The sequence below is a fragment of the Microcaecilia unicolor genome, chromosome 2, assembly GCF_901765095.1.
Source record: "Microcaecilia unicolor chromosome 2, aMicUni1.1, whole genome shotgun sequence".
Classification (NCBI taxonomy): Eukaryota; Metazoa; Chordata; class Amphibia; order Gymnophiona; family Siphonopidae; genus Microcaecilia; species Microcaecilia unicolor.
In genome coordinates this window covers 505,610,916-505,683,004 of record NC_044032.1, presented here as the reverse complement: position 1 = coordinate 505,683,004, position 72,089 = coordinate 505,610,916, and the positions used below count along the sequence as shown (strand labels likewise).

Genomic DNA, 72,089 nt, shown 5'->3' with positions numbered 1-72,089 from the left:
ACAGATCTACAAGAACGAATGGATAGCACAAACAAACTCCAAATACTGCCTCCTAAATTGGGACAACAGATGCAGGAGCATACTAGACAAAATTGCACCCCATTATCATTTTTATTGCCCTTCTCTGTACCTTTTCTAATTCTACTATATCTTTTTTGAGATGTGGTGACAGGAATTGCGTAGAGTTCAAGGTGCGGTTACAACATGGAGTGATACAAAGGCATTATAACATTCTCATTTTTCTTTTCCATCCCTTTCCTAATAATTCATAATATTCTATTTGCTTTCTTAACCGCTGCCGCACACCGAGCAGAGGGTTTCAACATATCAACAAGACCTAACTCCTTTAATTGGGTAGTGATTCCTAATGTAGACACTTGCAGCACATAGCTATAGTTTGGATTCCTCTTTCCCACGTCCATCAATTTGCACTTGCTCACATTAAATGTTATCAGCCGTTTGAATGCAAAGGCTCCCAGTCTCATAAGATCCACTTGCAATTTTTCACATTCCTCTTGCGATTTAAAATATATGAATAACAGTGTGTTATCAGGAAGGCTTACTGGGCAAAATGGCGTCGAGTGGTCACGTGTTTCTGAGCTCCTGACCCTCCATGATTTTGCCTGCCGTTTATGAGCCTTTCCCCGTGTTATACATGAGGAAAAGAAAAGGGAAAACCAGGGGTCAGCCCTCCTCCAACCCTGGAGAAAACCTTACCCTGTGACAGACAACTCTGGAGAGGTTCGGCCTTCAAACGTCAGAAATGCCGGCACCCGCTTAAGTTGGATCCGCGATGCTGTCGGCGGATCACAGCATAGAGGGAGCCTCATTAAGCCCTTCCTCTAACGCAGCTCCCCCACGACCCAGAAGCATTTTGGTGTCGGCTGAGGAACAGCGTTGTGAGACACCCGGTGAGGAGCTGATCTTCCAAGCTGCTGGAGGACCCGCCGCTACCTCGACCCCAGAAGTTTTAACAACTAGAGATATGCAGGCAAGCCTTCTTTCTCTTTTGATCTGGGAGCTGCCTCCATTGGTGTTGGGGGAAATAGAAAACAAGCTGTGGTGACTATGGAAGCCCTGTGGGATGCTATACAGGGATTGAACTCTTCCCTTCTCCAGGTAACTATCTCCTTTAGGGGAGAAGTTTCTGACTTAAAACAATCATATCAAATTTTGTCTGGGAAAATAAATCTACAAGAGGGAAAAACTGAATACTAGAAGGAGAACTTAAAAAAACTGCAGAGCTTTGCAACATCAGTCATTAATGAGAGAGATATTCTATCTAGGAAGCTACAATATTTAGATAATCACGGGAGGAGGAATAACCTGAGATTTTAAAACTTTCCTAAATCACCATTAATTCATGCTATAGAAATGCTGAAAAGATACGTTGGAGAAATATTGGGAATTCCGGCTGAGGGTTTTCCACCAATAGTCAGAGCCCAATACATAAGTGGAATCAGAACTCCAACCGTGAATCCTCAACCTCTGTTAAATCTGACCAAATTCTTGGAGAGCGCTCTGGAAGTAGTTACTAAACGAACAACTCTTCTAGTAACTTTTGCATTAGTACCAGACAGAAATAACATATTTCACACATATGGATGCATTGTTATTTGGGGCCAAGGTTGGCTTTTTCTTAATTTAGCTAAAGACATGCAAAAGAGAAGGCGAGAATTCTTGGGTTTAAAACCAAGAATACTAGCTTTAGGTGGAACATTTGTACTAAAATTTGCCAGCCAAATCAAACTTGATGATGCCTGAAAAAAGGGGTGAAGGCACAAAAAACAAGGGCGTACCCGACTGGAGTCAGGGCCTAAAACCAGCCCTTAACGAAAATAAAGGAAACATAAACTCAGGCAAAAATCTCTAAGAAGGATAAATTAGGCCTTACCTGCTAATTTGCTTTCCTTTACTCCCTCCGGACCGGCCCAGAATGTGACTGATGGGTTGTGCACGCCTTCCAGCAGGCGGAGACTGAGAAAAAAGTGTGACTCCAGAGAGCCAATAAGAGCCCTTGCCAGACAGGGAATGATCCAGTAATAAGAGTACCAAAGCAGAAGAAAGAAAAACCTAAAATCTGTGCATCCAAAAACCTGAGCAGCCGCCGGCACCTTGCCAACCAAGGGTGAGTGCCTGAAACAAACAGCCAAAGTTTGGACAGTATTGTTTCTACAACTTTATGTGCCTTCTTATTTAGCATTCATTTATTCATATTAGAGAGCTACAACTAGCAACACAGCTCCAAACAACGAACCCTTGAACAAAACAAATCCGATATCTGAAGGGAGGGATCTGGGCCGGTCCGGAGGGAGTAAAGGAAAGCAAATTAGCAGGTAAGGCCTAATTTATCCTTCCTTAGCCTCCCTCCGGACCGGCCCAGAATGTGACTGATGGGAAGTAACAAAGCAGTACAATTATGGGAGGGACCCCATCAGCCCCGACAACACACGCTCTCCAAAAGCCACCCGTCGACGACTGAGAACGTCCAAACGGTAGTGCTTAGAAAAGGAATGCAAGGACGACCAGGTCGCCGCTCTACAAATGTCCTCCGGAGGCACCAGACAACGCTCCGCCCACGAAGCTGCCTGACCTCTCGTCGAATGAGCCTTGACATGCTCTGGAACGGATTTCCCAGAAAGCAGATAGGCTGAAGCAATCATTTCCTTGAGCCAGCGAGAAATAGTAGGCTTAGATGCCATCAGCCCCTTACGCGCACCTCCAATCAGAAGAAACAAACGATCCGATCTGCAAAATTCCTCTGTAGACTTAATATAGTGCTTCAAGACTCGCTTGACATCCAAACACTTCAATCTCCGCTGTTCCTCTGCACCGGAGAAGGAACCCAAGACAGGCAAGACAACCGGCTGATAAACATGAAACCGAGATACCACCTTGGGAAGAAAAGATGGAACCGGTCTCAAAACTACGCGATCGGGGCAGAACGCCAAAAACGGAGACCTACACGACAATGCCTGCAGCTCAGAAACTCGCCTAGCTGAAGCAACGGCCACCAAAAACACGGTCTTCAGAGTCAAATCTTTTAAGGTACAGGACGCCAAAGGCTCAAAAGGGGGCTTGGTAAGAACCGAAAGCACCACATTCAGATCCCACGGAGGAAACGAACACCGAGCGGGAGGATGAAGAAGATTAACTCCCTTGAGAAAACGCACGACATCCGGATGACTGGCCGACTTTCCTTTGATACGACCGCGAAAACACGTCAAAGTCGCAATCTGCACCTTAAGAGAAGACAAGGCCAACCCCTTGTCAAATCCTTGCTGCAAAAAATCCAACATCTGCGGCACCGAAGCCCGAAAAGGCGACAGACTATGTTCCGTACACCAGCTCTCAAAAATCCTCCAAGTACGCACATAACTCAGAGAAGTGGAACGCCGCCGAGACCGCAGCATTGTAGCAATGACCGGAGCAGAGAGACCTCTTTTAGTCAACCTAGCCCTCTTAAGAGCCATGCCGTAAGACAGAATCGACCCGGATCCGGATGAACGACCGGACCCTGCAACAAGAGATCTTGCGTGACTGGAAGCTTGACGGGAAGATCGACCAGAAGACGTTGAAGGTCGGCATACCACGGCCTGCGGGGCCAATCCGGCGCCACCAGAATTAGGCGACCCTTGTGACTCTCTACCTTCTGAAGCAGACGCCCAATCAAAGGCCAAGGCGGAAACGCATACATCAGGCCGTCCGGCCAGGCTTGAAGAAGAGCGTCCACTGCAAGCGCTTTGGGATCTCTGAGACGACTGTAGAACAGCGGCAACTTTGCATTGGTCGCGGACGCCAACAGATCCATTTTGGGGACTCCCCAGCAATCTACCAACAGCCGAAATGCCACGTCGCTGAGCGCCCACTCTCCGGGATCGAGCAAGTGACGACTGTGAAAGTCCGCCTGAACGTTTAGCACCCCTGCTACATGAGCCGCGGAGAGAGCCACCAGATTGACCTCTGCCCAATGAAAGAGCAGTGACGCCTCCCGCTCCAACAGGAGACTCCGCGTCCCCCCTTGGCGATTGATGTATGACACCGCTGTGGCATTGTCCGACATGACTGTCACTGCCCGTCCAGTGAGTAGTGGAAGAAAATTCCGAAGCGCCAGACGGATAGCCCGGGTCTCCAACAAGTTGATCGAACACGAACTCCGGAAGGGACCAAAGACCTTAAGCCACTTGTCCCTGCCAATGAGCCCCCCAGCCGTGAAGGCTGGCATCTGTCGTTACCACTACCCAGTCGGGCTGATCCAGAAGCATGCCTTTGGACAAGTTGGCCTCCCAAAGCCACCAACGTAAATTGGCTCTCACCAACGACAGTGGCAACCTGTGAAGAAACAACCCGGTCTGGGATGACCACCTGGACAGGAGAGACCTCTGCAGAGGCCTCATATGTGAGCCCCGGCCCAGGGCACCGTCTCTATCGTCACCGCCATCAGACCCAGCACCTAAAGGTAATCCCTTGCCACCGGGCTGGACCTCTGCAAGAAAAGCCAAATCTGAGACTGCAATTTCAGTACGCGGGCCGGCGGAAGAAACACACGGCCCCGCTGCGTATTGAAGAGGACTCCCAGATACTCTAAGGACTGAGAAGGCTGAAGACGACTCTTTTGCATTTTGACTACCCAACCTAGATGCTGCAACAATTCGACTACCCGAGCCGTCACCTGAACGCTCTCTTGGGCCGATTTTGCCCGAATCAACCAGTCGTCTAAATAAGGATGGACCAAGATACCTTCTGCTCTGAGAGCTGCCGCCACAACAACCATGACCTTGGTAAACGTGTGGGGAGCGGTTGCTACCCCGAAGGGAAGAGCCCGAAATTGAAAATGATGCCCCAGAATAGCAAACCTTAGGAACCGCTGATGAGCCGGGCGAATGGGAATATGAAAATAGGCTTCTGTAAGATCTAGGGAAGTCAGAAACTCCCCGGCCCGCACCGCAACAACGACGGACCGAAGAGTCTCCATCCGAAACGAGGGCACTCTGAGAGCTAGATTGACCGCCTTGAGATCTAAAATCGGACGAAAGGAGTCGTCCTTTTTGGGCACCAGAAAATAAATGGAATACCGGCCCTGGCCCCTCTCCGCCTCCGGCACCACAGAAATCGCTCGAAGGTCCAGCAGCCTGCGGAGTAAGCCGGACCGCGGCACCTTGACGCGAGACCGACAAGGGGATTGCAGGAAAGCATCTGACAAGGGACGAGCAAACTCTAATGCATACCCATCGTGAATAACCTCTAAGACCCACTGGTCCGAAGTAATTTGGGCCCACCTCTCTTGAAATTGCACTAACCGAGCGCCGATCTGAAGGAGAGGCTGGGCCCGCACACCTTCATTACTGAGGCTTGGAGGCGGAGGAGAAAGAACCCCCGGCCTCTCAACGACCTCCCCGAAAGGACTGAGTTCTTTGGAAGAATCTAGACCGAGGAGCTTGAAAACTTCTGACAGAACGAAAACGACGAAAATCACGACCTCTGCTATGACCTGAGAACTGCCCGCGCCCCGAACCTCTGAGGTGATCCTCCGGCAACCGCGGAACTTTAACTTCTCCTAGACTACTTACCAATTTATCCAACTCCGGACTAAACAAAAAGGAACCCTTAAAGGGAAACTTACTAAGTTTAGACTTTGAGGCCGCATCCGCTGACCAACCACATAGCCACAGAACACGGCGAGCAGCCACCGAGAAAGCTATAGACTTTGAAGAGGCCCTCAGCAAATCGTAGCATCCGCCAAAAAAGCTGAAGCCATCTCCAGCTTAGCCACGTCATGATCAATAGCAGCAAGATCATCTGAAGAACGGTCTAAAATCCTCTCGAACCACAGAAAACTCGCCCTTGCGACCAGAGAACCACAAATAGCGGCCTGCACCGCCAGATCTGAAACATCAAAAGCATTCTTCAGGAGGGTCTCAATCCGGCGCTCTTGAGGGTCCCGCAGAGCTGTGCCACCATCTACCGGCACCGTGTTCCGCTTAGTCACCGCGGAGACAACCGCGTCCACTACAGGGGGGAACTCAAAAGCTCTTTATCGGAATCCAGAACCGGGTAAAGCCTGCTCATGGCCCTTGCAAGTCGAAAACCAGAGTCCGGACGCTCCCACTGAGCCTGGACAATATCCCTAATGTCTTGATGCATGGGAAACTATCTACCAGACCTGCGGACTCCTTTGATCAACAAGTTCACCTTCCTAGGCTCCGCCACCGCACTATCATCATCCTCAAAACGGAGAGTAGAAGAAACCTGGGAAATAAGTTCCTGAAGGTCATCCCTATGAAAGATTCTAACCACCGAGGGATCCTCCCCCACAGGAAGGGATTCCTCTGCATCACCTGTATTAGAAAACTCCTCAGACCAATCCTCTTCAGGTAACCAATAATCCTCTGCCAGGGCAGGGAACTCCTGCTCAGGCTCAAAGAAATCATCCTGCTCTGCCTGCCCAGAAGGCTTGAAGCGTTTTACAGGTACAGAAGGAGCCTCCACAGAACTCCTTACTGGAGGTGCAGCAGGAGCAGACTGCTGCAGTAAAAAAGCCTGATACATCTGAACTACAAAGGCAGGAGGGAAACCAGCTGTCCCGAGACAGGACTGTAGCTGGAACAGCTGGCAGCGAGACCAGGGGATCCCGAGACAGATCAGAGCGGGCTACATCCAAAATGGCGGACGTTCCTGCTAAAACCAGCAATGAGGGAGCGGGGGACGCAACTGCCTTACCGCTACTCGAATTGGAACCCCCTGACGGCGGAACTACTGGCGCCGACGAAACAGACGGTCCTGCACCCTGATCCTGCAAAATGTCCACCGCAGTACAAAATTTACAGACACCACTGGATGCGAGGCCCCGGTGCTGACAAACTGAACACCGCCGCAACTTTTCAGACATCGCGAACAGCTGATCAGGTAAATAAAACTCTGGCGCGAAAACGAAAGTAAAACTGCTAACTTCGCTAAAACAAACACCGGAGCTGCTCTGCTTGCTTAAGCTCAAGTAGAAAAAACAGCAGGCTGTCAGAAATCACAGGATCAAAGCCTGGGTTGCTGAAGCTCCGTTTTATATTGCTCTTTTACAAGCGGCTGCCTCTCCCTGCCTCAACAGTTCTTAACATTAAGAGCTGGAGGGAATACACTTCAGTCAGACTGCTCCTGACAACAGTCTGCTATATAACAGCAGCAGAAATAGGCACCAACTGCTGATTCTTCAGGGAGGATTAGGGGGGAGGGACTCGGATACTCGAGTGTGGCACTCCCGGGGTAAACAGAGGCCCCCACGGACCTCAGCCCCTAACAAACAGGTTTTTTTTCTTAATTAAAATGCACAGTAATAATCTGAACCTTTCAGCAGAAATCAGAAAATACTAAGACTCACTAAGAACAAACAGACCAGAAAAAAGGAATGAGACGGAAGGACTCACCACCTTCCACCTGCTGGAGACTGAGATTACTGGATCTTTCCCTGTCTGGCAAGGGCTCTTTCTGGCTCTCTGGAGTTACACTTTTTTCTCAGTCACCACCTGCTGGAAGGCGTGCACAACCCATCAGTCACATTCTGGGCCGGTCCGGAGGGAGGCTAAGGAAATAAAGGGTTTTTTTTTTTTTTTTTTGGACAAAGAAACAAACTTCAAAAATAAAAGAAAAGGCACTCAAAAAGCTCTAAGACCGGATATGTGAAGAGAGCCTGAAAAAGACGCAGCTGCTCTTCACGTGGCAGGCAGGAAGGCACTTGCGCATGGCAGTGGAGTGCGGCTCGCGCTTCACAAAGCTCTGATTCTTTCACTTTGGTATAACAAATTGCATGTCAGAAAAAAGAGCATCCCATGCTCCTCTAATGTCCATGGCTACAGCATTTTAAGTTGCTGCTCCCTTCATCCAAGAACCTACTCCATATCTCCTCTCCAACTGGAAAGACATCCTCCAATCTCTCAGCCCCAACCTCCTTCTGACAAATAAGACCCTTCCCAGTTATAAACATAAAAGGGTGTATATGCACAGGTTAAGAAAAAGGATGAGATAACAAGAGGAAAACAGAGAAGAAAAATTAAAAGAGACTACTGAATTGTTAAACAAAAAGGGCAGAGGGGTAGGCACAAACATCAGGAGGCATGCTATTTTATTATTTAATTTATTGCATTTGTAGCCCACATTTTCCCACCTTTTTGCAGGCTCAATGTGGCTTACAATACATCATGAGTTGTGGAAATCTCTGTCTGAAAAAATACATTTAGTATAGCAAAAGGATCTAAGGGTAAGGTGATAATAATATATAATTTTTTCTTCAAGTGAAACAACTTTTAATGAACCTGTTTAGTGTTCACAGAAGCACAATTTAGACGATATAAATTTGGTAGTTTAAATTTTAGAGCACAGGTTTATAAATTTATTGTGCTTTGTAGCATCCCTATGATTTGAGGATTTGAAAGTCTTTTTGGGTTGTCAAATATACATCAAGAATATATAATATTCTTTTCCACAGAACAACATGCCTGGGTCTAACATTATATATGGGATGTTTATATCAAAGTTACTATTTCCTACTTACCATTTTAAAATTGCAAATACCTGGACAGGAACATAGCCACTTGGCTACAAGGCTAGGTGAAAAACCTAGTTTAATCTAAACAAAAAACAAATGCCCCTTCAACAAATGAAGAAAAAACTTCTTGTTATCAAGCTAGTAGTTAAGGCAAAATCAAGATGCATTAAATGCAAGAAAAAAAGAAAGTTTATGCTCCTAGAAATTTGAAACTACCTTGACCAGATTAAGCTCTGAAGAGAAAGGTTCAATCCTTACTCCTCTGTAAAGGATCATATATCCTTTACAGAGGTATAAGGTTTGAACCAAAATGAAAGAGGGATCACCCCTCATTTAGTAAAACTACACTAAACAAATACCTTCTGTAGCTTTCGACTTTCTTCATTTTTTTTTGTCTGTATTTGTTTTTTTTTCTTTTTTCATTTTACTTCTGTTTTCATACTTAAGCATTTATCTGATCAAGCTCTACACTGCCTACCCCTGAAGATCAATATCAAATTGGGAGAGTTTGGCATCAGCTTTGTAGCATTTATGAAGGCACAGATTTCAGTGGCGTGACTCATGGTAAAATTATGTATCATACCTGATAATTTTCTTTCCATTAATCATAGCTGATCAATCCATAGACTGGTGGGTTGTGTCCATCTACCAGCAGGTGGAGATAGAGAGCAAACTTTTGCCTCCCTATATGTGGTCATGTGCTGCCGGAAACTCCTCAGTATGTCGATATCAAAGCTCCATCCGCAGGACTCAGCACTTAGAGAATTACACCCACGAAGGGACACTCTGCCCAGCTCACCACCGCCGAAACAGGGGAGGGGAATTAACCCAGCTCATCCCCACACAAGTGGGGGAGGGGAATCCGTCCAGCTCATCCCCGCGGAGCGGGGGAGGGACACCACACCCGCCGATGCAGGGGGATCTGGCTTATCCTGCAACCGCAACCGCGGGAGGAGCTGACTGACCCTAACACCGCCGAAGCGGGAGGGGTACAAAGTTGCCCTACAGCCGCACGAAGCGGGAGGGAGTGCCGGCAGAATTTAAATCTCAATCCAGCCCCGTAAAACGGAGGGGAGAGGAATGCAGCAGCTCACTGTAACACAAACTCGTCTCAACTCTTGAAGAATCCAAGTGAAAAAAACTTGAACACGAAGTCTTTCTGAAGTAACTGAAGACTAAACTTGAACCTGAAATGCAACCAGAAAAAAACAGTACAGATATCTGGGAGGGGCTATGGATTGATCAGCTATGATTAATGGAAAGAAAATTATCAGGTATGATACATAATTTTACCTTCCATATCATCAAGCTGATCAATCCATAGACTGGTGGGATGTACCGAAGCAGTACTCACCCAGGGCGGGACATTGAAATCCCTGACCTCAACACTGAAGCTCCAAACCGGGCCTCCGCCCGTGCAGCCACAGTCAAGCGGTAATGCTTGGAGAATGTATGAGCCGAAGCCCAAGTTGCCGCCTTGCATATCTCTTCCAAGGAGACGGACCCGGCCTCTGCCATCGAGGCCGCCTGAGCTCTAGTGGAGTGAGCCTTCAGCTGGATAGGCGGCACCTTCCCCGCGGCCACATAAGCTGCTGCAATGGCTTCCTTGACCCATCTTGCCACTGTAGGCTTAGCAGCCTGCAGACCCTTACGAGGACCTGCAAACAGGACAAACAGATGATCCGATTTCCGGAACTCATTGGTCACTTCCAAGTATCTGATGATGACTCGTCTCACATCCAGATATTTAAGAGCAGAGTACTCCTCTGGGTAGTCCTCCCTACGAAAGGAAGGGAGACAGAGCTGCTGATTCACATGGAAGCGAGAAACAATCTTGGGCAGGAAGGAAGGCACTGTGCGAATAGTCACTCCTGCCTCAGTGAACTGCAGAAAGGGCTCTCGACATGAGAGCGCCTGGAGCTCGGAAACTCTTCTGGCTGAAGAGATAGCCACCAAAAAGACTGCTTTCAACGTCAGGTCTTTCAGAGATGCCCTCGACAAGGGTTCAAAAGGCGGCTTCTGCAATGCTCTTAGCACCAGGTTGAGATTCCACGCAGGCACCACTGAGTGCAGAGGAGGGCGCAGGTGATTAACTCCCTTGAAAAAGCGCACCACATCTGGCTGCGAAGCCAGGGAAGCACCCTTCAGGCGGCCCCTGAAGCAAGCCAGAGCCGCTACCTGGACTTTAAGGGAACTGAGCGACAGGCCTTTCTCCAGACCTTCTTGCAGGAACGCCAACACTGAAGAAATTGGAGCAGTGAAGGGAGAAAGTGAGCCTGCTTCACACCACGCTGCAAATATACGCCAAACCCTGGCGTAAGCAGTAGAAGTAGAGCGCTTCCTCGCTCTCAGCATAGTGGCGATGACCTTGTCTGAGAAGCCCTTCTTTCTCAGACGCTGCCGCTCAATAGCCAGGCCGTAAGACCAAAGGGGGAGGGATCCTCCATCACCACGGGACCCTGATGTAACAGGCCCTGCTCCACTGGCAGCCGCAGAGGATCGTCGACTGAGAGCCTGATCAAGTCCGCATACCGGGGACGTCTGGGCCAATCCGGACCCACCAGGATTACCCTGCCGGGATGCTTTGCCACCCGGTCTAGCACCCTGCCCAACATGGGCCAGGGCGGGAACACATAGAGAAGTTCTTGAGTCGGCCACTGTTGGAGAAGAGCATCTACTCCCAGGGATCGAGGGTCCCGTCCTCTGCTGAAAAAGCGCGGCACTTGGCAATTGGCCGATGACGCCATCAGATCTAGGCTCGGCTGGCCCCAGCGCTTCGTGATGTCCAAGAACACCTGAGCAGATAGCTGCCACTCTCCGGGCTCCAAGGTATGGCGACTGAGAAAGTCCGCCTTGACATTCATGACTCCGGCAATGTGGGCCGCTGACAGCTGCTCCAGGTTCGCTTCTGCCCACTGGCATAGATTCATAGCCTCCTTGGCTAGAGGGGCGCTCTTGGTACCTCCCTGGCGGTTGACATAGGCCACAGCCGTGGCATTGTCCGACAGGACCCGTACCGGCTTCAACACCAGTACCGGGATGAACTCCAAAAGCGCCAACCGAATGGCTCTGAGTTCCAGGAGGTTGATAGACCACTTTGCCTCTGCAGGAGACCAGAGCCCCTGCGCTGTCCTTCCCAAGCACTGGGCTCCCCAGCCCGACAAAGAGGCGTCCGTCGTGACGACAATCCACTCCGGGGTCACCAGAGGCATTCCCGCAGACAACTTGTCTGTCTGCATCCACCAGCTCAGCGCCTTGCGCACTGCTGGGTCCAAGGGAAGGCGCACAGCATAATCCTCCGACATCGGAGTCCAGCGCTGCAGCAGAGATTGTTGTAGTGGTCTCATATGAGCCCTGGCCCAGGGCACTACTTCCATCGTGGCCGTCATAGAGCCCAACAGCTGCACATAGTCCCAAGCCCGAAGAGGAGAGGCTACTAGGAACTGGTCCACCTGAGCCTGAAGCTTGACAATCCGATTGTCTGGCAGGAACACTCTGCCCACTTGGGTGTCGAATCGAACTCCCAGATACTCCAGGGACTGAGTCGGGCGCAGCTGGCTTTTCTCCCAGTTGATGATCCATCTCAGGGAGCTCAAAAGAGCAACTACCCGGTCCACAGCTTTGCCGCACTCTGCATAAGAGGGGGCTCGGATCAACCAGTCGTCCAGATAAGGATGGACTTGTACTCCTTCCTTTCGCAGGAAGGCCGCGATGACCACCATTACTTTGGAAAAGGTCCGCGGAGCAGTAGCCAACCCGAACGGGAGGGCTCTGAACTGGAAGTGTCGGCCCAGGACTGCAAAACGCAGAAAGCGTTGATTAGGAGGCCAGTTGGGAATATGCAAGTACGCTTCCTTGATGTCCAAGGATGCCAGGTACTCCCCTGCCTTCACTGCCGCTATAACAGAGCGGAGAGTCTCCATGCGAAAGTGCCGCACTTTCAAGGCCCGATTGACTCCTTTGAGGTCGAGGATAGGCCGGACAGAACCTCCATTCTTTGGTACCACAAAGTAAATGGAGTAACGCCCCTTGCCAAGCTGACTTTCTGGCACCGGAACGACCGCACCCAGGCGGATCAGATTGTCCAAAGTCTGCTGCACTGCCACAGCTTTGACCGGAGACTTGCAGGGAGACAGTACAAACCCGTCTCTTAAGGGTCGGCAGAACTCTAGCTTGTAGCCGTCTCTGATGACTTCCAGCACCCAAGCGTCTGAAGTTATTGTGGTCCACTCGCCCAGAAACGAGGACAGCCGTCCTCCAATCTGCACTGGGGCGTGGACCAAGGCCCCGTCATTGGGCACGAGACCCTGGGGGAGGACCGGAGGGAGCACCTCCGGGACGGCGGTCTCTGCGAAAGGAATGCTGCTTGGGGGAGAAATTCCTCTTAAAGGAAGAGGGGGCAGAGGAACCCGACCTGCCCGGGCGGTACCGACGGGCTTCCTGAAACCGTCCTCTGGAGGTACCGGGACGAGTACTAGCCCGAGCCCTGACCTCTGGTAACTTCTTGCCCTTAGACGTGCCGAGATCGGTCACAATTTTGTCCAGCTCGACCCCAAAGAGCAGCTTGCCTTTAAAAGGCAATCTAGCCAGGCGGGATTTAGAGGCGTGGTCAGCAGACCAATGTTTCAGCCAAAGCCACCGCCGCGCAGAGATTGTCTGAGCCATGCCTTTAGCTGAGGCCCTCAAGACATCATACAGCAAGTCTGCCAAATAGGCTAAGCCCGATTCCAGGGCCGGCCAATCAGCCCTCAAGGAATGATCCGAGGGGGAAGCCCGCTGCACCATAGTCAGGCACGCCCTGGCCACATAGGAGCCGCAAACTGAGGCCTGCAAACTTAAAGCAGCCGCCTCAAAGGACGACCTTAAGGCCGCCTCCAATCTTCTGTCTTGGGCGTCCTTTAGGGCTATGCCACCTTCCACCGGCAACGCCGTTTTCTTAGTCACCGCAGTGATTAAAGAATCCACGGTAGGCCACAGATAGGCCTCACGTTCACTTTCAGTCAAAGGATAGAGGCGGGACATAGCCCTAGCCACTTTAAGGCTCGCTTCAGGGACATCCCATTGAGCCGAAATTAAGGTGTGCATGGCATCATGCACGTGGAAGGTTCTAGGCGGGCGCTTCGTCTCCAGCATAATGGCAGAGCCAACAGGGGCTGAGGGAGAGACGTCCTCCGGAGAGGAAATCTTCAAAGTGTCCATGGCCTGTAGCAACAGGTTGGGCAAATCCTCTGAGCTAAAAAGCCGCGCTGCAGAGGGGTCATCCGCTCCATCCGAGCGGGGATCCGTCTCCTCCAAGGAATCCGCAAAGGACCGTTGGGAGAACTCAGATACGCTGCCCTCATCTACATCGGAGGAGACAAAGTCCTCCAAGGCCTGGGAATCAACCCGAGGGCGTTTACCTCTGGGAACCTCAACCTCTTTACCAGACGAGGGAGCAGGGGCAGCGTTTTGCATAAGGCCTGATGCAGCAGCAAAACAAACTCGGGGGAGAAACCCCCCAGACTGTGCACTTCCGCAGCCTGGGCTACAGCCCTAGACGCACCCTCAACCGGCGCTCGCAAGAGCGGGGGAGAGACATGCTGCGCATCCAAAATGGCGTCCGGCGCGACACTCCGCGAAGGAGCCACGCGGGAAGAACGGCGCTTAACTTTAGCCGCTTTTGTGCCGTCGCCCAAATTAAGGGCGTTCATGGCATTAATGTCTCCAACCTCAAGGGCGGCCCAAGAAGAAGCCGTCCGAGCCGCGTGGCCGGCCAAGATGGCGGAGGCGAGGAGCGGGGGATGGGCGTTTATGGCGGGAAAAACCGCCACGCCGGAGGAAGGACCGGGACATTCATCGGTCACGAAACTGTCACCCAACAAGGGCGAATCAGGCTTTAAGACCCCCGCATCCCCTCTAGAAGCGCTCAAGCGATCCGGGGAGCGACTCTTTGCGCCCTCGCCCTCCGACGCCATATGCCACGAGGAGAATAATCGGGGAACCCCCTGCCCGCTATAAAAAGGTAAAAATTACCTGCTTGCCGCTCCGAGCTGTAACGACCTGGTGTCCCAGTGAGTAGCTGCAATAAACGTTTAAATAAACGTCGAAATAAACGCCTTTAAGGACGTTCAAAATTTTTTTTTTTTTTTTTTTTAACGGAGCCAGCGGGAGGGGGGAGAAAAGGAGGGACCTGGCACCACCAGGTTTGCACTTGCTCAAAAGAGCCCTCAACCCCAGGCACTCAACAAAACCTAAGAATTAGGCTTGGAGGCCTAGCCAGAGCTGCTGCTGTGTGTGACCACCACCTGCTGAGATAAAGAACATACTGAGGAGTTTCCGGCAGCACATGACCACATATAGGGAGGCAAAAGTTTGCTCTCTATCTCCACCTGCTGGTAGATGGACACAACCCACCAGTCTATGGATTGATCAGCTTGATGATATGGAAGTGGCAGTTCCCAAATCCCCAAGCAGTTATATGAAATTCACTGAGTCAGGTTTTTGGAGATTACATCGATGAAAACCCAGTGCTGCCTGAAACAAAATTTCTAAGTTTATTTAGTTATATTTGATGAGCTGCTTGTTTTTGCACTGCGTATGTTAGTATGCACAATTGCTGAGCACAGTTTAAACACAGTAGATTAAACTTGGCATCTAGCCCATGATAGCAGCTTAAAATTAGGCTGCACTAATGACTTGATCTGAAATTATGAAGAGTTCATCCCTATACTTTAAAATATCCTTAAAAATTTCACTGCTAAGCTCTGCATTTTTTTAACAGTCACTGGTGGAATCTGTTTTCAAAACGTAGGCCACAGATGGATGAAAACAGCTAAGAATGGCAAAACCTTATACCAGATGGTGATAATGGAAAAACCCTAAGATACCACCTAAAAGATTTATCACTTATTTTGAAGAGATTCCATTTATTTTCCAAAAAAATGTTCAAATGAGGGCATAGGGGGAGGGGAAAAGGTCAAATTTAGCTCTTGCCTTTTCAGTATAATCTGAATTTTGCTAAGAGTTCCAAATTTATTTACAAATATGAAAGCAAACAAAAAGAAAATCTTCACAAACTTCCAGAGGTCCTGCACAATGAACCATGCATCTCTATAGAGCCTTGCTCTATAGTGTTCACTTTTTACTAAACAGGTATGAAGTTTTCCTTCTGTGCCAAAAAAAATAAAAATAAAAAAGGCATACTTCTAAATTACAGAGTGGTTAGGGTGGTGGACTTTGGTCCTGGGGAACTGAGTTTGATTCCCGGCACAGGCAGTTCCTTGTGACTCTGGGCAAGTCACTTAACCCTCCATTGCCCGCCGCATTGAGCCTGCCATGAGTGGGAAAGCGCGGGGTACAAATGTAACAAAAATAAAATAAAAAAAAATTTCTCAAAACTCACCCAAATAAAAATACTTAAAATTATAATCTGAAAAATCAGGCAGTAACAGAATATACAAGTTATGTGAGTGGACTTCTGTAAAGCACAGCTACCACACGTTAATACTCAAATGTTTGACACCTCCATGCACAGCTTCCACAACTCTATTAGGGATTCTTTTCTTGCTCTATTTGAGGTACTTTAATTACCAGTATATGCTGATGATTCAAACATATAGACAGTAGAACAAAGTTAGACTATAAACTTTCAAACATCAGAAAATATCAATAGCTCAATTATTCAAATTGCCATGAAATAAGGTATCCAAAAACCCCTGCAAAACTTTAGCATAAAATACAAAATTAAAATGAATACCATTTCTTCCTGATATTTAAAGCAAATTTGGATAACAATGTTTGTAACAGTCAAAATTCTTTCTGAATTTCCAAGGTGCAGTTTCAATTATGCATCCAAATTCCAATTTATGTTAAATATGGATAAGAATGTCTTACCTTATTTATTTATTTATTACATTTGTACCCCGCGCTTTCCCACTCATAGCAGGTTCAATGCGGCTTACATATTATATACAGGTACTCTAAATGTTGTTTTGACTTGACTTTGTCTTCCCACAACTCCTCATAATGTAACCCATAATTGTACTGTAACACATTGTATTTCCATCATTCACAATGTATTGTAAGCCACACTGAGCCCGCAAATAGGTGGGAAAATGTGGGATACAAATGCAATAAAATAAATAAATAAATAAATAAAATATACAGGTACTTATTTGTACCTGGGACAATGGAGGGTTAAGTGACTTGCCCAGAGTCACAAGGAGCTGCCTGTGCCTGCAGTGGGAATCGAACCCAGTTCCCCAGGACCAAAGTCCACCACTCTAACCACTAGGCCACTCCTCCACTCCTTCCCACAATATATCCAAAATGACAACGTAAGGCCTAATATTCAAAGACATTTAGTCAGCCGCTGGCTGATTAAATTTGGAGATAGCTGCCAATATTCAGCAGCGCTTAACCACTAAGTGCCACTGAATATGACAGCATCAAACTCGAAGCCGGCTATATTGGGAGCATTCCTGGGGCAGAGTCAGCACTTGGCAGCTTAAGTGCTGATATTCAGCCTTTAAGTGGCCAGGTTTACCACATAAATGAAACCACATAAAAGTCTGGTAACCCATGACCGCTTCAGTGATGAATATCGACTTAAGTGACTATGTTTTAACCGGATTTTTAAAACATGGATATTCAAAGCCAGAGCCTACACAGGTCCCGGCTTTGAATATCCAGGAATAACGCCATCGGTGGTGAGTAAAAATGCTCACTGCTGACGGCTGTATATTGACCCTGTAGTTTTTAATAGTAGTCATGATATTTTAACTTCTAATTTAATGCTTTACCCATCTACTAAATGAAAATTCTGTTAATCTTGATCATGATCATTAGTACACTGTATCTTTTTGCTGACTTATGGATATGTAATACAGCCTTTTTTGTACTTTAAAATACCTCCCTCAGCCCAAGTTCAGGAACTGTTTTGTATATATTGGGAAAGTATAGCACAAACTATAAATCTCTCATTTATTATAGAACTGAAAGGCAAACAAACATAACTAAAAACCAGTCAACTCAGTTATGAATCTCAGATGGGAAGAGATTATCCCAGTCTCTTGTTGATTCTATTAAATGGCGTTGTCCATGACTTATCCATTCTTCCTGGTTCTCATAATGTCTTCCACAAAACCAACATTTAAAAACATTTAGCAAAGAATCATCTGTTATACCACTTGTTTCCCGGCAGTAACTTTTATGAACTTTTTTTAGTTTCATTTTCAGTTCTTTTGCTGGAGTCTTAACCTCCCAACTCTGATACATAAGTCTTTTTTGATACTGTTTTATTCCCAAGCAATAAATTGTTCGTTCAGATAAAATTACTTTAAGCACATTTGCTTTGTACTTGCTTATGGTCTTCATCACATTCACTACTTCAAGAGAATCAACATCAGGATGGTTTAACACAACAACAGGCTGATTACGACGAGGGCATTTTATCAACTGACTTGCTGAAACTGGCATTAGCCTCAAACGTCTGGCTCTTGTTAATGCTTCCTTCTCATTACAAACATCACCCTTATCAAGCTGAAGTTTCACTTTCTTTTTCTGAAAATGATCTTCAGAACGTATTTGTTTTATTTTATTCTGTGGTGATGCTGGCCTTTTAAGCTCCACCTTCTGTTTATTTAGGTTATCACATTTCCCATCTAATTTTGTGGTGCATTTTTTGAGAGACAATTTAAGATCAAGCTCTTGTCCCAGCTTATGGCTGAATGACCTCCTAGGATTTCTAAATTTATACAATTCATTCTTCATAGACAAAGATAAGTCAACTAGTTTTTCTGATATAGTAAATGGAACAGGTCTTGGAAGAAGTGTTTCACTACAATTTACAGAATGAACTGATATGCTAGTAGATCTATCCATTTCACCTGAATTATTGCTATTGGAGTTCACCACTCTCAGTACAGTTCCTTTAGGAATAAATACTGGATTACCGATATTGACATTTTTAGCTAATCCCCGTTTTGATTTTACTCCATGAACTTGTGGTGGTGCTTGGCTAAAATGTAACTGTTCTTTTCTAGATGGCTCATTTGGCCTACCCAAGTCCTGATGAAACATATTTTGGTCAGTCTCATTAACCAACATAGTATATTTCATGACAGAATTTGGTTCATTTTCCAAATGCAACTGATCTTTTTCAGTACTTTGCAGACTTGCTGTTATTGGCAACTGGACATTAGCCATTTCATTCTCTTTTGGTAATAAACGTGGTTCATATTCCAAATGCAACTGATCTTTTTCAGTACTTTGCAGACCTGCTGTTGTTGGCAACTGGTCATTAGCCATTTCATTCTCTTTCGGTAATAAACGTGGTTCATATTCCAAATGCAACTGATCTTTTTCAGTACTTTGCAGACCTGCTGTTGTTGGCAACTGGTCATTAGCCATTTCATTCTCTTTCGGTAATAAACGTGGTTCATATTCCAAATGCAACTGATCTTTTTCAGTACTTTGCAGACCTGCTGTTGTTGGCAACTGGTCATTAGCCATTTCATTCTCTTTCGGTAATAAACGTGGTTCATTTTCCAAATGCAACTGATCTTTTTCAGTACTTTGCAGACCTGCTGTTGTTGGCAACTGGTTATCAGGCATTTCATTTTCTTTTGGTAACAAACATCGTTCATTTTCCAAATGCAACTGATCTTTTTCAGTACTTTGCAGACCTGCTGTTGTTGGCAACTGGTCATTAGCCATTTCATTCTCTTTCGGTAATAAACGTGGTTCATTTTCCAAATGCAACTGATCTTTTTCAGTACTTTGCAGACCTGCTGTTGTTGGCAACTGGTTATCAGGCATTTCATTCTCTTTTGGTAACAAACATGGTTCATTTTCCAAATGCAACTGATCTTTTTCAGTACTTTGCAGGCCTGCTGCTGCTGTTGTTGGCAACTGGTCATTAGCCATTTCATTCTCTTTTGGTAATAAATGTGATTCTAAATGATTTATGGAACATAAAAGATCAGGTACTTGTGAACTCAATTCTGCATTCTCTCTATTAAGACTTTGGTTTTGACCATTTTCATTTTGTTCTATAACAGAATATGCTTCCTTAGAACAGTGTACCACATTAAAATTTCTATTAGCATTTGAATGATTTTTTTTACCTACATTTGACACTGCTGGTTCTAAAACATCCCCATTTCCACCACAATTTTTAGGCAGGGTCTCACTTGTTTTGAGCTTATTAGCAAGTAAATTTTCTTCAGTTTTTGACAAATGTAAAATACAACTTGGTGATAAGTCAGCTTCAGAATTATGCTTCTGTTTACAAACTACTGGACAGATAATTTGTTTAGGAAGACAGGCATCTCTGTTGGTTTTCAAATTGAAATGCTCATCAACATATTTTCCAATGTCAGATGAAGTACAATTATCAGCATGATGCACCTTAGGTAAAAATATATTTTTATCTTTCTGGGTAAAATTTCCTTTCCATAAACATGAAGGTTGACAATCAAAATGCCCATCAGTACTGACTGAACCATTCATCAAATCTGAATCATTAGAATGAACAGATTTAGCAAGCAACACAGATGGAGGGGGCATCATAGAACAATGAGTAACAAAAGTACTTCCACTGGACAATGTTCTTGGTTCTGTTTTGCTAGGTAGGTTTTCATTCCATTCTATACCTTCAGGGATGTTTTCAATAGAGCTAAGAGAAAAAACAGATGAAATATAAGGCCCCTCTGAAATATTCATGTTGACTTCTTTATATTGCTCTTCTAAATGTGCCACAGGAAAGCTGAACACATCATCAGGAGACTGATATAAACTGAAGTCATTATCATTGTCATCCAGAGGTGAACATACACTTTTACAGAAACTAGAGTCTATCTCTGTTGCTGAAATTTTCACAGGCTCTTTAGTCAAATAAGCATTGGACAAACAACTGTGGAAAGAAGTGTGAATAGTATCCAATGAATCTTTATTACCAGCATCTTTATCTATACTTAAATCTACCTGTGAAGAACAGTAATCATTTTTGCTCTCTAGAGCCATCTGTGCTATATCATCCTTGGATGGGGCTGCAGAGAACAAGGATATACATGTAGAAGTTTTATCAGAGCTACTTTCAGCTAGTTTATTCATTACGTAAAACTGGTGACCACCCTTTACTTCACTGCTGTGTATGTCCCGAGTCTCTGAAAAGCCATTTGTAACACTTGATTTAAAACAGATGTCCTTTAAAGGCTCTTCCTCCATAGTATGATTTACAAGTGCAGATATTAGCTTCATATTTGAAGAACAAGAATCTGAACAAAATCCTGAAGAATTCTTCATGTTATCTTCTGATTTAGGTGTCAAACTACTGCAATACATCTGAGATGTATCTTCATATGCTGAATTTGTTATTAATGGCCCACTCTGCTCATCAAAAACACTATTATTTAACTCGTGTAATATTTGTCCAGAAATTGAAGTACATGTTTCTGTATTTACAAGCTCAAAGCATCTTTCATTCTGTGGGAATAGTTTCAGAACCAGCTGTCGTTTACCATCTATCACCTTGACCTCTACCAACTGAGCAAAACTATGAGAAGGAATAACAAGATCTGGTGGGGCAACTGCTGTTAGTGTCATGTCAGGAAGTAAAGGTTCATTTAGCGGAGAAACTAGTTCAACTTCCAAATTTCTATCCTCTTCATCTTTTAGCAAAGATCCTCCATTTGTATTTAATTTTACATCACTTTCTTTAACAAATGATTCTAATTTATTATATTCTACACTACTATACAAACAACCAGTACTCAATGCTTCACTCTGGATATCATGACAAGCTAAAACTGTAGAGGAATTAGATATTTTCTGGAAACTAGATTTACGTGCTGAAGTCTTTTCTTTGTGCATACTATGCCGGCTCTGATTTTTATTTATGATGTCTGCATGATGTATTTCATGGGTACCTTCATGTACCCTTCTAGTGTGTTTAACTATATAATCATTTCTAACAGCACCATACTCGCAGTATTCACATTTATATGGAAAAGTTCCAGTGTGTTTCACCAAATGTCGCTGAAATTCTCCTTTGGTGTACGACACATAATTACAATGTGAACAAATAAACTTGATTTCTTCATGTAATAAGGCATGTTTCTGATATAGCAAATGATCCTTTGTTGTAAATCGGCATTTATCACAGTGATATTTTTCTAGTGCAATTGTCTTTGCTGTTTTCCGCTCCATTTTATCTGAGATATATTTTTTCTCGTCTATATTTGTACTATTTATAGCACCATTCATATTAGAAAAACATGAAGATAAACTTAGACTACATCTACTGCAAAGAAATGCATTTTTTTCTTCAGTTCGCCTCAGTTGATCATGTTTTGGAAATCCTGTGATAAAGGTTCAAACAAACTACTGCAGTTTTTACAAAGAACCAGTGAGGGTTTACCACCTTCTGGTTCCGTAACTTGGGAACAACTGCGAGATCTGTGCTTACTTGGCTGATTTACTTTATCCCCATTTGCTTGTATGGGAGAAGAAACCAAAACATTGTTTCTTTCTTCTTGGTCAATGCACAAATTTGGCAAAATTTCCCTCATGTTCTTTAGTTGCATTGCTGAACAACATATGATAATTTGGTTAAATAGCAAAAATAAAATTATTTTCTTCTGGCCTCATTTCCAACAGCATTTAAGTATCTTTAAAAAGGAAAGCAGTATTCTACAGTTTTCTTGGAGAACTCCAGTGATCCAATTTATCATCGATTATATTCTTTTCTTCAGTCATCTTTAGCACTGGCCCAAATTAGTATGTATGCTGGAAAAAAAAAAGTGTTACAAGTGAATCAAGAAATGCCTCTGTGTTAAAAATAATTTCCATGTCAATATTTCAAATCAATTAAAATTTCATAATCTAAAAGAATACAGTAGACCTAAAACTGGACCCAGCAGAACCTGCTTCTAGGTAGCTAACACCTTTTCTGTTTAATTACATCTCAAAGAGATTTGAGTAAAGCTGGGGCTGGAAAAGTTGCTTATGTCTATGGGGATTCTCTGTTTAAAAAAAAAAAAAAAAAAAAAAGCAGAATAAATCAGACACACAAGACAGCAATGTCATCCAACACGGCACAGTTTTTCTTCTAAGAATTTGAAGAACTTCTCACAAATCTGGCCCTTCCCCCAGCCCCATTACAGAACTCAGGAGTCAAGCCCCCAAGATGGAGAAGGGGTAATGTGTTTTGATTTATCCTACTGCCTATGGAGAACCCATATTAAGGCAAGCAGCTTTTTCTCTATAGCCGATTTAAACTTAATAGCCTTACGTGGCTCCACTTCTCACTTCTGGAAGGCAGCAACATGGATCCATGTGTTTTCTCATAGGTACAAATCACACAACTAATCAGTGTTTTTTTCTACTATGTAAATTTATTGTATTTCTTAACTATGGAGATTTTCTCAATTTTTTTATTTTTTATCTCAAAATTTGTAATCAATAATTTGAGTAATCATATCACTTTCCTTGAGGAGATGGAATTTTTAAAAATAGGGGAAATGCCTCTGTATGTTGGCGGTCAGACAATTCAAAGGTAAGTTGGAAAACCAAATTGGACAAAGCCAAGGGACTGAATGAGATACACCCAAGAATACTGAAGGAGCTCAAAGAGGTTCTGTCAGGCCCTCTTAAAGATGTATATAACATCCTTTGAGACAAGAGAAGCTCCACAGGATTCGAGAAGAGGATGCGGTCCTCTCCACAAAAATGGTAACAGAGAAAAAGTGGGAAACTACAAGCTGATAAGCCTCACTTTGGAGTTGGAAAAATAACAGAGGCGTTGCTGAAGGAACTGATAGTAAAGTTCCTGGAATCCAATGGTTTATTGAATCCAAGGCAACATGGGTTACCAAACGCAAATCGTGTCAATTGAATCAGTTTGATGTCTCAGACTGGGTGACCAGCGAACTGGATCGAGGGTATGCAATAGATGTGGTCTATTTGGACTTCAGCAAAGCCTTCGATATGGTTCCTCACAGGAGGGTTTGGGAACAAGTTGAATAGGATGAAGTTAGGACCCAAGTGGTGAAATGGATTAGAAGCTGGTTGACTGACAGACAGAGGGTGGTGGTGAATGGAATTCACTCAAGAGGAAAAAAAAAGTGATTAGTGAAGTGCCCCAAGGTGTGGGGATGGGACTTGATACACCGTCTTTCTGTGGTTACAATCTAAGTTGTAACTTGCCCAGAGTGACAAGGAGCTGCAGTAGGAATTGAACCCAGTTCACCAGGATAAAGTCCACTGCTCTAACCACTAGGCTACTGCTCCACTCTAGGATCGATATTGGGATCCATTCTATTCAATATATTTAGGAGTGACATTGCTGAAGGATTAGAAGGGAAAGTTTGCATTTTGGTGGACAACACGAAGATTTGCACCCTGGACTGTGTAGACAACATGAGAACTGATCTAAAAAGATTAGAAGACTGATCTAATGTTTGGCAGTTAAAATTTAATGTGAAGTGTAGAATCATTCACATGGGATGTAGAAATCCAAGAGCAGTATTTTTGGGGGGTGAGAGTCTAATAAGCACAGATCGAGAAAGGGACCTTGGGATGATAATGTCGGAGGATCTGAAGACAATGAAACAATGTCACAAGGCGGTGGCCAAAGCTAGAAGGATCCTAGGCTGCATAGAGAGGCATATCTAGTAGAAGAAAGGAGGTGTTAATGCCTTTGTGCAAGTCCCCATTTGGAGTACTATGTTCAATTTTGGAGGTCATATCTCACTAAGGACATCAAAAGATTAAGTGGTTAAAGGGAAGGCAACAAAAATGATATGGGGTTTATGTCAAAAGATATGTAAGAAGATTTGTCTGCTAAGACTAGAAATAAAATTATCAGGCAAGATATCATTTTTCCTTCCTTGTCTGCAATGTAGCCCATAAGTAGGGTGGGAATCAGACATAGCCATGGACAGAACCGATGCCCTGAAGAATGCCTTAGACCTAGCCAAAGGCATCAAACGAACAAAGTCTGGAAAATGTGTGTCACAAGGACCATGTAGGAGACCTTCATAGAAGAGAATGAAGAAGAGATGCACCCGGAGGAAATGGGCGCCTATTGCTCGGGCATTCGACTCTAGTGAGCTATGGGTACATATGAAGCTGCACTGCTCCAACTGTAGCCCACCAGTATCAAGAAGTGAGACCACGCCCAAACATCCATTGATAGTCTGAAGGTACCAGAAAGGTTCACAGCGACCATGATATAAAGCAGCAGATGGAAACTCCCAGGATGATTTTCCTCTCGAAGAATGAAGGAAACAGCTGATTAATTGGAATGGAAATGTGGATTCCACCACAGGTAACAATGGGGGGGGGGGGGGGGGGGGGGGGAAGAGACTGTGCTGACAGTCACCCATAACTCCGAAACACAAATAAGGAATCTGAACAGAACACTGTCAGGATTTCAAATTACAGATAGAACCAAGCATAAAATGCCAAGCCAGCGTCATGCTGACCATGCAGAGACAGAGCCAATTTGAGCATAAAGGCACAAAGGAGAACACCGATGTAAGACAGGGAGGATCCTGCCACACAATAGGGCCAAGGCCCAGGATAGGGTGAGACTAGGCCCAGGGCTTAGAGCCAAGCAGAGCCCTATAGACAAAGGATAAGCTGAAATATGCCAGCCAGCGACAATCCACACAGAAAGGGATAAGCTGTACACTACAGAACATTAAAGGCCCACTCCCCAGCTAGAACAGACTCCCCAACAAAGTGGGAAGTCACAGATGACAAAAGACAAGACCAGTCCAGGAAACAAATGTGGAACGGCATCAAAGCTGTCGTGCACATTCAGAGACAGGTGCACTCCCACCTCCATGAACTGTGCAGTGCTCTCCTCATCCAGAAATGCAGCTGCACCCAGATCCAGAGTCACACCCCAGAACCAGACAAGGAGCAGTGCTCCGTTATCAGAGATGGAAATGAATTATACATCCAGAGATGGAGCGTTGGACAACCAAGTATGAACCTATAAGGCATAACCAGAGGAAGGTGGTGATCCACTTCCTGCAATGAAACCTAGCCTTGCACTCAGAGGTGGATTTGGGCCGACATAAAGAGAAGGAACTGTGTCCTAAAATCCAGGAGGAAACTGTGTCCCACAGACATAGATGAAGCCCAACTGTACTAGAGCAATACAGAAGCAGAGATAAAGCCATGCTCCACACCCCGAAGTAGCCCCACCATCCGAGACAAAGCCAGGCCCTACATTCAGAGACAGAGCCACGCTCTACATGCAGGGAGGGAGCTGTGCACTAAATTCAGAGAGCGTTTTGCTAGATATACAGAGACATTCAAAAACGGAGATGCACGCTACATGCAGAGATGGAGCGGTGGCCTTCATTCAGTGATGGAGATGTATTCAAAATATAGAGACGGAGTCGTGCTCACCAGGCAAAAATGGATCCGTACCCAACCACCATATATATGGAGCACAGCTCAACAGTCATAGGTATAGAAGGTATAGTCATAGTTATAGGAGGCTCAGCACAAAGATGAAGTAGCGTTCAACAGGCATCTAGTAAAAATGGAACTGTACCCGACAAAGGAGCCACAGCCACCAGGCACAAACGGCTGTATTCAGAGTCAGGACTAGGGCTGCGTTCCACACACAAAAAGGAGGGGTTTGCTGCCCATTCGGATATAAAGCTGTTCCAACCAACAGAGAGGAAACTGGGAACAGCATCCCAAGACATAAATCAAGGTAAAATTAGTTCTTATCTGATAATTTTCTTTCCATTAGTCCCGACAGATCAATCCAGAGACTGGTGGGTTATGTCCCTCTGCCAGCAGGTGGAGATAGAGAGAACTTCTGAGTCTTACTATATGTGGTCATGTGTAGCCACCCAAATCTCAGTATTGTCGATACCAAGGCCATGTGGACCTTCAACGCCCAACTATAGAGTTATTCTCCTGTCTTCAGAAAATTTAAGTAAACCCTGCAACCGCCAAAGCTGGAGGAACTCGTGCAGCTCACAGCAAGTAAGAAGATTTGCTCCAACCCCCGTTAAACAAACAATGAACAATCTGAAACCGCAAATGCAAACATGAACTAGAAACCAACAAACGAGATAAGCAGAAAATTCTATGGAGGGTCTCTAGATTGATCTGTTGGTACTAATGGAAAGAAAATTATCAGGTAAGAACTAATTTTACCTTCCATAGAGTCCCACAGATCAATCCAGAGACTGGTGGGATGTACCCAAGCAGTTCTTAAGTAGGGCCGGCCCCAGAGATCCCAGTTTGCAGAACCAAAGCCTTGAATGCAGCGTCAGCTCTTGCTGCTATGTCCAACCGATAGTGCTTTGAAAAAGTATGAACAGTTGACCAAGTAGCTGATCTACAAATCTCCTCCAAGGACACCAACCTCGACTCCGCCAAAGAAGTCACTTGCGCTCCAGTGGAATGAGCTTGAAAATGAGCAGGCGGATCCTTACCAGACGCGATGTACGCTGGAGCAATAGCTTCCTTCAACCAGCGAGCCACCGTAGCCTTAGAAGCTTGCTGTCCCTTTTTATGACCCGCAAAAAGCACAAGATGATCCAAGTAATGGAAGTAATTTGTCACCTCCAAATACCTGATAATAGCTCGCTTCACATCCAGACATCTGAGCATGCAAAACTCCGCAGTATGATCTTCTCTACGAAAAGAGAGAAGACAGAGTTGTTGATTCATAAGAAAACGCGACACAATCTTGGGCAGAAGTGAAGGGACTGTTCGCAGCATAACCCCTGTCTCAGTAAAATAAAGAAACTGATCCCTACAGGACAAAGCCTGTAGTTCGGAAACTCTCCTCGCTGAAGAAACAGTGACCAAAAACACCGTCTTCAATGTCAAATCTTTCACTGACAAAAGCAACAGAGGCTCAAAGGGAGAAAAATGGCCATGGCTCAGGGAGAACACACACACACACACACACACACACACACACACACACACAAAAAAGAAGTCCAAGTGGCATAGAGCAGCAGCTACCAAAACAAGGATCGTCATAATATGGTACCTGGAATAAATGCAGCAGAGGGTAGCAAGTGTGGCACAAGCTGAAAGCTGCCTATGCAGTTGGGAAAGAGTAGGCCAGGCAACCGTGAGGAGAAGTTGCCCTGTAGCTCGAGGTGAGAAGGAAATACACCCTCCACAGGAAAAGAGGGCAGCCCACGCCAGCATAACCAAGGCCTCAGAAATAGAAGTGAGCTGCAGACTGAAAACGCGTTTGGGAGGAGTAGCCTGGAGAAGGCTGCAGCCAAGAAGCTGAGAGTGTCATGGGAGCAGCAGGGTCCGGGCTTCTTCTGTGTGGGAATTTGCCATGCCAAAACCCAAAACTAAGGCAGACAAAAAACCTCCAACAATCAAGGGAAATGGCACCATCTGCACCATAATTATCAAGAGGTTTGGAAAACTTAATCATGAAAAAGGTGTATCACCACTCTTAACTTTGAAATCCAAATCAAAAACCTGGATTATACTTTAACAAAGGAACCTCAAACCACCTCATGGACACCCATTGCTATTCAAGCTTGGTTTGCCATCTGCACCATAACATCCTGAAAGCTGCAAAGACAGAAAAGGAGAAACAGCAATACTTTATTGCAACCTACGACCAAAATGGTTGCAACCAAATAAACAGAAGTATTGTAAAAAAAAAAAGCATGCCAAAATCGCTTCTGCAGTGGACCAACAGTACTGCCCGGAAAACACAGGCAAACAAACCCCCACACAGGATGCTCAAAAATAAATGGTGTAGTGCCGTAGCTGCACTAATTCAAACAGCACAAACCCGACAGAGATGAGGAATGAAAGTTCATACTCTCAATTTTGCTGGCTTTACCAGTATACACAGGCCTTCTGACTCTGATCAGATGGCTGAATGCAGGCAGATGCAGGAGCACAGATATACCCTTCTCCTCCAGATGCCACATAACCAGAAAACTGCTCTCTTCCAGCATTACTTTTCTTTTACAGTTCTGTGAGGAGGAGGAGGGAGGAAGAAAGGAAGGAAGCAAGAAGGAAGTAGCAGGGGGGAGGGAGGAGGAAGGAAGTAAAAGAAGAGGGGGGAAGGGAGGAGGGACCTGGCACCACCATGTATACCTCGTCAGGCACTCTAGCAGCCTACACACCCGCAAAGCTCAACTGAACCAGGAACCCCAGAACAGGAGCCAGAGATGCAGGAAAAACCAAGAGCTTATGAGAGACCTTCCACCGCCTGCTGGAGACAGAGAATACCGTCCTATGTGGTACTCTATCTCCACCTGCTGGTATACGGTCATAACCATAAGCCTTTGAATTCATCTGCTGCTGACAAGGAATTTGAATTTAATGGTAAGATTGCTTAATTTGCAGTGCTTTGGCTGCTAAAACAAAAGATGGGAAAATTAGGTTCTTACCTCGGTAATTTTCTTTCCTTTAGTCACAGCAGATGAATCCATTACAAATGGATTGTGTCCACCTACCAGCAGGGGAGATAGAGAACACTGAAAACCATAGTGCCTCTAGGACGGCTAGCTCCATCTGCCTCTCAGTATTTTGAAGCTTCCAAAGCAGTGTTAAACCGCAAAGTAGCATAACATGAACTTTCCTCACAGCAAACGAACGCCCCAGAACAGGAACAATAACCCAAAGGAGGGACGAACTCAACTTCCTGTAACAGAACAGTAAACAGAAATCCTGAAGACTGTTTTCCAACTTCTCCCAATGAGGGAACATGTCTGCAGGAAAAACTGAACACAAAAAAGAGTCAATCAGGGAGGGATCATGGATTCATCTGCTGTGACGAAAGGAAAGAAAATTACCAAGGTAAGAACCTAATTTTCCCTTCCTTGTCATCAGCAGCAGATGAATCCATTATGAATGGGATGTATCAAAGCAATCCCTAGGTAGGGCGGGAACAAGCCACACCACACGCAAGCACTTGTGCTCCAAAAAGCGCGTCCTTCCTGGCAGCCACATCCAGCCTGTAATGACGGGCAAAAGAGAGCTTAGAAGCCCAAGTAGCTGCACTAAATATCTCTTGAAGAGAGAGTGCTCCCGTCTCAGCCCAAGAGGAAGAAATCGCTCTTGTGGCATGTGCCTTAAAGGTGTCAGGGGGAGGCCGGCCAGATAGCAGATATGCAGAAAAAATAGCTTCCTTATGCCAACGAACTATAGTGGCTTTAGACGCTGGAGACCCTCTGCGAGGACCTGACAATAATACAAAAAGGTGATCAGAGGTCCTGAAAGCATTAGACATCTGCAGATACTGCAACAGAGCCCTGCGCACATCCAGAAGGAGCAACTGCCCAAAGGATTCCGGAAACTCCTCCCTAGTAAAGGAGGGCAGATAAATAGGCTGGTTTAGGTGAAACGCTGAAACCACCTTAGGCAGGAAGGAAGGCACTGTACGCACCATTACACCGGACTCTGATAATTGCAGAAATGGGTCTCAACAGGACAGCGCTTGGAGCTCAGACACCCGCCTCGCCGAAGTAATGGCCACGAAAAAGACTGTCTTTAGAGTCACATCCTTCTCCGAAGCTCGCCTCAGCGGCTCGAAGGTCGAACACTGAAGAGCCTTTAATACTAGCCCCAGGTTCCAAGCAGGACAAGGAGCCGCAGCACCCCTCTAAGAAACCGTGCAATGTCCGGGTGCGCAGCCAGGGAGAGGCCAGCGACCTTCCCTCGAAAACATGCCAAGGCTGCCACTTGAACACGCAGGGAATTGTAGGCCAAGCCTTTTTGTAAACCATCCTGCAAAAAGTCAAGAATCGGCAAGACAGAAGCCTGCAAAGGCGTGATCGCTTTAGAAACACTCCAAGCCTCAAACTGGCGCCAGATCCGAGCATAGGCAACGGAAGTGGAAAGCTTGCGGGCCTGCAAGAGTGGAGATGACCTTGTTAGAATAGCCCTCAATTGCGCCCTCTCAATAGCCATGACGTAAGACCAAAGCGGCATGGATCCTCCATGGTCACCGGGCCCTGCGTCAACAGGTTCGGTACCAGAGGCAAGGGAAGGGGAGCTTCCACTAGCATCCGCCAGAGGTCCGCATACCACGGCCGCCTGGGCCAATCCGGGGCAATGAGGATCAACACTCCTTGATGCAGCCGAATTCGCAGGAGTCGCCCTATTAAGGGTCAAGGAGGGAACACATACAGAAGGCCCGGGGGCCAGGGTTGAGCAAAGGCATCCAACCTCACCGAGCGTGGATCTCTCCGTCTGCTGAAAAAGGACGGGACTTTGGCATTTGTGCTTGAGGCCATAAGATCCGCTACGGGCATTCCCCATTTGGCACAGATCTGAAGGAACACTTCGTCTGCCAGTTCCCACTCCGCTGGGTCGATTTGATAGCTGCTTAGAAAACCGGCTTGCACGTTGCTCTGACCTGCTATGTGAGCTGCTGACAGAAGCTGCAGATGTAGCTCGGCCCAGTGGCATATCTAAGCGGCCTCTGCGGCCAGTGCCCGACACTAAGTGCCGCCATGTCGATTTATGCAGGCCACTGCTGTCCTGTTGTCCGACAGAACTCTGACAGCCAGTCCCTCCAGAGTCTTGTGAAAGACCAAAAGAGCCTGAAATAACGCTCTCAGTTCCAAGCGATTGATGGACCATCCCGTTTCCTCGGGTGTCCACAGACCCTGGGCATAGCTTCCCTGGCAATGTGCTCCCCAGCCCTTCAGGCTGGCATCCGTTACTTCCAGGCACCAATCGGGAAGCGCTAGCGGCATTCCTCGCCGCAGCATGCTGTCTGAGAGCCACCACTCCATACTGAGCCGGGCCGCAGGGAACCACGTGAGTCTGCATTGATAATCCTGGGACATAGGAGACAATCGTTGAAGCAGGGCAATCTGCAGAGGTCTCATGTGTGCTCTCGCCCATGGCACCACTTCCAAGGTGGCCGTAAACGACCCCAACAGCTGGACAAAGTCCCAAGCTCGTGGGCGAGGCATCCTCAGGAGCAGACGGACCTGATTCTGAAGCTTGCACCGCCTTTGATCGGGTAGAAAGACAAACCCTGAGGCCATGTCAAACCGGACCCCCCAATATTCTAGAGATTGAGAGGGGGTCAGGTGACTTTTGGGTATATTGACGACCCAGTCCAGAGACTGCAGTACTGAGTCCACTCTGGCTGTTACATGACGACTCTCTACTTCCGAGTCCGCTCTGATGAGCCAGTCGTCTAGGTACGGTGGAACCCGGATACCCTCTCGCCTGAGAAAAGAAGCTACTACCACCATTACCTTGGAAAAGGTTCTGGGAGCTGTGGCGAGGCCAAAAGGCAAGGCCCGAAACTGGAAATGTTTTCCCAACACAGCAAATTGGAGGAACCGTTGGTGCGGGGGCCATATAGGAATGTGCAAGTAAGCTTCTTTTAGGTCAAGAGACGTGTGGAATTCTCTTGGCTGAACCGCCGCAATGACAGAGCGCAGGGTTTCCATGTGAAAATGCCGCACTCTTAGTGACTCGCTGACTTTCTTTAAGTCGAGAATGAGCCGAAAAGACCTGCCCTTTCGCGGCACCACAAAATAAATGGAGTAACGACCGCAGCCGTGTTTGGCGGTAGGCACGGGGATCACCGCTCCAAGGTGCAACAAGACTTGTAAGGTCTCCTCTACCGCCGCCCGTTTGACGGCAGTGCCGCATCGGGACTCCACAAACAGGTCTCTCACCGGGGCACCGAATTCCAATCGGTAACCTTCTCTGATCAGGTCCAGTACCCACTGATCTGAAGTAATCTTGGTCCACTCCTCGAGAAAGAGGGAAAGGCGTCCTCCTACAGCTGTAAAGGAGGAGTGGACCGGCGTCCCATCATTGTGGAGGACGGCCCCGAACTCCTGGCCTTGAGCCTGCCACTGCGGAGCGTTTGTCCAAGCGAAAGGAGTTCCTCAGTTGAAACCCAGCAGAGCGCCCCGGGCGATACCTTCTAGCTTCACGGAAGCGAGGTCTGGAGGAAGAGGGCACCACTTGACCCTTGGAAGAAGGCCGCGGCCTATCCTCAGGTAACCACTGGGGTTTAGCATCCCCCAGGTCTTTAACAATCTTCTCCAACTCCTCTCCAAATAACAGAAGGCCCCGAAAGGGCAACTTCACCAGGCTTTGCTTAGAGGCCATGTCAGCCGCCCAATGCCTTAGCAATAGAAAGCGGCGGGCGGATGTAAGCCGCATTGAGCCTGCCATGAGTGGGAAAGCGCGGGGTACAAATGTAACAAACAAACAGACATCTGTTTAGCCGAAGCTCTGACCAGATCATAGAGGGCATCAGCTAAAAATTACAAGGCCGACTCCATTCACGGTGCAACCTCAGCGAGGGACTCTGCACCATCCGCGGGCTATTCCACTGCCTGTTGTAACCAAGAGAGACAGGCTCGAACAGCATAAGAACTGCAAACAGTCGCCCTTAAGGCTAGGCCCGAAATCTCAAAGGGCCGTTTTAACGCTGATTCCAGCCGCCGGTCCTGAATATCCTTCAGGGCGACCCCTCCCTCTACTGGGAGGGTGGTCTTTTTTGTCACCGCTTTGACTAAGGCATCCACTTTAGGCATCCCAAAACGGGCCAAGTACTCCTCACTCAGAGGGTAAAGATACCCCATCACCCTGGCCACTTTCAAGGGCCCCTCGGGGTCAGCCCATTGAGCAGAAATAAGCTCTTGGATGGAGTCATGCAAAGGAAAGGCACGAGCAGGCTTCTTAGTACTCGCCATCCTCGGATTACCAGAGGAGGCCTCGCCTTGAACAGGGTCATCAATAGAGAGGGCCTGTAAGGCATCAGAGATAAGTGCTGGCAGCTCATCGCGGTGGAAAATCCGGACACAGTGGGATCATCCAGATCCAGTGGCAAACTGGCACCTTCCTCTGGCTCTTCAGACCACGAAGGCCTGCCAGATTTGGGGGGGGGGGGGGGGGGGGGGGGAGGGGGGGTGCGCCACTCTAAGACGGGGAATTTACCCATCTATGCTTAGCATGCACCCAAAGCTCGGGAACATCCACTTCTGATATCAGCCCCGGCCCATCATCCGTCAGAGGGGGACCAGATAGCAACGCAGTGTCAGACACCTGCGGAAGAGCTCTTTTCAGCATGAAGGCCTTATGTAAAATAAGCACAAACTTGGGGGAGAAAAACTCACCCTGACCTCCCGTCTCCAAATTAGGAGCCACGGGGAACGGAGCTCCTCTGGTAGCCTCGGCCCGAGGCACCCCTCTGCTCTCAGACTCCTCCGCAACTGCGGGGGGTCGAGCCATGCGGCGCTTCCAAGATGGCGCCCGCTGCCAGCTCCATCGAGCAGGAAGAATCATCGCTTGCCATGCTGGTACTGGCTCTACCGTCTAAACAGCAAGTTTTACAGAGCCCCGCTGCTGATCTGCGCTTGCCGCAACGGGAATAGCGCTTAACGCCCTCAGCAGCCATCGCCGAAAAACGGTGGAATAAAATTCAAACTGGCGGCTTCGCGCCCAAATCACCCCGATTGGGACGCCGCCCGCGGGCCCTCCCCGGAGGAGCTGAGTACCGCTCTTATCGCCAAGGACCGAGTCCAGGAGCTCCAGTCACACTGCACAGTCAGGAAAAGCCTCAGAAATAGCAGCGCTGAAAAGCACGTTTTTTTTTTTTTTTTTTAACGCTGTGAGGAAAGTTGGAGGCAAACAGCTACAGAGGTACTCCGGAGGCAGAAGAGGGTGGGAAAGGCAGGGAAAGGGCGAACCTATATGCCTGCATCCACACAGGGGGGAGGGTAAGGCATGGAAAGGGCAAACCTATGTGCCTTTAAAGTGGGCTCCACTTAGCCACAACACCCCTGCTACAACTGCCAAAAGCACAGGAGACACCCCAGGCAGAATCTTGAAGGAGCTGAATAAGCTGTGTCCAACCCTGCTGGGAGATAGAGAAATACTGAGAGGCAGATGGAGCTAGCCGTCCTAGAAGCAATATGGTTTTCAGTGTTCTCTATCTCCCCCTGCTGGTAGGTGGACACAACCCATTCGTAATGGATTCATCTGCTGCTGATGACATGGAATGTGGTATTTTAGCTATACCAAAAGATTCAGTGCTCAAGTTCATATGCATGCTGCTGTCACCATCATCTTGCCCCTCCTCCCCCAAATCTCTGACCCATATATACATATGCTTCTCTTTTGCTTGAAAATATATACATAACTGTTAAATATGGAACAAGAAGCTAGGCATTCTGTAAACATTCAACGATGAAGAAAGACCAAAGATTAGACTCTTACACTGATGAGTGGTTGGCCACCATGAATCAAAGGAATTTACTGAAACTGAAATGAGTGGGCATGTGTGTGAAGGCACCCATGAGTTTAGCAGCCACAGCAAATCTCTCTTATTGAGATTGCAATTATCAAAGAGTTCATTCTGATTACATCATTAGAAGTAACCTTTAGTTCTTCGATCTCAACTTTAACAGACTTCATACCCCAGGAAACCTCTTTCTCCACCATTTTCTTTGGCATAAAATTTAGAGTATGCATGGCCCTTCGACAGCTGTCTCCTGTACATCTCAGTACCATAGCTCAAGAAGGAATGCAACTCTTGGAGATGTAGAAGAGACTGTTTGCCCAACTAATCCTGTTATTTACAGAAACATTTGTTACCGGTGAGGAGAAATTATGTCTTATCTGATAATTTTCTTTCCTTTAGTCCTACCAGACCAGTCCAAACCAATGGGTTATGTCCAAGTCCATCCACCAGCAAAAAGAGTCAGAGAAAAAATAGTTCCAAGTAATTTGCCCCCTTAAGGGTATCGTGCAGCCTGGAATGTTCAGTATTTCAAACAGCCAAGCAATAATGCTCATGACAACTATAGCAAAGAACATTGCAAATGCCAGTCAGTAAAACCACTGGGCCTGAGCTGCAATATGTAGTGTGGCTCTTACCCAACTGACAGATAGTTTGTGAGGCAGGATATCCATGCAGAACTGTAATATGAAGTGTAGCTCATATTCGACTGACATACAGATTATTTTACAGAGTCGGGAGACATGGCTTCAGCTACAACCTGTAGTGTGGTTCGTACTCAACTGACATACAGATATTTCACCGAGTCAAGAGCTGTGACTTAAGTACATAGGTATTGCCATACTGGGAAAGACCAAAGGTCCATCGAGCCCAGCATCCTGTTTCCAACAGTGGCCAAGCCATGTCACAAATACCCGGCAAGATCCCAAATATGTAAAAAACATTTTATACTGCTTATCCCAGAAATAGTGGATTTTCCCCAAGTCCATTTAATAACGGTCTATGGACTTTTCCTTTAGGAAGCCGTCCAAACCTTTTTTAAACTCCGCTAAGCTAACCGCCATTACCACATTCTCTGGCAACCAATTCCAGAGTTTAATTACACGTTGAGTGAAGAAAATTTTTCTCTGATTCGTTTTAAATTTACTACATTGTAGCTTCATCGCATGCCCCCTAGTCCTAGTATTTTTGGAAAGCGTGAACAGACGCTTCACATCTACCCGTTCAACTCCACTCATTATTTTATAAACCTTTATCAAAGCACCCCTCAGCCGCCTTTTCTCCAAGCTGAAGAGCCCTAGCCGCTTTAGCCTTTCCTTATAGGGAAGTCGTCCCATCCCCTTTATCATTTTCATTGCCCTTCTCTACACCTTTTCTAATTCCACTATCTTTTTTGAGATGCGGCGACCACAATTCAACACAATATTCGAGGTGAGGTCGCACCATGGAGCGATACAAAGGCATTATAACATCCTCATTTTTGTTTTCCATTCCTTTCCTAATACCTAACATTTTATTTGCTTTCTTAGCCGCAGCAGCACATTGAGCAGAAGGTTTCAACGTATCATCAACGAAGACACCCAGATCCCTTTCTTGGTCCGTGACTCTTAATGTGGAACCTTGCATGACATAGCTATAATTCGGGTTCATCTTTCCCACATGCATCACTTTGCACATGCTCACATTAAACGTCATCTGCCATTTAGACGCCAAGTCTCGTAAGGTCCGCTTGTAATTTTTCACAATCCTCCCGCGATTTAACGACTTTGAATAACTTTGTGTAATCAGCAAATGTAATTACCTCACTAGTTACTCCCATCTCTAGGTCATTTATAAAGCAGCGGTCTCAGCACAGAGCCCTGGGGAATCCCACTAACTACCCTTCTCCATTGAGAATACTGACCATTTAACCCTACTCTTTGTTTTCTATCTTTTAACCAGTTTTTAATCCACAATAGAACACTACCTCCTATCCCATGACTCTCCAATTTCCTCTGGAATCTTTCATGAGGTACTTTGTCAAACGCCTTCTGAAAATCCAGATAGACAATATCAACCGGCTCCCCTTTATCCACATGCTTGTTCACCCCTTCAAAGAAATGTAGATTGGTGAGGCAAGATTTCCCTTCACTAAATCCATGTTGACTTTGTCTCATTAATCCATGCTTTTGAATATGCTCTGTAATTTTGTTCTTAATAATAGTCTCTACCATTTTGCCCGGCACTGACGTCAGACTCACCGGTCTATAATTTCCAGGATCTCCTCTGGAACCTTTTTTAAAAATCGGTGTTACATTGGCCAACCTCCAGTCTTCCGGTACCACGCTCGATTTTAAGGATAAATTACATATTTCTAACAATAGCTCCGCAAGCTCATTTTTCAGTTCTATCACTACTTGAGCCATAGTCCGTAGTGTGGCTCATACTCAACTGTAATACAGATAGCTTACTAAGACAGATGTGTTACCTAATAAAACTCAATATGATAAAATCCAAGAAATGATCTCTGCGCACAATTTACACAACCCAGATGATGTTACCACTACACAGCCCATAGGAATGTTGCTAGCACACAGTACCATGGGAAAGCTGCCACTACTACACAGCACCATGGGGAAGGAGTCACCACCAACATGCAGTACAGCACTACACATCGTAGGACACTGTCACCACTATGCAGCATAGGAGGTTAGTGGCAGCCCACAGCTCCAAATGACCTTGCCACCATGCCGCACAGGAGGCTGCTGCCACTACATAGAATAGGGGGCTACCACCAAGGAGAATGCCACTACTATGTAACAAAGAATGATGTTGCCACAACACTGCCAAGAGCAATGTTTAGACTATGTGGCACAAGTAGACAATGGCATTAGCCATTTGAGCTGTTGCTGTGGAAGTATGGTGCTGTCCACCACGATCAAAGTTAGTGCCACTGCACAGTACAAAAAAAAAAGAAATGCTGCTTCCCCAGCAGAGCAAAAGGAAGTTAACACTGTGAAATACAAAGGCGGATGGGCCTAGTGCAGCCAAAAGGCTAGTTTTCTCTCTTTTCTTTTTTTTTTTAAACTGCCGAGGAACCAAAACTGTGTCTGGAAACAAAATATAAGATTCTGCCACACTGAGAAGCAGAGAACATCATCGTATTTTTCAGTGTAAAACAACTGCCATATCCACTTCCCAGAATAGCAAAGGTAATGAACTAGGGAAAATACTTGCATATAGCCGAATATAGCTGACCTGGCCAAAGAATGTGTCAGCCACAAAAAAAAACAGCTTGCCAATAACAAGAGGCTGAATCACCTTCTGTTGTGAGTAGGAGCAAGGGCCAAACAGAGCAAGAAACAGCAAAATGCAAGGAAGAAACCCAAGAGACCATGTAACTTCATAACAGTTATTGCTGAAGGCTAAACAATTAACATTCCCAGAGAAAAGGGAGCTCTACAACCCCAAACAGAGCTAAGACACAACTGCTGAAATCTAAAAGTAGAAAAGTGTAGCGCTACATAGTGGTGCCCAGGCTTGCTTTTTTTTTTTTTTAAATAGCCAGTTCAGGAAACAGGAGAAGCAAAAGCATTCAATAGATGAGGTCATTAAATCCAGGCTGACTAATCTAAAAGACAATGAGCCTGACAAGAGTCCTGGAGTGAGGCAGAACAGAGTGTAGGAGGGGAGACCTTTACTGAGAGAACACAAGGAATGCTGCCAAAATCAGGTCGGGTAAAAATAAATGGGAGAGCTTAGGCCGGTGATGGCAAACCTATGGCACGCGTGTCAGAGAGGGCACGCGCGCCGCTGGTCGCCTCAGCCCGTTCCAGCCCTCCCTCCCACCCACCCAGCGTCAAGCATTCCTTCGTCCCTCCCTCCCACCCGGCACCAGCCCGCCCGGCCTCCCTCCCTCTGAGCAGAAAATTTAAAAGTCTTCCCTTGTCACTGTTAAAGCCGCGTCAGCAGTAGCAGTGAAAGCGTGCTGCTGGTTCGGCACGCCTTCGGCCTTCCGTCTCTCAAACTCTGGTCCCGCCCTCGTAGGCTGAAAAAGCAAAAATACTTACCTGTAGCAGGTATTCTCCGAGAAGAGAGCTTCATATTCTCACACATGGGTAGACACTGATCCGCGTCGCCCGGTTCGGCATTTATGCCAAAGTAAAAATACAGAGCTTTGTGAAGTGCAAGCCATGCTCCACTACGCATGGGCAAGTGCCTTCCAGACAGCAACGCCACGAGAACGTAGTCATCTCAATTTAAATTTAAAGCAAAAATAAAAATATTCAAGGAGACAACTCCAAGGGGAGGTGGGCAGGACTGCGAGAATATGAAACCTGATGTCCTCAGAGAATACCTGCTACAGGTAAGTATCTTCGCTTTCTCAGAGGACATTCTAACACATGGGGAATCCCTAGAATCTAGGCTCACCCAAAAACAAACACAGGTCAATTGGGCCTCGCAATGGCAAGGACATAACACAGATTAACCAGAAACTATATACAATTTGAATGAGGGTGCAGCATGGAACAGAATAAAATAGGCCTAGGAGTGTGGAGTTGGATTTTAGACCCCAAACAGATTCTGCAACACTGACTGCCCAAACTAACTGTCGCGTCAGGTATCTTGCTCAAGGCAGTAGTAGTGAGATGTGAATGTGTGAACTGATGAACATGTTGCAGTCTTGAAAATTTCTTCAATGGAGGCTGACCTCAAGTGGGCTACCGATGCAGCCATGGCTCTGACATTATGAGCTGTGACATGGCCCTCCAAGGTCAGCCCAGCCTGGGCATAAGTGAATGAAATGCAATCTATCAGCCAAATTGAGATGGGAAAATGAGGTTCTTACCTTGGTAATTTGCTTTCCTTTAGTCATAGCAGATGAATCCATTATGAATGGGTTGTGTCCATCAACCAGCAGGGGGAGATAGAGAGCACTGAAAAACCATAGTGCCTTATGGCCAGCTAACTCCATCTACCTCTTCAGTATTTGAAGCTTCCAAAGCAGTGTTACACCGCAAAGTAGCATAACATGAACTTTCCTCACAGCAGATGAACACCCCAGAACAGGAGCAATAACACAAAGGAGGGACGAACTCAACCTCCTATAACAGAACAGAAATCCTGAAGACTGTTTTCCAAACTACTCCCAATGAGGGAACATATCCACAGGAAAAACTGAACATAAAACAACATCAATCATACAATGAATCACTGAGGGAGGGCTCATGGATTCATCTGCTAAGACTAAAGGAAAGAAAATTACCAAGGTAAGAACCTAATTTTCCCTTCCTTGTCATCAAGCAGATAAATCCATTACGTATGGGATGTATCAAACCAATCCCTAGATAGGGAGGGAACAAGCCACACCACGCGCCAGCACTTGTGCTCCAAAATGCGCGTCTCTCCTGGCGGCCACATCCAGCCTGTAATGTCGGGCAAAAGAGAGCTTAGAAGCCCATGTCGCTGCACTGCATATCTCTTGAAGAGAGAGTGCTCCAGTTTCAGCCCAAGAAGGGGAAATCGCTTTAGCAGCACACCAAGCCTCAAATTGGCGCCAAATTGGCGCCAAATCCTGGCATAAGCCACGGAAGTGGAACACTTTCAGGCCTGTAGGAGAGTGGAAATGACTTTACTGGAATAACCCTTGTCTCTCAATTGCGCCCCTCTCAATAGCCATGCCAGACGACCAAAGCAGCAGGCGTCCTCCATGGTCACCGGTCCCTGTGACAACAGATTTGGTACCAGAGACAAAGGAAGGGGAGCGTCTACCAGCATCCGCCGGAGGTCCGCAATACACGGACTCCTGGGCCAATCCGGGGCAATGAGAACCACCTCTCCTTAATGCAGCCGAATCTGCAGGAGTACTCGCCCTATCAAGGGCCACGGAGGGAAAACATACAGGAGGCCCTGAGGCCAGGGTTGAGCCAAGGCATCCAACCCCGCCGAGCGAGGATCTCTCTGTCTGCTCTAAAAGCACGGGACTTTGGCATTTGTGCTTGAGGCCATAAGATTCGCTACGGGCATCCCCCACTTGGCACAGATCTGAAGAAACACTTCGTCTGCCAGTTCCCACTTCGCTGGGTTGATTTGATGCCTGCTTAGATAATCGGCTTGCACGTTGCTCTGACCTGCAACGTGAGCTGCTGACAGAAACTGCAGATGTAGCGCGGCCCAGTGGCAAATTTGCGCAGCCTGCGCAGCCAGTGCTCTGCACTGAGTGCCACCTTGTCGATTTATGTAGGTCACTGCTGTTGTGTTATCCGACAGAACTCCGAGAGCCAATCCTTCCAGGGTCGAGTGAAAAGCCAGAAGAGCCTGGAAAATCGCTTTCAACTCCAAGCGATTGATGGACCACTCCGACTCCTCGGGTGTCCAGAGACCCTGGGCATGCCTTCCCCGGCAGTGTGCACCCCAGCCCTTCAGGCTGGCAGCCGTTACCACCAGGCACCAATCGGGAAGCGCTAGCGGCATTCCTCGCCGCAGCATGCTGTCTGAGAGCCGTCACTCCATACTGAGCCGGGCCGCAGGGAGCCACGTGAGTCTGCACTGATAATCCCGAGACATTGGAGACCATCGCTGAAGCAGGGAGCACTGCTGAGGTCTCAGGTGCGCTCTCGCCCAGGGCACCACTTCCAAGATGGCCGTCATCGACCCTAACAGCTGGACAATGTCCCAAGCTCGCGGGGGCGAGGCATCCTCAGGAGCAGACGGACCTGGTTCTGAAGCTTGCACCACCTTTGCTCGGGAAGAAAAACAAACCCCGAAGCTGTGTCAAACTGGACCCCCAAATATTCTAGAGATTGAGAGGGGGTCAGGTGACTTTTGGCCATATTGACGACCCAGCCCAGAGATTGAAGTACTGAGACCACTCTGGCTGTTACCTGATGACTCTCCTCTGTCAAGTCCGCTCTGATGAGCCAGTCATCTAGGTACGGGTGAACCCGAATACCCTCTCGCCTGAGAAAAGCAGCTACTACCACCATTACCTTGGAAAAGGTTCGGGGAGCTGTGGCGAGGCCAAAAAGCAAGGCCCGAAACTGGAAATGTTTTCTCATCACCGCAAACCGAAGAAACCTTTGGTGCGGGGGCCAAATAGGAATGTGCAAGTAAGCTTCTTTCAGGTCCAGAGACGTGAGAAACTCTCCTGGCTGTACCACCGTAATGACGGAGCGCAGGGTTTCCATGTGAAAATGCAGCACTCTTAGAGACTTGTTGACTTCTTTTAAGTCGAGGATGGGCCGAAAAGACCCTCCTTTTCGCGGTACCACAAAGTAAATGGGAGTAACGGCCAGAGCCGTGTTCTGCGGGAGGCACCGGAGACACCGCCCCTAGGTGAATCAAGCCTTGCAAGAACTCCTCTACCGCCGCCCGTTTGACGGCAGAACCGCATCGGGACTCCACAAACACGTCTCGCACCGGGGCATTGAATTCTATTCTGTAGCCATCTCTGATCCGGTTCAAAACCCACTGATCTGAGGAAATCTTGACCCACTCCTCGAGAAAGAGGGAAAGCCGTCCTCCTATTGCAGGAATCGAGGAGAGGGCCGGCGCACCATTGAGAGGGTCGCCCTTGAACTCCAGGCCTTGAGCCGGTCGCTGCGGAACACTTGTCTGAACGAAAGGAGTTCCTCTGCTGAAAGCGGGCACGAGAAGTGAACCCAGCAGAACGCCCCGGGCGGTACCTTCTAGCTTCACAGAAGCGAGGTCTGTAAGAGGAGGGAACCGCCTGACCCTTGGAGAGAGGCCTCGGCCTATCCTCGGGTAAGCGCTGGGGTTTAGCATCCCCCAGGCCTTTAACAATTTTCTCCAACTCCTCACCAAATAGGAGAAGGCCTTGGAAGGGCAAATTCACCAACCTTTGCTTAGAGGCCATGTCAGCCGCCCAATGCCGTAGCCATAAAAAGGCGGCGAGCTGCCACCGCCACAGCCATCTGTTTAGCCAAAGCTCTGACCAGATCATAAAGGGCGTCAGCCAAGGCCGACTCCATCCGCGGTGCCACCTCAATAAGGGGCTCCGCTCCATCCGCTGGCTGTTCCACTGTCTGTTGCAACCAAGCGAGGCAGGCTCGGGCAGCATAACAGCTGCATGCAGACGCCCGTAAGGATATGCCTGAAATTTCAAAGGACCATTTCAGAGCTGATTCCAGGCATCGGTTCTGCATGTCCTTCAGGGCAACTCCTCCTTCTACTGGGAGGGTAGTCCTCTGTCACAGCCGTGACTAGGGCATCCACTTTAGGCACAGCTAGGCGCGCCAAATGCTCCTCACTTAGAGGGTACAATTACCCCATTGCCTTGGTAACTTTCAAAGGCCCCTGGGGTCAGCCCATTGAGCCGAAATAAGCTCTTGGATGGAGTCATGCAAAGGAAAGGCTCGAGCAGGCTTCTTAGTACTTGCCATCCTTGGATTACCAGAGGGGGCTTTGCCACTCCCAGAATCTTCAATAGAGAGGACCTGCAAGGCATCAGAAATAAGCGCTGGCAGCTCGTCGCGGTGGAAAATCCTCACCGTGAAAGGATCATCTGGATTCGGTGGCAATCCTGCACCTTCCTCTGGCTCTTCAGGCCACGGCCTGCCAGACCCCTCAGAATCCTCACATCCCGACCACGGGGGGGGGGGGGGGGGGGGGGGGGGGGGGGCGGCGCCACTCTCTGAAGGGAATTAACCCTTCTGCGCTTGTCTTGCGGCCAGCTGTCAGGGGAAAACGCGCCTGACAGCTATCCGAGGCCGGGTTCCACTGGAGGGGGAACATATAGCAAGGCAGAATGAGAGCCCTGCGGGAAAGCTCTTTTTAACATTAATGCTTTATGCAGCAGCAACACAAACTCAGGGGGGAAGGGCTCACCCTGGCCTCCCGGGTCCAGTCCGGGGATAGAAGCTCCCCTGTTAGCCTCCACACAAGGCTCCCCTCCAGATTCAAACCCCTCCGCTTCTGCGGGCGTCACGCCATGCGGCGCGTCCAAAATGGCGCGCGCTGCAAGCTCCACTGAGCGGGAAGAAACATCGCTCGCCATGCGCGGGCCGGCCCTGATGTCTGAAGAGCACGATTTACAGGGCCCTGCTGGGGATCTGCACTTGCCACAAAGGGAACAGTGCTTAACTACCTCTACAGCCATCGCCGAAAACAGCGGAAAATTCAAAAATGGCGGATTCACGCCAAAATCGTCCCGATCACGGGCCCTCCCCGGAGGAGCTACAAAACGCTCTTACCTCACCAGACCGAGTCCATAGAGCTCCGGTCGCGCTGCACAATCAGAAGGAAACCTCTTTTCTGGAACCGCAGTGCCAAAGCGCGACGCAACTTTTTTTTTTTTTTTTAACGCTGTGAGGAAAGTTAGAGGCAACAGCAATAGAGGCAAATTTCCAACTCCGGAGGATCAGTAGAGTGGGAAAGGCAGGGAAAGGGCTAACCAATGTTCCTGCATCCACAAAGGAGAGTGTGGGAAAAGACAGGGACAGGGCAAACCTATGTGTCTACATCCACATCAGGGGCTGGGTAAGGCAGGGAAGGGAAAATTAGGTTCTTACCTTGGTAATTTTCTTTCCTTTAGTCATATCAGATGAATCCATGAGCCTCCCTCAGTGATTCATTGTGTGAGTGATGTTGTTTTATGTTCAGTTTTTCAGTGCTCTCTATCTCCCCCTGCTGGTTGATGGACACAACCCATTCGTAATGGATTCATCTGCTTGATTTATTTTTTATTTATTTTTGTTACATTTGTACCCCGCGCTTTCCCACTCATGGCAGGCTCAATGCGGCTTACATGGGGCAAAGGAGGGTTAAGTGACTTGCCCAGAGTCACAAGGAGCTGCCTGTGCCTGAAGTGGGAATCGAACTCAGTTCCTCAGTTCCCCAGGACCAAAGTCCACCACCCTAACCACTAGGCCAGTCCTCCACTTGATGACAAGGAAAGTGAGTTTCCCGATGGAGACCCCCATTCTGCTGGGATCAAAAGAAACAAAAAGCTGGACGAACTGTCTGTGGGGCCTTGTCCGCTCCATGTAGTAGGCTAATGCTCTCTTGCAATCCAAGGTGTGCAAGCTGCTTTCTCCAGGATGGGCATGAGATCGGGGAAAGAATTTTGGTAAGACAATCTGATTCAGATGGAACTTCGACTCCACCTTCAGCAGGAACTTAGGGTGCGTGCGGAGGACTATTCTGTTGTGATAAAACCTAGTATAAGGTGCATCCACTACTAAGACCTGAAGCTCACTAAGTAACAGTCACCAAGAAAACGACCTTCCAGGTCAAGTACTTTAGATGGAATGAATTTAGTGGTACAAAATGAGCTTTCAACAGCTCGGTGGAGATTTAACAGGGGGCTTTGACAAAAGCAAACTTCTCATGAAGCGAACTAAGGCTGTCCAAAGATAGGCTTATCTTCTACACGTCAATGTTAAGCACTAATTTATTTATTTATTTATTGCATTTGTATCCCACATTTTCCCACCTTTTTGCGGGTTCAGTGTGGCTTACAATAAGAAATGAATGATGGAAGTACAATTTGTTACAGATTGGTTATGGATTACATTGTGCAGAATTATGCGAGACAATCGAAGTGTCGTTAAGGAGTGCAACAATGGAACACAAACATTGAACATTGGAAGGAGACAATGGGAGCTTGAAGGGAAATATTAAGGCGTAAAGACATATGGTATACATATTTCTGTGAGTAAAGGTATGAGTGATGTGGGATTACGGGGATGAGAGTTCAGAAGTGGATTTATAGTGCATTACTAAACAGTAAGTGTGGATTTTATGTGCTTTGGCTCTTTCCGTAAATTTTTTCAAAAAAATGGGTCTTCAATGATCTGCGGAAGGAAGTTTGCTTGTGGATTGCATAAGGTGAACCCTTATGGACTTGGTCTTGAGACCAGACTCAGACAAGTATAGAACGTACTCAAGCAGAGTCTTTGTAGGACAAGTAAGAGGATCTAGGGCCCTGCTCTCACACCAGATGGCAAAACTCCTCCATTTAAAAGAGTAATATCTCTTAATGGAATCTTTCCTGAAACCCAATGTAAATACAGTAAAAAAAAAATTGGTACCTGGAGGTTTTGGAGGTGGTCTGGGTCTCTTCTGACTCATTTCCTGGGTGTGAGGCTGATCCGGGCCTGTCCTGGTGGGGCTGGCCTATTTTGAGTCCTTTTAGGCTGTTGTATTTTCTTTAGGGTTCAGGGCATTCCTGACTCATTTCGGGTCCCCTCTGGGCTGATTTCTGGGAAAGGTCCAGAACAGGAGTTGGCATAAGTTGCGACCAGCTTTGATGGTTGGCTGTAAGTCAGGGGAAAAGCAGGCAGGAGGGTGGTCAGTTAGGGCTTTGCCTGCTGAGTGGAAGCACTACTGAGCATGTGCAGGTTTAGTGTTGTTTAGTATGTCTCCAGAGCTTCGGGTAGGCCAAAAATAAAGCTTAGGCTTTGAAATTGTGAAAATTAATATTTTTGTAGTTAAGGAAATCCAGGGAGTTGTTTCAGGCTTTTTTTTTTTTTTTTGGGGGGGGGGGGGGGGGTCTGGCTAAAGGAAGTTGATTTAGGGCTGGTTTGTGGAAGAACGCAGTTTCAAGGGGCTGCGCATCTTTGGGCACATATTTGAAAATCTTAAAGGTTATACATGATAGAAAGGAATTTTAGGAAACTTATTAAGTAGTTAATGGGAAATTTTAGGGGTTATTTAGTTGTTTAGGGTGAGGAAAACGTGACTCACAAGTTATGGCGGATTTTTAAAAAATAAAGTTGTGGGAAGGTCTAAAGAGATGTGCTATACATGTACAGTGAGCGGGGAATAGGTAATAAATACAGGTGCCAAAATATGGGAGAAAATGTTTCTGCACTATTAAAGTCTATGGGATTTTTAGTTTTAAATTGGAGCTGACATTCAAAGATTCAGAATTCCATTTCCACAGTACGAACTGTGACTTTCTTGTAAGACTTTTGATTGGTCAGTAAGGGGTAGATGATGTCACAGACTGCTGGTTGTTATGGAGATAGCCTGAGGCTTGAGGGAAGAATTGGGTTACCATATTCTGTCCCCCCAAAAGGAGGACACATGCCCCCCCCACACCCCACCCCGTACCCTTTCACTCCCCACCCCGTACCCTTTCACACCCTCGCTCCACCCCGTCACATTTTCCCCTCCTCCCTGTCACACACCCCGTCACCCCCCTCCCCTTACCACTGCCCTGGTGGTCTAGTGACCTCTTCCGCCTTCGGGGCAGGAAAGAGCCCCCTCTTTCCTGCCCGGAGCGTTGCCCTGCATGCATCCTTCCTGTTGCTGATCTCGACGCCGATTCAAAATGGCCGCCGAGTTGAAGTCTCGCGAGGTCACTTCAACTGTCAGCGGCCATTTTGAATCGGCGCCAAGATCAGCAACAGGAAGGATGCATGCAGGACAACGCTCCGGGAAGGAAAGAGGGGGCTCTTTCCTGCCCCGCAGGTGGAAGAGGTCACTAGACCACCAGGGCAGTAGTAAGTAAGGGGAGGGGGAGGATAGCAATCTGCCCATTTGTCTGCCCACCAGCCTGCCCATTTGTCCAGAAATCCGGACAAACGGGTAGATTGGCAAACCCTCCCGGTTGCCTGGACATGTCCTCAAAAAGAGGACATGTCCGGGTAAATCCAGACATATGGTAACCCTAGGGAGGAAGCTGCACCAGTAAAGGGAGGGTGCTGTTTTTATGTGCTCTCCAGAGGAATAAATATCAGGGCCTGGAGAATTTTGAGAAAGGCAGGTTTGTGTTGTGGCCACCAGGAATAAAGTTAGTGGGAACATTAAATAAGTCTGGATGGGTTATATAGCATGAAAGGCTGGTATTAATTCTGACCTGAAAAGGGAAGTGAGGCCTTTCACTCTCCAAAGAGGGCAGAGAAAACCCTTACTATATTTTTCGGAGTGACCCTCGGGAGAAAGGCCGGTATTGGGGAGGTTCAGAGCTTTAGGACTCAGACCCTGAGGTTAATACTGAGGGGAAATCCTTTGTGGCTGAGCAGAACAGATTAAGGGCAGATTCCTGATGGTAAAAGGGAATGCAGACATATGGGAGTCAAATTTTCTCCTTATTAATAAGACAGACAGAAATGTCTAAGCTTTAGTGGTGCTGCAGAACCAGAGTCACAGCAGAGAGCCAGTGCTGCAGAACCAGAGACACACCAGAGAGCCAGTGCTGCAGAATCAGAGCTACAGCAGAGAACAGAACCAAAGGGCGAGTGTGAGGAAAACCAAAGATGGACAGCCTCTGAAGGGAATCAAGTCTTGCAAGTATAAGTTTTTTTCTTGTGTGCACATGTTTTTGTTTTTTTAGAAAAATGTATGCCTCTGAGACATTAAAATAGAGACTAAAGCTTTAGTATGTGGAGAAGCTTTATGACATAAACCTTTAAGAAAACACTTCAGATTACTTACCTGAAGAATGGATCCTGTAGAGCTCCAAACCTGAGAAAAAGAAGAGCAGAGACAAACTTCAGCACAGAGAAATACCTTCTTTGATAATGTTTAAGTAAAAGCAAAGTTTAAACAAAGGTAAATATACTTATTTGATAAAGACTCCACAGTGGGAATGAAAAGTTTTTTTTACCACTGGAAAACTGAGTAGTTAAGAAAAGAATACCTTAAATGTTATTGTTAGTGCAATGACTGTTGAGAGGCGTTATGTTTTTTTTTTTAATTTTTATTTATCATTTTCAAAATACAATTTACATTTAAGTAAACATAGGAAAATCAGGTAAATTCAAAGGCATATTTTCCCCCTCCCCTATAACTCAGGGGGTGATAAAGGAAATTACATTGTTACTTAGTCCCCAATATGAAATCAAGATATAAGGAAATGAAATTAGGGAGAAAAAAAAAAAAAAAACTAATTATAAGGGCAGAGCCCAGTTCCTGCTAGCGGTTTCAGCTCCCTACTGGGGTGACCAGAACTTTTTCGCCACCACTCTCTTTAACAATTATAAACTGTCTCAGCTTATCTGGTTCAAAAAATACATAAAACATTGTATTTAAGGAAATTATACATCTACAAGCAAATTTCAATTTAAATGTGCCCCCTAGGGCAAGAACTCGGGGCCTAAGTCCCAGAAATTCTCGTCTCCTTCTCTGAGTATTTTTACTAAGATCAGGAAAAATTTGTATTTTAGATCCAAAAAACTGGGCAGCCATATGTCTGAAGTAAAGTCTGAAAACATGATTCCGATCTGTTTCAAAAGCGAAGGTAGCAAGAAGAGTTGTACGCTCAGTTACGACTTCTAAAGATGATGTTTCTAAGAGTTGTGTCAAATTCATTTCCGGAGACTCTATCTGAGCTACATTAGCTCCTGTAATATAGAATGCTTTCACAATAGGAGGCATAGCTTCTTTTGGAATAGCAAGTACTTCAAGGAAATATTTTTTCAGCATTTCTATGGATGATATTAAAGGAGTCTTAGGAAAATTCAAAAATCTCAGGTTGTTACGCCTGAGTTGATTATCAAAAAATTCAATTTTCCTTCGGGTCAAATCTTTTTCAACAACCATATTAGCTACAGCAGATTGTAAGTTCTTTATTTCTTGTAGATTTAACTCACTTTTTACTTCTTGTTCCTGGGCCTTTGATTCCATCGTTTGACGAAAATCTTTTAATTCCTTAACTTCAGTATTAAAAGAAGTTGTTAGTTGGAGCAGTGACGAATTAATAGTCTGAATCACCTCCCAGAGGGCCTCTAAAGTTACTGCTGTGGGTCTACTCTTTACTCCGAGTGCATGGAGCGGGATTTCCAGGGTAGGAGAGGGCGAGGAATCAAAACCTCCCGCCCCCTCTTCTGTTGACACTCCTCCCGGGGTCGAAAAGCCGATGGGGCCGCCGCTAACCTCAGCAAGGGTCGTCTGAAGTTCTCCCATCTCTCCTTGTTTCCCGCTCGGCCTCGGCGGCACAGCTTGCAGTGGCGGACTTAGAGAAGTCGCCTCAACGCTAAGGTCCCCCTGTTGTACTGGGGACCCAACCAAAGCAGGAGCCAGGGCGCCCGGAGCACAAAGACCAAACGATTCCAGAGTCGGCTGTCGGAGCGCTAAATTACCGCCGGGGCTCGCAGCGGCTTTAGCCCCGACTTTCCCCTTTCTCTTCACCATTATCACAGGCGAGAGTAGAAAAGGTAAGCGCTACTAAGGCAGATACCGTCGTTCGGGAGCTTATGTGACTCTCGCCCTCACACGATCGCCATCTTGAAAATGAGAGGCGTTATGTTTAACGAGAACTTGTCCTTCTAAAGAAGTATTTGATGATAACAAGTGTGTTTTAGTCATCCTTACTTATATGAGTCTATATCGCAGAATGTTAGAGGTTAGTCTAATCAATTTTTTTGTTACTGCTCTCTTAAAGGAAGTGTAGCAATTTAGGAAGTAAATTTTATTTTAAGGCATAATAAAATTTGTTTATTGAAAAATCTTGGTGTGACTTTCTCAGGGGATATCACATGTTCTTTTTCCAAAAACTTTCAACGCAGTTTTTTTTTATTTGACTTCTGAAGCGGTTTTGGGTGGATGCGTGCCTTGAGCTAGGGGAGCCTTCTTACCACCAATCGCTGTGACACCAGTAGCTTTGCCACAGCTTGGATAAAGGCAACGCTGAAACCAAGGGGGGAATTTCTACACCAACAAAGACCCAGGATACTACTACTACTCAACATTTCTAAAGCGCTACCAGACTTACGCAGCGCTGTACAGTCAAACACGAAGACAGACAGTCCCTGCTCAAAACCCTCTGAAAGACCAAAGGAAGCAAATTCTAGGCTCTCAATATCCAAAGCTGTGAGAGTCAGAGACTGGAGGTTGGGATGTAAAAGTGTCCCCTCGTTCTGAAGATGGTTGGAAAACACTCCAATCTCCACGGTTCTTCTGAGGATAATTCTAGAAGAGGGAAACAAATCTGCTGCGGCCAATACGGAGCGATCAGAATCATGGTTCCGCAGTCTTGCTCGAGTTTCAACAAACGTTTTCCCCACTAGAGATATGGGAGGATATGCATACAGAAGGCCTGTCCTCCAATTGAGGAGGAAGGTATCTGACGCTAGTCTGCCATGGACCTGAAGTCTGGAACAGAACTGAGGGAATTTGTGGTTGATCTGAGTGGTAAGATCCACCAAAGGGGTGTCCCACGCTCGGAAGATCTTACGTGCCATGCCCATGTGAACAGACCACTCACGTGGTTGCATTATCCTGCTCAGCCTGTTGGCCAGGGTGTTGTTTGCGCCCACCAGGTAAGTGGCTTGAAGGAACATGCCGTGCAGACAAGCCCAATGCCACATCCAAACAGCCTCCTAATACAGAGGGCATGATCCTGTGCCCCCCTGCTTGTTGATGTAATACATTGCAACCTGATTGTCTGAACGAGAATAATTTGATGGGACATCTGACCTCTGAAAGCCTTTACAGCGTTCCAGAACGCTCAAAGCTCCAGGAGGTTGATCACAAGATCCATTTCTGGGGGGGGGGGGGGGGGGGGGGGGGGGGGGGACGACAAAGTTCCTTGAATGTGAAGCCCATCTACATGAGCTCCCCATCCCAGGAGAGAGGCATCCATCGTCTGCACATTTTCTGGCTGAGGAATTTGGAATGGAAGTCCAGAGTCAAATTGGATCGAATAGTCCACCACTGAAGAGCGTGATCAAGCTCTGGGGACACTTGGATGACATCCTCCAGATTCCCTGTGACTTGAAACCACTGAGGGTCCATTCAGCTAGTCTCATGTGAAGATGTGTCATGGATGTAACATACACTGTGGAAGCCATGTGGCCCAACATCTGCCGAGATGTGACCCGCCGAGAAGCATGAACATTGAACGCCAGCAAGACAAGACTGTCTTCTCTGGCTTCCGGGAGGTAGGCTCGAACTTTCTGTATGTCGAGCAGGGCTCCTATGAACTCCAATTGCTGGACAGGGTGTTGATGGTATTTGGGGTAATTTAAAAACGAACGCTAGTAGCTCCAGCACCCGAATAGTCATCTGCATGGCCTCCAAAGCACTGTCCCCTGAGTTGCTCTTCACCAGCCAATCATCGAGATATGGGAACACATAGAATCCCATTCTGCGTAGCGATGCTGCAAGTACCGCTAAACACTTGAAGACCCAGGGAGCTGACGAGAGGCCAAAAGGCAACACACTGTACTTAAAGTGATGTGTTCCCAGCTGAAATCAAAGATCCTTCAGATGGGCTGGAAGTATCGGGATGTGAGTGTATGCATCCTTTAAGTCCAGAGAGCATAGACAATCGTTTTTCTGAATCACTGGGAGAAGGGTGTCTAGGAAAACTATCCTGAACTTTTCTCTGACTAGAAATTTGTTCATGGCCCTTAGGTCTAGGATGGGATGCGTCCCCCTTTCTTCGTCAGCACAAGTACCTGGAATAGAATCTCTGCCCTTCTTCCCCTGGTGGAATGGGTTCGACCGCATGAGCCTTCAGAAGGGTGGAGAGTTCCTCTGCAAGTACCTGCCTGTGTTGAGAACTGAATGAATGAGCTCTCGGTGGGCAATTTGGGGATTTGGAATGTCAATTGAGGGTGTATCTCAGATGGACTATTTGAAGAACCCACCTGTCGGAGGTTATAAGTGGCCATCTTTGGAGAAAATATTTTTGCCTCCCCCCAACTGGCAAGTAGTCCGGACAAGACACTTTTACTGCAGCTATGCTCTGCTGGAGACAGTCAAAAACTCGTCACTTGCTTTGACTGGGAAGCAGCAGGGGCTTTAGGCGCATGCTGTTGACGAGAACGAGCGATCTGGGGCCGAGTCTGAGCAGGCTGACGAGACAAAGGAGTGTACCTATGCCTAGAGTGTCACGGTCTCAGGCTCTCAGACACTGGAGCTACGTGAGCCCTTGGACCACTGCTGACAAGCGGCAGCAGTAGGCAAGACCCCAACCAGGACTGGGTAACAAGCAAGGCAGGAGAAGCTGTAGACTGGCAAAACTCGAACAACCGAACTGGAACCACAAAACTGGAACTACAGCAGTAGGCAAGCAGGGAATAAGCAGGACAGAGAAGCTGGTCTTTATCTGCGCTTCACCACCGTTCCCTAGGGGTTGAGCCCCCAGGTGCAGGCGGCCAGCAGGACTTACTGGACTGAGCCTGCAGACAGACTGGACCAACAGGATTCTCACACCGGACACAGGACTCTAAACAAGCTTGACTAAAACAGGGTTCTGGATTTCTGGATTCAGGAGACTCAGACAGGGTATCGGATATAGAAACAAGCTTGAATGAAACGGGGTTCAGGATTAGGGTGCTCAGACAGCACATTTCTAAAAAGTCTGCTGAGTTTTTTTGATAACAACATGAACTCCGTTCCTCTATTCTCAACAGTTTGGGAATCTTTCAAGACCTGGCTGAGAGGTGAAATTATTAGTTACTCGTCTCACCATTGTAAGTCTAATAATGCTAAAATTTCCAATCTCGAAAAAGACATTCGTCAACTTGAAATATCATTATATACATCATCTTCTAAACCTATTCTTCAAAAGCTCAGGTCGCTTAAGATGCAATATAACTCCCTATTGTCAAGCATCTCCAATGCAATTTCTTTCAAGCAAAATGCTGTATACTATTCAGAATCTAATAAAGCTGGTAAACTGCTTGCATCTTATCTTAAAGGCAAGAGAACCAAACAGCGTATACCTGTCATTCGGTCATCCACAGGTTCATTGACCTCCTCCTCCCAAATTCTTGAGGCTTTTGAATCCTTTTATACATCTCTATATTCGTCAAAAACCACAGCTGATGACCTAGAAATCTCCAATTTTCTTTCATCATTGGACTTGCCTCGTCTTTCAGAGCAACATATTAACCAGCTTAATCAGCCTATTTCTCACGAAGAGATTGTCCCTGCAATCAAAAGCTTCCTTTTGCTAAAGTACCGGGTCCGGATGGTCTGCCAGCTGAGTTTTACAAATCCTTCTCGTCTTCTGTATCAACTCGTCTTTTGGCCTACTTCCATATTCTACTAGCGTCAACTTCTTCTGGTCGCCTTTTGGATGTAAACATTGTAGTACTGCCTAAGCCCAATAGAGATTGTGCCCTTGTACAATATTACCGGCCTCTCTCTCTTTTAAACACCGACTACAAAATGTATGCAAAAATATTGTGTTGTAGAATGGAAAATGTTATTCACTCCCTAATTCATAGAGATCAGGCTGGTTTCATTAAATCCAGATATGGGGCCGATAATATTAGATTGTTATGTCATGTTATCCACTTTGCCCGGTTAAAAGATTATCCTATTTTATCTGTTTCTTTAGATGCTGAAAAAGCCTTTGACCGGGTAGAATGGAATTACCTGTTTAATGTTCTTGGACAATTTGGTTTTCCAAAGCTCTTTCTCCATATGTTGCATTTATTATATTCATCACCTTCTGCACAAATTGTAGCTAATAGGGAATTTTCTAAATCATTTATTTTGCATAGAGGTACCAGGCAAGGCTGCCCTATTTCTCATTATTTAACCTGGCCCTTGAGCCCCTCTTGGTGGCTATTCGTAAATCTAAAAATATATCCGGAGTCTCCTTGGGCAACGAAGAGTTCAAACTTTCAGCTTATGCAGAGGACATACTGTTATATCTCACTAGCCCCTATAAGATCTCTAGATACAAAATTAATTGGGACAAAACAGAGTTGATGCCTTTGAATGATGTTTGTATTCCTTTTCTATCCAAGGTTTTCCTCTAAAATGGGTACTCTCTTCTATTAAGTACCTTGGCGTTCTCTTTGATAGAGAACTCTCAACTACTGTTAAAGTTAACTCTGATATGCTACTTGCAAAAATTGAGGCCTATCAGCGTAGTCACCGTTAAATATAACTTGGTGGGGAAGATTGGATACTATCAAAATGATGTTAGTGCCCAAGATCACATATGTTTTAAGCATGATCCCTCTTCTATTTCCCAGTTTCTTCTACAGAAAGCTGTAGAAATTGCTCTCTAACTTTAAATGGAATCTCAAGGTACCTAGAATTTCTTTGCGTAAATTAAAATTGCCTAAATTACTTGGTTGAGTCCGTTTTCTTGACCTTCTGCTGTATCATAGAGCTTTTATTATGCGTCAAGGCATGGAATGGATTGCTCCACTGAACGCTGCTTCCCTTCCCAGATGGCTACCATTTGAGCAAGTTATCATGGACTCATTATTGCACTCTCATCTAACTAGCATGCGTCTTCCAAAAAATATTATCTCTAATCCGATCATTAATACTGCTTATAAGTTGCTGTCCTCTTTTGATAAGTCTTTAAGTATTCCCTGGTCCTCTACAGCATGTGTGCCTGTCTGGAACCCTAAATTTAAAATTGATAAAAATCAAGTTGGGTGGTCTCATTGGCAGCGCATAGGCATATGGACCCTTAATGATTTTATTGACTTAAAAAAACAAACTTGGAAATCCTTCGCAGATATGAAAACTCAATTCTCGCTGCCTGATTCTCAATTTTATCAATGGCTACAGATTACCTCTATGCTGGGGAAAAGCAGCTTACAAGTTCAGCGTATGCCTCAAACTCCAGAACTTGTTGACATAAATTTACGGCTCCAGCATACAGGCCACGCTGCATCCCACATTTATAAATATATCCTAAGTAAGCATCCTATTAAATGTTCAGGTTTACGTAGATGCTGGGAGGAGGACATCCAACAATCTATCTCAGATAAGTTATGGGAGCAGCTATGGAGTTCCTTATTTAAATGTTCTAAATCCTCATCAACATTGCAATCTTTATACTCTTTCATGCACAGATCATTGTGGACGCCTCTTAAATTGCACACTATTGACTCCTCTAGCTCTAACTTATGTTGATCTTGTCAATCTCAGCAAGGCAATTTAAAGCACCTTGTATTTGATTGTATGTGTATTCAGAGTTATTGGAATGACAGATGACTATTAATGGTAGACGTATTCCGTCTTTCTGGTTCAATGTCCTACAAGTATGTGGTACTTAAAGACCAATGTTTTAAAGGTGTTCTTAAATGTAATGCATGTACCCTTATTAATACCATGCTATCTTTAGCCTTAAAAGTAATTTTTCTTGCACTGGAAATCCTTATATAACGTTACTTACCAAGAATGATGGAATTTGTTGTTTCAAACTTACAAGTATAAAACCTATTTTGCTAAAAAGTCATTCCGCTTTGCATGTGCAAAAATGGTCTCCACTTGTATCTTATTTTAAAGATGCTTAGTGTCGTATGCTATGTTTGCTTATTTGCTGTATTTCATGCTATCTATGGCTTATGCGTGAAATACGCTTTGTCACATATCCTTTCTTCCCCCTCCCTCTTCTTCATTATTGTCTTTTAGACAAATATGTACAGTGCTCCTCACTTCAAGATTGTTATTCATTGTCTTACCTGTATATTGAAAATCAATAAAAACACTAAACTATAAAAATATTCAACAGGTTAGATATCAGTCCCAAAAAGGTTCAGAGAAAGACTAAGACAACAAAGACTTCCAGTGAACCAAAATGTAACAGTTTTCTGTTTGTTCAAGACTAATTTGTGATCAGAAAGCCATTGAGAAATCAAGTTTAAACACTCTTGTTAACAAGAGGACTGAGAAATAGGTTAAAAAGATGAGGGGATAGAATAGAACTCTGAGGGAATATAGAGTGCAAGAGGATGATGAAGCAGTATACATCTTGTAAAAATGATCTGAGAAGGGAACCAAGCAAACACTGTGCCAGTAATATCAAGAGAAGAAAGTTGAGAAAGCAGCAGCGAGTAATTATGTCAAAGGCAAGATGGGGAAGCAGTACAGATCTTGTAAGAATGATATGAGAAGGGAACCAAGAAAACACTCTGCCAGTAACACCAAGAGAAGAATGTTGAGAAAGCAGCAGTGAGTAACTAAGTCAAATGCAGCCAAAAGATCAAGTGAGACAGCCAAGACAATAAAGTGCTTATATAGATAGGAATAAATTTCACAAAGAAGGGTCACTAGAACTGTCTCGGTGCTAAAGTGTGTTCTAAAACCAGACTGCTTTGGATGAAAGGCCAAGGATTTTGCCACAAAGGAAGATATTTGGACAACAATGATCTTTTCTATGATTTTTGACAGGAAACAGTAGTTGGAAACTGGACAGTAATTTGCCAGGACTTGGGGGTCCATTGAAGGCTTCTTCAGGATATGATATACCAAGGCAGATTGCCAAACTTTCAGAACCTGCACTGAGGAAAGACTTATTTATTAAATCCAGAATGTTAGGCAAGAGGCCCAACCCTGAAATCTTTAGCCATGAGGATGGAAAAAGACCAAGCGGACATGATGTGGTCCTCAAACATGTCATTGTTCTAGTATGGGAATATAAGGTCTGTAGTTGGAATGAGGATCGTGAAGGTAATCCTGGGACGTAACTACAATTTTTAGAGGAGGAAGTAAGACCATAGTAGGTGAAGTTTTGTTTCTGAAGACATAAAACAATTGTTGCAACCTGTCCTGTGGCAGAAAAACAATGCTTGAAATGTTCAGAATTGCTCCTATGAAAGAAAGTTTCCTCATTGGCTGGAGTGTTGACATGTTGAAGTTCATGATAAATCCCAGGCTCCGAAGAAGGCACACTGTTTCATACTTGAGAAGTAAAGTCAGGTTCTCTGAGGAAACTGCTAGAAGCAGGTAAAGTACCTAACCTTACTTGTGCATGGGTGATGATCACGAGGCATCTGGTGAAAAATCGGAGGGCTGTTGAGAGACCAAAAGGAAAGACTTGTGCTGATAACAGCCTGTGTGCAGAAGGAATTGTGCCTTCTGAACCGTGAACAGATCAATATGTGTGTAATTAAGCAACTCTGGAGAGCCAGTGAACATAATTTCCCTTCTTTAAAACAGGGGTGAATAGAAAGACAAGTGTTCATCTTGAATTTTCCTTGCATGGGAATAGGTTGAGATCCCTGAGAACTAATATGGGATGCAAACCTCCTTTCTTCTTCAAGATCAGAAAGTAACTGGAGTACAGCTTCAATTCTCTTCCTGCTCTGGAACCACTCTATTACATTGGACTGCAGAAGGCATCCAAGACAATGCCAAAGGTTGATTGAGCGGCAGAGATTGAAACTTGAGGTGGTAAATCATTTTTATGATGTAGAAAAGGGATAATTTTCTTTCCTTTAGTCATAGCAGATGAAGCCATTACGTATGGGTTGTGTCCATCAACCAGCAGGGGGAGATAGAGAGCACTCAACTTTTCACAGTGCCTCATGGCCAGCTAGCTCCACTGCCTCTTTAGTATTTGAAGCTTCCAAGGCAGTATGGCAAACCGCAATGGGAATAACATGAACTTTCCTCACAGCGAACGATGGCCCCTTAACAAGGGCATAAACTCAACAAAGGAGGGAATGAACTCATCCTCCTGGATGGAATAAACTCGTCCTCCACTTTGTATAAATGGAGGGAATACTTGCATCCTCCTGGAGGGAATAAACTCATCCTCCTATAACTGTAACAAGAATCCTGAAGACTGTTTTCCGACTCCCCAAGGAAGGAATATAACTTCAGGAAACAACAGCAGCACCTAAAATCAGAATCATTGCAATACAGACAATCATACAGGGAGGGCTCATGGCTTCATCTGCTATGACTAAAGGAAAGAAAATTATCATGGTAAGAACCTAATTTTCCCTTCCTTGTCATCAAGCAGATGAAGCCATTACGTATGGGATGTAACAAACAATCCCTAAATAGGGTGGGAACAAGCCACACCACGCGCTAGCACCTGTGCTCCAAAACGCGCATCCCTCCTGGCAGCCACATCCAGCCTGTAATGTCGGGCGAAAGAGAGCATAGAAGCCCATGTTGCAGCACTGCAAATCTCATGAAGAGATAGTGCTCCAGTTTCCGCCCAGGAAGAGGAAATCGCTCTTGTGGAATATGCCTTAAAGACTTCAGGCGGAGCCCGGCCAGACAGCAGATATGCTGAAAAGATAGCTTCTTTGAGACAACGGGCAATAGTGGCTTTAGACGCTGAAGACCCTCCACGAGGACCTGCAAACAGCACAAAAAGATGATCAGAGGTCCTGAAAGAATTTGTAATTCGCAGATACTGCAACAGAGTCCTGTAAACATCCAAAAGGTGCAATTGCCCAAATGAATCTGGAAACTCATCCTCAACAAAGGAGGGAAGAAAAACAGGCTGGTTTAGGTGAAATGCTGAAACCACCTTAGGCATGAAGGAAGGCACGGTCTGAACCGTGACCCCTGACTCTGAGAATTGCAGAAAAGGGTCTCTACAGGACAGCGCCTGGAGCTCTGACACCCGTCTCGCAGAGGTAATGGCCACTAAAAAGACGGCCTTCAGTGTCAAATCTTTCTCTGAAGCACGCGGAAGCGGTTCAAAGGGATCCCCCTGAAAGGCCTTCAATACTAACCCCAGGGTCCAAGCTGGACAAGGTGCCCGCACGGGAGGACGGAGCCGAAGCACCCCTCTAAGAAACCGTGCCACATCTGGATGAGCAGCTAAGGACACGCCTTCAACCTTGCCATGCAGGGAGGACAATGCTGCCACTTGCACCCGCAGGGGAATTATAGGCTAAGCCTTTGTGTACACCATCCTGCAAAAAGTCCAGAATCGGCGAGACAGGAGCCCGCAACGGAAAAAGCGCTCTTGAAACTCACCAGACTTCAAACTGGCGCCAAATCCTGGCATAAGCCACGGAAGTGGAGCGCTTACGGGCCTGCAGGAGAGTGGAAATTACCTTATTTGAGTAACCTTTATCTCTCAATTGCGCCCTCTCAATCACCATGCCATAAGACCAAAACGGCAGGCATCCTCCATGGCCACCGGACCCTGTGACAACAGGTGCGGAACCAGAGGTAACGGAAAGGGAGCCTCCAACAGCATCTGTCGGAGGTCCGCATACCAAGGCCTCCTGGGCCAATCCGGGGCGATGAGCACCACTTCTCCTGGATGCAGCCGAATCCGCAGGAGCACTCGCCTATCAAGGGCCACGGAGGGAAGACATACAGCAAGCCCAGGGGCCAGGGTTGAGCCAAGGCATCCAACCCAGCAGAGCGAGGATCCCTCCGTCTACTGAAGAAGCACGGGACTTTGGCATTGGAACTGGTCGCCATAAGATTCATCACTGGCTTGCCTCATTTGGCACATATCTGCAGGAATACATCTTCTGCTAGTTTCCACTCCGCTAGATCGATCTGACGCCTGCTTAGATAGTCGGCTTGCACGTTGCTCTGACCTGCAATGTGAGCTGCTGACAGGGACTGTAGATGCAGCTCGGCCCAGTGGCAAATTTGTTCGGCCTGCGCGGCTACAGCTCTGCACTAAGTGCCGCCTTGTCGATTTATGTAGGCCACTGCTGTCGTGTTGTCCGACATCACCCGGACAGCCAATCCTTCCAGGGTCACTTGAAAGGCCAGAAGAGCCAGAAACACCGCTTTCAACTCCAGGCGGTTGATAGATCACTCCGACTCGTCGGGCGTCCACAGACCCTGGGCATGCTTCCCCTGGCAATGTGAGCCCCAGCCCTTCAGGCTGGCATCTGTCACCACTAGGCACCAATCGGGGAGCGTCAGCAGCATTCCCCGCTGCAACATGCTGTCCGAGAGCCACCACTCCATACTGAGGCGGATCGCAGGGAGCCAAGAAAGTCTGCACTGATAATCCTGAGATACTGGAGACCATCGTTAAGTAGAGAATACTGTAGAGGTCTCAGGTGCGCTCTCGGCCATGGCACCACTTCCAAGGTGGCTGTCATCGATCCCAACAGCTGGACAATGTCCCAAGCTCGCTGGCGGGGCATCCTCATGAGCAGACGGACCTGATTCTGAAGCTTGCAGCGCCTTTGCTCGGGAAGAAACACATAGCCCGAGGCTGTGTCAAACCTGGCCCCCAAATAGTCTAGAGAATGCGAGGGGGTCAGGTAACTTTTGGCCATATTGACGACCCAGCCCAGAGATTGAAGGACTGAAACCACTCTGGCCGTAGCTAGATGACTCTTTTTCTGAGTCTGCTCTGATGAGCCAGTCGTCTAGGTACGGGTGAACCCGGATAACCTCTCGCCTGAGAAAGGCAGCTACCACCATTACCTTGGAGAAGGTTCGGGGAGCTGTGGCGAGGCAAAAAGGCAAGGCCCGAAACTGGAAATGTTTTCCCAACACCGCAAACCGCAGAAACTTCTGGTGCGGGGACCAAATTGGTATGTGCAAGTAAGCTTCTTTCAGGTCCAGAGACGTGAGAAACTCTCCTGGCTGTACCGCCGCAATGACGGAGCGCAGGGTTTCCATGTGAAAATGCCGCACTCTTAAGGACTTGTTTAGCTCTTTTAAGTCCAGGATCGGGCGAAAAGACCCGCCTTTTCGTGGCACCACAAAGTAAATGGAGTAGCGGCCTAGACCTTGTTCAGCGGAAGGCACCGGGGTCACAGCCCCTATCTGGCAGACTGTGCAAAGTCTCCTCTACCGCCGCCCGTTTAGCGGCAGAACCGCTTCGGGACTCCACAAACACATCTCTCACCGGGGCATCGAATTCTATTCGGTATCCGTCTCTGATCAGGTCCAAGACCCACTGATCTGTGGAGATTTTGGCCCACTCCTCGAAAAAGAGGGAAAGTCTTCCTCCGATGACAGGAAACGAGGAGGGGGCCGGTGCACCATCATTGAGAGGGTCGCCCCTGAACTCCAGGCCTTGAACCGGCAGCTGCGGAACGTTTGTCCGAGCGAAAGGAGTTTCTCCGCTGAAAGCGGGCACGCGAAGTGAACCCAGCAGTACGCCCCAGGCGGTACCTTCTAGCTTCACGGAAGCGAGGTCTGTAAGAGGAGCGGACTGCCTGACCCTTAGAGGAAGGCTTCAGCCTATCTTCGGGCAAGCGCTGAGGTTTGGAATCCCCCAGGCCTTTAACAATGTTTTCCAACTCCTCACCAAACAGGAGAAGGCCTTGAAAGGGCAACTTCACCAACCTTTGCTTAGAGGCCATGTCCGCCGCCCAATGTCGTAGCCAAAGAGTGTGGCGAGCCGCCACTGCTACAGCCATTTGTTTAGCCGAAGCTCTGACCATATCATAAAGGGCGTCAGCCAAAAAGGACAAGGTCAACTCCATCCGCGGAGCCACTTCAGAGAAGGTCTCCGCTCCATCACCGGGCTGTTCCACTGCCTGGTGTGACCAAGCCAGGCAGGCTCTAGCAGCATAACAACTGCATGCAGACGCCCGAACAGTGAGACCTGCCAAATCAAAGGACCGCTTCAGAGCTGAATCAAGCCTGCAGTCTTGAATATCCTTCCGGGCAACACCTCCTTCAACAGGGAGGGTAGTTCTGTCACAGCCGTGACCAGGGCATCCACTTTAGGCATTGCAAAGCGAGCCAAATGTTCCTCACTCAGAGGGTATAATTGCCCCATAGCCCTGGCAACCTTCAAATGTCCCTCGGGGTCAGCCCATTGAGCCGAAATAAGCTCTTGGATGGAGTCATGCAAAGGAAAGGCTCGAGCAGGCTTTCTGGTACTAGCCATCCTTGGATTAACAGCGGAGGCTGTGCCACTCCCAGGATCTTCAATTAAGAGGGCTTGTAAGGCATCTGAAATAAGCGCTGGCAGCTCCTCGCGGTGGAAAATCCTCACCGCAGACGGATCATCAAGCTCCTGTGGCAATTCTGCACCCGACTCTGGCTCCTTGCCAGACTCCTCAGAATCCTCATAGCCCGACTACGGGGGGGGGGGGGGGGGGGGGGGGGGGGGGTGCGCCACACTCATAAGGGGAATTAGCCCTTCTGCGTTTATCAGGAGGATAAGAAACAGGCAAAGCCAACTCCAAAAGGCCAGGATCCACTGGGGGGGGGGGGGGGGGGGCAGGCAGAGGGTCCGAAGATCCCTGTGGAAGAGCTCTTTTAAGCATGTACGCCCTATGCAGAATTAAAACAAAATCAGGGGAGAAAACCGCTCCCTGACCGCACGGATCCTGCCCAGGGCTATCAGCTCTATTATTAGCCTCACTCAGAGGACCCCCCCCCCCCCCCCCCCGGATTCAGGGCTCTCCGTCGCAACGGAGGCCGCGCCATGTGGAAAATCCAAAATGGCGTCCGCTGCCAGCTCAGAGCGCAAACGATCGCCGCTCGCCATGCTCAGGCCGGCTCTACCGTCTGTACAGCACGAATTACAGAGCCCCGCTGCTGATTTGCGCTTGCCACATTTAGAACAGCGCTTTACAGTCTCCACAGCCATCGCTGAAAACGGCGGTAAAATTAAAAAATGGCGGTTCGCACCAAAAACGTCCCGATCGCGGGCCCACCCCGGAGGAGTCAGAAAACACTCTTACCTCACTAGACCGAGTATCACAGCTCCGGTCCTGCAGAAGAATCTCAAGAAAAAAACCTATCTTCCAAGATCGCTGCGCTAAAGCGCGACGCGACTTTAATTATTATTTTTTTTTTTTTTTACGCTGTGAGGAAAGCAGAGGCAAAAGAGGTAAATAAACACACTCCGGAGGCTCAGATAAGTGGGAAAGGCAGGGAAAGGCGAACCAATGTGCCTGCATCCACTGAGTGGGAAAGGACAGGGAAAAGCAAGCTAATATGTCCACATCCACGGGGGCATGGGTAAGGCAGGGAAAGGGCTGACCTATGTGCCTTCAAAGTGAAGCTGCTATAGCCTCTAACACCCCAGCTAACAACTGGCAAGCCAGGAGACACCCCCAGGCAGATTTTTGATGGAGCTCGAAGAAGCTGCAGCCACCCTGCTTGGGCAGATAGAGAATACTGAAGAGGCAGTGGAGCTAGCTGGCCATGAGGCACTGTGAAAAGTTGAGTGCTCTCTATCTCCCCCTGCTGGTTGATGGACACAACCCATACGTAATGGCTTCATCTGCTTGATGACAAGGAAGTGAAATATATATTCTACTATATACTCTTACAAAAAAAATGAAATCATCAATATGTAAAGAAGATCTGCTGCTGCCTAGTGGGCCTCCTGTTTAGAGGTAATTTTTTTCAGGCAATACAACAGTCATCATATTTAGGCCTTTTCTTCTTTGTGGTAATTTTCCTGTTTAATTTCTCTATAATTTTCTGTTGCATCCCAGTATTTGGGGACTGCGAGAGGATATACTTATGTTTTTGTGTTTCATTAATCTATTGGGAGTGATAAACTTGTACAGAAAACAGGATATAAAAAAGAAAAATTATCTTGCTCGTAAAATTCTGAATAATCTAATAAAAAAGAAAATTTTAAAAAGAAGCATACCCACCACTCTACAAGTAGTGTTTAGAACAGGATACGTATTCTGGAGGAGCTATGGGAGCCAGTGAATCAGGCCATGCCTACACAAATGAAACAACCTTCTGCTTTTTGACTGTCATCTATAGTCAAAAAACAGAAGGTTGTTTCAGTTGTGTAGGCATAGCCTGATTCACTGGCTCCCTTTATCACAGGGCTTAGCAAAACTGGAAGAACGAGCCTGTTGTCACAGAAGCGAACAAAGATCTTCAATAGTAATAGAAGCTTCTTCAGCATTGGGACACCTTTTTAAATACTGGTTTTATATTTATCACCCTCCATTTTCCAGGTATAGCAGCAGCAATTTCAGACTTTTCAGCACTCTGAGGTGCATACCATTTGCTCCAGGTAATATTCTGTTATTCATTCAGGTTGTCAAATTGCTCTGTTATATCTTCCAGGTTCACCAAGATTTGTTTCTGTTCCTCCAAATTACCATTGTTAAATATTCTCTCTGAGGACAAGCAGGCTGCTTATTCTCACATATGGGTGACGTCCGACGGCAGCCCCAGGAACAGAATCTTCGTAGCAACAAAGTTTGCAGAGCCCTCGCGTGCACCCCGCGCATGGACGACCGTCCTCACGCCCGCAACGCAAACGTGCCTCAGTCTCTTTTTTTCCGCGGTCAGGGTTGCTGTTTTTTCGCTGCTCTGCGCTCCAGAAAAAGCCCTCACAGCTTCGTTTTTGCTGTTCGTCTGCTCCATTTGCTCTTCGGGGTTTTCCCACGTCGAATTTCTCTCTCTCTTTCTTGTTTTCAATTAAAAAAAAAAAAAAAAAGACTTTTATAGTGTTCCTTTATTTCTTAGTGTTCTACCTCTTAAGTTTCCTTTCGTTTTCGTGCGCAGCTTTTTTGGCCGCCCGTACGGGGCTTTCCCTTGTTTTGGTGCCTTGTTTTTCAGCATCATCGCGAGTTTTGATTTTGCCGCCTCGATTTTTCCGCTCATCTCATCGAAGCCTGCCAGTGGCTTCAAGAAGTGCATGCGGTGCAACCGGACGATCTCGCTCACTGATCCGCACGTTTCGTGTCTTCAGTGTCCTGGGGCTGGTCATCGCCCCAACGCCTGTACTTTGTGTCTTCACCTCAAGAAGAGGACCCAGGCGTCGAGATTGGCTCAGTGGAACCTGCTGTTCGGAGCCCCGTCCGGTTCTTCAACATCGGTACAGAGGTCATCGATGGCGGTGTCGATGTCGGCACCGGAGAGTACATCGACGTTGGGAGCGCAGGTGATGGCTGTCCATAGGGCCCCCCCTTGCTGGTAGCAGTGAGCTTTCGAGTGGGTCTCCACCCACCTCGAGGGCTCCTGCAGTTCAGAGCCATCGGGACCATTCTCTTTCGGACCCGACCCCGAGCAGCCGTATGGATGCTACGTCCTCCTCGTCGGTACCGGGGGCTTCCGGTGCCGTGCTTCGAGCAAAGGCGAAGAAGCACCGCCATCGGTCGCCTTCCCGCCACGGTACCGAGAGCTCCGGGTCGCCGAAAGATTAGGCACCCGCTAAGCATCGACGTCGGGAGGACCGCTCCCCCTCCATCCAGGAGGTGTCGATGCACTTCTCTCCGGACAGCCCAGTACCGCCTCCCCCCCCCCCCCCCCCCCCCAAGGCAGATTCTGACCGTCTCCTGCACCGGCCCCTCAGCTTCTCTCGACAGATGGTCTTGACGAGCGCCTCCGAGCCATCCTTCCTGGGATTATGGAAGGGCTGCTGCGATCGTCAGCTTCGATACTGGGGGTGCTTGCGGTGCGGGAGTCTTCTTCTCAATACCGCCATCGAGGACGTAGTGCCTCAGCATCGAGACGGGCTTGGATTCAGACTGCAGTCAGGGAGCTGGTGTCCGATACCGAGGGGGTTGGACTCGTGGGAAGCAGAGGAGGACCCCAGATATTTCTCTGACGAGGAGTCTTGTGGTCTTCCCTCTGATCCCACTCCTTTACCAGAGAGGAAGCTTTCTCCTCCTGAGAGCTTGACCTTCTCCTCTTTTGTCCGGAAAACGTCTATGGCCATTCCCTTCCCGGTGGTTACTGAGGATGAGCCCAGGGCTGAGATGTTCGAGGTTCTGGACTATCCTTCGCCAACTAAGGAATCGTCCACTGTTCCTCTGCATAATGTCCTGAAACAGACATTGCTGACGAACTGGGCGAAACCATTATCTAATCCCTCCATTCCCAAAAAGATTGAGTCCCAGTACTGGATTCAAGGGGACCCGGAGTTGATGAAGACCCAGTTGCCTCATGACTCTGGCGTTGTGGATTCTGCTCTCAAGAGAGCCAGGAGTTCTCGGGATTACGCCTCGGCACCCCCGGGGCTGGAGTCGAGAACTCTGGATTCTTTTGGGAGGAAGGCCTATCATTCTGCTATGCTCGTGTCCAAGATTCAGTCGTATCAGCTCTACACGAGCATCCACTTGCGGAACAATGTGCGGCAGCTGGCGGACTTGGTTGATAAGCTCCCGTCAGAGCAGGCCAAGCCTTTTCAGGAGGTGGTCAGGCAGCTGAAGGCGTGTAGGAAATTCCTGTCCAGGGGTGCCTACGACACATTTGATGTTGCGTCCAGGGCCGCTGCTCAAGGGATAGTGATGCGCAGACTCTCATGGCTGCATGCCTTTGACCTGGAGAATCGAGTCCAGCAGCGGGTTGCGGATGCTCCTTCCTGGGGGGATAACATTTTCGGTGAGAAGGTCGAACAGCTCCACCAGCGGGACACCGCCTTCGCCAAACTCTCCCACCAGACGCCTTCAGCATCTACCTCTTCAAGTAGACATTTTTATGGGAGAAGGAGGAATGTTCCCTATGCTTCTAATAGGCGTAGGTACAATCCACCTTCTCGCCAGCCTGCTCAGGCTAAGCCCCAGCGCGCTCATTCACGTCAACAGCATGCGCCTCAACAGGCCCCTGCAGCTCCCCAGCATAGCCGCAATAAAAGTGTCCGTGCCGGACGATCTACTGGTTGGAGTGAGGTTAAAATTTTTTCACCAAAGGTGGCCTCTTGTAACCTCCGATCAGTGGGTTCTTCAAATAGTCTGGCTAGGGTACTCCCTCAATTTGATATCCACACCTCCAAATTGCCCACCGGGAGCTCAGTCATTCAGCTTCCAGCACAAGCTGGTACTTGCAGAGGAACTCTCCAACCTTCTCAGCACCAATGCGGTCGAGCCCGTGCCACCGGGTCAGGAAGGGCTAGGATTCTATTCCAGGTACTTTCTTGTGCAAAAGAAAACAGGTGGGATGTGTCCCATCCTAGACCTAAGGGCCCTGAACAAATAACTGGTCCAAGAAAAGTTCAGGATGCTTTCCCTGGGCACCCTTCTTCCCATGATTCAGAAAAACGATTGGCTATGCTCTCTGGACTTAAAGGATGCTTATACTCGCATCCCGATACTACCAGCTCACCGGCAGTATCTTTGATTCCGTCTGGGGACACGGCATTTTCAGTATTGTGTACTGCCCTTTGGTATCGTCTCTGCGCCCCGAGTATTTACAAAATGCCTGGCAGTTGTAGCGGCGTCGCTGCGCAGATTGGGAGTGCATGTGTTCCCTTATCTCGACAATTGGCTGGTGAAGAACACCTCGCAGGCAGAAGCTCTACAGTCCATGCAGATGACTATTCAACTCCTGGAGCTACTAGGGTTTGTGATAAATTATCCAAAGTCCCACCTTCTTCCAGTTCAAAGACTAGAATTCATAGGAGCTCTGCTGGACTCCCAGACTGCTCATGCCTACCTCCCCGAGGCAAGGGCAGACAACCTTCTGGCTCATTTCCTGGGTCCGAGCATCTCAGCAGATCACAGCTCGGCAGATGTTGCGATTGCTCGGCCACATGGCCTCCACAGTTCATGTGACTCCCACAGCCCATCTTCACATGAGATCAGCTCAATGGACCCTTGCTTCCCAGTGGTTTCAAGCTGCTGGGGATCTAGAGGACGCGATCCAGCTGTCCACAGGGTTTCTAAAATCCCTACATTGGTGGACAATTTGATCCAATTTGACCTTGGGACATCCCTTTCAAATTCCTCAGCCACAAAAAGTGCTGACAACGGATGCGTCTCTCCTCGGGTGGGGAGGCCATGTCATGTCGATGGGCTTCACACTCAAGGACGTTGGTCCCTCCAGGAAACCGGTTTTCAGATCAATCTCCTGAACATGCGAGCGGTCTGGAACGCTCTGAAGGCTTTCAGAGATCGGCTGTCCAATCAAATTATTCAAATTCAGACACACAATCAGGTTGCCATGTATTACATGAACAAGCAGTGTGGCACCGGATCTCACCCCCTGTGTCAGGAAGTCATCCAGATGTGGCTTTGGGCTCGCCGTCACGGCATGTTTCTCCAAGCCACTTATCTGGCAGGCGTAAACAACAGTCTGGCCGACAGGCTGAGCAGGATAATGCGACCTCACGAGTGGTCTCTCAACTCGAGAGTGGTACGTCAAATTTTTCAAGCGTGGGGCACCTCCTTTGTCAATCTCTTTGCTGCTCAGACCAATCACAAGGTCCTTCAGTTCTGTTCCAGACTTCAGGCCCACGACAGGCTAGCATCGGATGCCTTTCTCCTTTATTGGGGGGGAAGTACATAAGTAATGCCACACTGGGAAAAGACCAAGGGTCCATCGAGCCCAGCATCCTGTCCACGACAGCGGCCAATCCAGGCCAAGGGCACCTGGCAAGCGTCCCAAACGTACAAACATTCTATACATGTTATTCCCGGAATTGTGGATTTTTCCCAAGTCCATTTAGTAACAGTTTATGGACTTGTCCTTTAGGAAACCGTCTAACCTTTTTTGAACTCTGCCAAGCTAACTGCCTTCACCACGTTCTCCGGCAACGAATTCCAGAGTTTAATTACGCGTTGGGTGAAGAAATATTTTCTCCGATTTGTTTTAAATGTACTACACTGAAGTTTCATCGCATGCCCCCTAGTCCTAGTATTTTTGGAAAGTGTGAATAGACGCTTCACATCCACCTGTTCCACTCCACTCAGTATTTTATATACCTCTATTATGTCTCCCCTCAGCCGTCTCTTCTCCAAGCTGAAAAGCCCTAGCCTCCTTAGTCTTTCTTCATTGGGAAGTCGTCCCATCCCCGCTATCATTTTAGTCGCCCTTCGCTGCACCTTTTCCAATTCCACTATATCTTTCTTGAGATGCGGCAACCAGAATTGAACACAATACTCAAGGTGCGGTCGCACCATGGAGCGATATAACGGCATTATAACATCCTCACACCTGTTTTCCATACCTTTCCTAATAATACCCAACATTCTATTCGCTTTCCGAGCCGCAGCAGCACACTGAGCAGAAGGTTTCAGTGTATTATCGACGACAACACCCAGATCCCTTTCTAAGTCCGTAACTCCTAAAGTGGAACCTTGCATGACGTAGCTATAATTCAGGTTATTTTTTCCCCACATGCATCACCTTGCACTTGCTCACATTAAACGTCATCTGCCATTTAGCTGCCCAGTCTCGTAAGGTCCTTCTGTAATTTTTCACAATCCTGTCGCAAGTTAACGACTTTGAATAACTTTGTGTCATCAGCAAATTTAATTACCTCGCTAGTTACTCCCATCTCTAAATCATTTATAAATATATTAAAAAGCAGCAGTCCTAGCACAGACCCCTGAGGAACCCCACTAACTACCCTTCTCCTGTATACGTATCCTCCCATACCTTTGTGTGGAAGACTTTGCTGAAACTCAAGCAGGATCGCGGGACCATGATTCTGATTGCACCCTTCTGGCCACGCCAGATCTGGTTCCCTCTTCTTCTGGAGTTGTCCTCCGAAGAACCATGGAGATATGAGGGTTGGAAAACACTCCAAACTCAGAACGAGGGGGCGCTTCTGCATCCCCAACCTCCAGTCTCTGGCTCTCACAGCCTGGATGTTGAGAGCGTAGACTTTGCCTCCTTGGGTCTGTCGGAGGGTGTCTCCCGAGTCTTGCTTGCTTCCAGGAAAGATTCCACTAAAAAGAGTTATTCTTTTAAATGGAAGAGGTTTGTCGTCTGGTGTGACAGCAAGGCCTTAGACCCTCGCTCTTGTCCTACACAGACCCTGCTTGAATACCTTCTGCACTTGTCTGAGTCTGGTCTTAAGACCAACTCCGAAAGAGTTCATCTTAGTGCAATTAGTGCTTATCATTATCCTGTAGAAGGTAAGCCTATCTCTGGACAGCCTTTGGTTGTTCGCTTCATGAGAGGTTTGCTTTTGTCAAAGTACCCTGTCAAACCTCTACCAGTGCCATGGGATCTCAATGTCGTTCTCACCCAGCTGATGAAACCTCCTTTTGAGCCACTGAATTCCCGCCATCTGAAGTACTTGACCTGGAAGGTCATTTTCTTGGTGGCTGTTACGTCAGCTCGTACAGTCAGTGAGCTCCAAGCCTTGGTAGCCCATGATCCATATACTAAGTTCTTGCCCAAGGTGGTGTCGGAGTTCCATCTGAACCAGTCAATTGTCTTGCCAACATTCTTTCCCCGTCCTCATACCCGCCCTGCTGAACGTCAGTTGCACACATTGGACTGCAAGCGAGCACTGGCCTTCTATCTGGAGCGGACAAGCCCATTCAGACAGTCCACCCAAATGTTTGTTTCTTTAACAGAAGGGGAGTAGCTGTCGGGAAACGCACCATTTCAAATTGGTTAGCAGATTGCATATCCTTCACTTACGCCCAAGCTGGGCTGACTCTTGACGGTCATGTCACGGCTCATAGTGTTAGAGCCATGGCGGCGTCAGTGGTCCACTTGAAGTCAGCCATTATTGAAGAGATTTGCAAGGCTGCGACATGGTCAACTGTCCACATATTCACATCTCATTACTGCCTTCAGCAGGATACGCAACAGTCGGTTTGGGCAGTCGGTGCTGCAGAATCTGTTTGGGTTCTAGAATCCAACTCCACCCCCCTAGGCCCATTTTGTTCTGTTCCAAGCTGCACTCTCAGTTAGATGTTAATTTTCAGGTCAATCTGTGTTATGTCCTTGCCGTTGCGAGCTCCAATTGACCCTGTTTGTTGTTTTGAGTGAGCCTGGGGGCTAGGGATACCCATATGTGAGAGCAAGCAGCCTGCTTGTCATCGGAGAAAGCAAAGTTACCTACCTGTAGCAGGTATTCTCCGAGGACAGCAGGCTGATTGTTCTCACCAACCCGCCCACCTCCCCTTTGGAGTTGTCTCTTTCCTTCCTTTTGCTTGTAATTTGACTGAGGCACTTCATGTTGCGGGCGGGAAGACAGTCGCGCGAGGGCTCTGCAAACTTTGTTGTTAGGAAGATTCCGTTGCTGGGGCTGCCGTTGGACGTCACCCATATGTGAGAACAATCAGCACACTGTCCTCGGAGAATACCTGCTACAGGTAAGTAAATTCGCTATGTCTGGCATGGTTATCTTCCTCAGTAAATATGGAAGCAAACAATTCAGTTAGTCTCTCTGCTATGGCCTTATCTTCCTTGAGTTCCCCATTTACGTCTTGACCATCTAATGGGCCCACTGACCATCAGTCTTCTTGCATCAAATAAACTGAAAGGGAATTGGGACTTCATATACCACCTTTCTGTGGTTTTTGCAACTACATTCAAAGCAGTTTACAAAGTACAGTGCACTCCATTTAAGTGCACGTCGGATAAGCGCATGCTCTGTTTAACTGCATGCCGTACTTCGCTCCCGTTTTTGGTGCCATCAATTTCTATGGGGACAAACCGGTTTAGCACACCACTGATAAGTGCAAGATTCGCTTATATGCATGGTTTAAGACCGCTCCTCTGCAAGAAAGACTCTGCATAAGCGTGCGCACGAAATATGGAAGCCAATTGGCACGAGACAACCAATAAGATTTCAAATTTACTGCCCCTTTAACTGCCACAGGCAGAATAAGCGAAGAATGCTGTTAGAGTGTACACTGGAGTCGTCGTTGTCGTCAAGCAACTGTAAGACTTTAACACTGGCTGAACGAATAGAAGTTCTTAAAAAATTAAAGAACAAACAAAGTCAAGCATCTATTTTTAAAGAATATGGTGTCAATCCCAGTCAAAGTTCACGTATCTTGAAGCAGAAAGACCAGCTTCTGGAAGACTGGCAAAACAATACAAATCCACAATGGAAACGAAAACATGCGGGAAAAGCTGAGGCGGTAGAAGATGCTCTTC

General features: G+C 47.1%; 1 protein-coding gene across 1 annotated transcript; it reads right to left on the bottom strand.

Annotated features, from left to right (window-relative positions):
• Positions 1-17,483: 17,483 nt before the first annotated feature.
• ZNF518B (zinc finger protein 518B) lies at positions 17,484-48,379 on the bottom strand. Its single transcript, XM_030191188.1, is given in 4 exon segments — positions 17,484-21,874; positions 21,877-22,303; positions 45,797-46,022; positions 48,147-48,379. Coding segments are annotated over 2 exon segments (4,554 nt in total). The 5' UTR covers positions 22,102-22,303; positions 45,797-46,022; positions 48,147-48,379; the 3' UTR covers positions 17,484-17,545.
• Between the last annotated feature and the right edge of the window lie 23,710 nt (positions 48,380-72,089).